This window comes from Eleutherodactylus coqui, chromosome 6, assembly GCF_035609145.1.
Source record: "Eleutherodactylus coqui strain aEleCoq1 chromosome 6, aEleCoq1.hap1, whole genome shotgun sequence".
Lineage (NCBI taxonomy): Eukaryota > Metazoa > Chordata > Amphibia > Anura > Eleutherodactylidae > Eleutherodactylus > Eleutherodactylus coqui.
In genome coordinates, this window is record NC_089842.1 from 117,359,290 (window position 1) to 117,431,378 (window position 72,089).

A 72,089-nucleotide genomic window follows, 5' to 3' on the forward strand; every position below is an offset into this window, starting at 1 on the left:
TTTTTAGCCCACCTGCATTACAGCTGACGTTACATCCGCTGAGTTGGGCAATGCAATGGGATATTTTTATGTACCGCCGGTGGGTTCCAGGGAGCCACCCATGCTGTGGGTCCACAGGGAGTTGTAACTACATGTGTCCACTTCTAAAGAACCCCAGTCTGACTGGGGCATGCAGTGTGGGCCGAAGCCCACCTGCATTAAACATGACATTATTACCTCAGCTGTGATGGGCAATGCAATGGGATATATTTATGTACCGCCAGTGGCTTCCTGGCACCCACCCATGCTGTGGGTCCACAGGGAGTTGTAACTACATGTGTCCACTTCTAAAGAACCCCAGTCTGACTGGGGCATGCAGTGTGGGCCGAAGCCCACCTGCATTAAACATGACATTATTACCTCAGCTGTGATGGGCAATGCAATGGGATATTTTTATGTACCGCCGGTGGGTTCCAGGGAGCCACCCATGCTGTGGGTCCACAGGGAGTTGTAACTACATGTGTCCACTTCTAAAGAACCCCAGTCTGACTGGGGCATGCAGTGTGGGCCGAAGCCCACCTGCATTTCATCTGACGTTAGCTCTGCTGTCCAGGGCACTGCAATGGGATACATTTATGTACAGCGGGTGGGTTCCAGGGAGCCACCCATGCTGTGGGTGCACACGGAATTCCCATTGCGGAGTTGTACATGCCTGTGACTATTTATAAAAAAACGCGGTCTGACTGGGGCATGGAGACACCTTGACAGAATGAATAGTGTGTGGCACATAGGTTCCCCATTGCTATGCCCACGTGTGCAGCTCCAGATGGAGGTGGCACAGGATTGGATTTTTCATTGCTTCTGTACAGCATTGTGGACTACCGGCCCGTCCCTTTTAAAGAGGGTCGCTGCCTTGCCGTGCCAACCCTCTGCAGTGTGTGCCTGCGGTTCCTCTGGCAGACGCACTTATAAATAGACATGAGTGTGGCGTGGCATGAGGGCAGCTGAAGGCTGCGCAGGGACAGTTTGGTGTGCGCTGTGGACACTGGGTCGTGGGGGGGGGGTTGGGCAGCATGTAACCCTGGAGAAGTGGCAGCGGAGTGTCATGCAGGCAGTGATTGTGCTTTGTTGGAGGTAGTGTGGTGCTTAGCTAAGGTATGCATTGCTAATGAGGGCTTTTCAGAAGTAAAAGTTGTTGGGGGGGGGGGGGGCCCACTCTTGCCGCTATTGTGGCTTAATAGTGGGACCTGTGAACTTGAGATGCAGCCCAACATGTAGACCCTCGCCTGCCCTATCCGTTGCTGTGTCGTTCCCATCACTTTCTTGAATTGCCCCGATTTTCACAAATGAAAAAATGCTTGGGTCGCCCATTGACTTCAATGGGGTTCGTTATTCGAAACGAACCCTCGAGCATCGCAAAAAGTTCGTCTCGAGTAACGAGCACCCGAGCATTTTGGTGCTCGCTCACCTCTAGCCAGGGCCTATGACGTGTGAACGGGCACACAAATGTTAGATTTGTGTGCCCGTTCACGTGCCTCTACACCCCATATGATAGCGTATATCAGCCGTTCGTGAAATAAAACCTCAGGCATAGAGTTCCACAGTCTCACTGCTTTTACAATATAGACCCCCACCCCCCCTTCTATGTCGATGTAGAAATCTTCTTTCCTTTAAACAGAGGATATCACCTTGTTACTGTCACAGTCCAGGGTATAAATGGATGATGGGAGAGATCTTTGTATTCTCCCCTGATATATTTATACTTAATTATTAGGTCGCCCCTCAGCCATCTTTTCTCTCAAGTGTATAACTCCAATTTTGATAACCTCTCTGCGTATTGTAGCCTGCCCATTCCATTTATTTCAGCAACATCTAAAGGTCGCCAGCAATACGCTATTTCAATGTAGACGACATTCATTCACGATACGCAGTCAAAGTAAATAGCAAATTTAAGCACTCAGCACCATCGGAAAAGACACTGCCGAATAATGAGAGCAAATCAAATCGATCACATAGACTATGGCTGAACAAATCATCGCCAACAAGCACTGAGCAGCTGAAGCCACGGACGCCATTTGCAGTATCCAAGGAGCGGGTTCTCTGCCTAGGAGACAGCGGGTTAGAGTCTGGGCCTCGTCACGGGGCTCTACCATCTCCCAGCTTGAGGGTAGCTCATGACCCGTCCAAGCAGCTGAGGGACGGCCTACACACAGGGAACCCGCCGTGCAATTTACCTGGGCTTTAGGTTGTCACCGTTCCTTCCCCTGCAGTGAATCTGGGCTATGAAAGAAGCGGTCCACACTCACAGGGTAGTTTAAATTGGCAAAGCCGGAAACGGTCGGCAGTGCCACTTTACTTAAATAAACAAGAAAACAATCCACGCCAGCAGGATATTTAGTACAACTTCACATAACGGTGTGACAGGGAGGAAAAAACTAAAAGAAGCGAACCAGCAAGGACACACCTAAGCTCTTTTCGCCCATGGGAAGGAGACCCAGGCAAAGTTCACATCACGCAAGGCAGCAACTATCAAAGACTGGGATGGCAAATTATTACAAGAAGAAGATCAAATCAAGTGTAGGTGGTGAGAATATATACAGCACAGCTGCAGGCAGGCAATCAGACAGACAATCCATTGGATAAGGTACATCAAGTAGAACAAGAACCGGGCATTCTGGAGGAAAAAGTCACATGGGCCCTGAAAAAATACCAAACAGGAAAGCTCTGGGCACTGATCACATACCAGCCGAACTGCTCAAACCAGTGTCAATCAAGATCTGGAGCTCCAAATCGTGGCCCAAAGACTGGACAAGGTCTGTCTTTGTAACACTTCCAAAAAAAAGTGTTGCTCAAGAATGTTCCAATTACTGCACCATCACCCTCATACCTCACGCAAGCAAAGCTCTTCTAAAGATCATACAAAAATTAACTGCAACAATTGTTGAATGTGAACTTGTAGAAGTTCAAGCAGGTTTCCACAAAGGATGTAGCACCAGAGATTAAATTGCGAACCTGCACTAAATCTTGATGAAGACCCAGAAACAATCATGAGGCGATGCAATTTGGACGAATTAGAAGTTGGAGTCAAAATCGGTGGCAGAATCGTTAACAACCAGACTAGTCAATGCATTTGTCTTTCCCAGAACGATGTATGGTTGTGAAAGTTGGACGCTCAGGAAAACAGACAAAAGGAAAATTGACGAGTTTAAACTCTGGTGCTGGAGGAGAATGTTACGGATACCTTGGACTACCATGACAACGAGCAAGGTAGTGTTAGATCGCATCAAAGCAAAATTATCAAACAGCGGTTCCCTTTTTTGTATTGATACTTGGCAAAGTCAGTGGAAATAGAAGATCAGGATGACAAAGAACAAGATAGCTTGATACAATAAAGGCCACCAAGAACCGAGATCGTTGATCTATAAAGTGACCGAAGGTCGAATGCGACTGAATAGACAATTATCATTCCAATTATTACTTTAGTTACCCGCCTTTGAACTTGCTCAAACTCTGATAATATCCTTCTTGCATACTGCTGCCCAAAACTGTACACAATATTCCATGTGTGGTCTGACTAGTGATTTGTAAAGAGGAAGAACAATGTTCTCATCATGTGCCCCTAGACCTCTTGTTGTTGCAGGTAAGTTTACAGTTAACTAAAATCCCCAAGTCCTTTTCCATGTCATTGTTACCCAATGGTTTCCCATTTAGCATGTAAAGGAGACATGTATTTCCTCTGCCCATGTGCATAACCTTACATTTATCAGTGATAAACCTCATTTGCCACTTTTCTGCCCAAGTCTCCAATTAAAGGCCCTTACAAATGGCTGAAAATGAACAATAATCATTACTTGTAAACGTGGGCAGTCGTGCACTACTCGTTAGCTGGTCGTTCAGCGCTGGTTTTTACCCACCATAAAATCCATTGTTAAGCCGCTCAGAATTCGTTCCATTTGAATAAAGTTGATTCAGGCTTTTCAGGGACTTAAATATGGTTTTGTTTGCTCTTCATACACAATGAGTGTAATGTTTCCTCATGCCTGGAGATAATAATGTACTCATTGTGCATGAAAGGGAGAAAGACAATGAAATCTGCTCTCCAGATAATCTCTTGCACAAACACACCCAGCTGCTACTGAGTTTACTTTAGCTAATGAGGAAGAATACAGATTATTAGGTGCAAGTAATCTATTAAAAAATGTCGGCAGTTCGTTCAGTCATGCAGTTGTTTAAGCGATAATCATTGCATATAAAAGGGCCTTTATGTAGATCTATTTTCAACTGCATTCTGTCTTCTTGTGTTAATTAGTTTACATAGTTTTGTCTCATCTGCAAATATTGATATTTTACTATACAATCCTTCTACCAGGTGAATAATAAATATATTTAAAAGAATAGAGCCCATTACTGATCCCTGTGGTACCCTACTAGTAACAGTGACCCGATTAGAGAATGTACCATTAATAACCACCCTCTGCTTTCTATCACTGAGCCAGTTACTCACCCACTTATACACATTCTCAGCCAGACCAAGCATTCTCATTTTTTATACTAATCTTTTATGCGGCACAGTATCAAACTCTTTGAAAAAGTCCAGATACACAAAATCCAATGACTCTCCCCAGTCCAATCTAGAACTTACCTCCTCGTAGAAGCTGGTCAGATTGGTTTGACAGGAGCAATCTCTCCATGCTGGTACGGAGTTATACAGCTATTTTTCTTGAAATACTTCAGGATAGGATCTTTTAGAAAAAACCTTCAAACATTTTTCTCACAACACATGTAAGAATTAACCGGCCTACCTGAGATTCAAGGGCGATGGACCTGGAATTTAATAATAAGCATAACACCTACTCAGGGGGGATACTCGGCTCGCTGGGGTCTCTCACTGACTTGGACCAGAGAACTTTTGCCTTTTAAAATCTGGGTGCAAGGTTTAGCCTCCCACCCGGGTTACAGTAACTCTGGACACAACAGTAGCAACCACACTATGTACATAGTTGTTGATAAACTATTGTTGATAATTTTTGATAAAGATACGCTGTTTTATAATTTCCATTCTTCCGAACGGATTGTAAGTTTGATAATTTTCTCAGCTGGAAGAAGATACTAACTATTATGTTATAATTGTAAGTTCTATAGTAAATGTACTTAAGCTGGCAAAAGCTCTTATTTCTTACTGTTTTATTAATTGACACTTTTTCATGCCATAATTGTTACAGAGGAAATAATGTAACCATTTTCTACCACTTTCCCTTTCCCCAGTTACAAATAAAGATTTGTTAAAAAAAAGAAGAAGAATTAACCGGACTGTTTTTTCTGCGTTCACTTTTCGACCCCTTTTTGAATATTGGCACCACATTGACTACGTTTCAATCGAGGGGACAGACCCTGTCACTACATAGTCCTTAATATAATTACCAATGGTCTGTCTACCACATTACTTAATTCCCTTAGAACCCAGGGGTGTATACCATGAGGACCCAGTGATTTTAATCTTTTTAAGGCGACCCTGCACTACTTTCTGGGTTAAACTAGTGACATTTAGTGGAGAGTTTACTTTATTACTCTGCATCTCATCTGACATTTACGTTTCCTCTGTAAATACATTGGAGAAAAAAAAAACTAATACATTTGCTTTCTTCTCTTCAACCTCTACAATGTTTCCTACATTACCTATTAAAGGTCCAACAATTTCAATATTAACTGCTTAGTGACCAAGCCTGTTTGCGCCTTAATGACCAGGCCAAATTTTGGAAATCTGACATGTGTCATTTCAACATGGAATAACACTGTAAAGGTTCTGCATATCCAAGTGATTGTGACATTGTTTTTCTGCCAAATATTGTACTTCATTTAGGCAGAAAAAAAATAGACCAATAGAATTTCTGTTTATTTATTAAAAACGGCCAAATTGGGAAAATTTTGAAAAAAATCGTCATTTTTTTCACATTTCCAACTGCAATATCTTAAATATGTGCAAACATAATATAGAAATTTTTTGATAAGATATATATTTCCATCTGTTTACTTTATTCTGGGTGCACATTGGAAAAATGTTCGTGTTTTTTTAACCATTTAGGAGACATACAAATTTAACATTAATTATTAATATTTTGAGGAACACTTTGTTTTCCTGAACCAAGACAAGATTGCAAAGGCTCCTAGCTGTCAGAATGATAGATACCCCCACAAATGACCCCATTTTAAATACTACACCCCTTAATGTATTCACTATTTTTGCAAATATGTAATTTTAAACACAGGATTTTTTTCTATAATGCACATGAAAATGAAGATTTGCACCCCAAAATGGATACCCCCGTTTGTCCTGTGTTCATAAATATACCCATTGTGGCCCTAATCTTCTGTCCGTATGCACAACGGGGCCCAAACCAAAAGGAGCAGCCGGTGGCTTTCAGGTCAGACATTTTGCTTGAAAGCGTTTTAGGCCCCGTTGCGCACTTGTAGAGCCCTTAAACGGCTAAACCAACAGGGACCCCCCACAAATGACCCCATTTTCAAAACTAGACCCTTTAACAAATTCATCTAGGGGTGTACTGTGTATTTTGACTGCACAGTTTTTAAATGAATCTAAGCAAAGCAGAAGTAAAAAATTACGATTTTTATTTTTTAAGCAATTATGTCATTTTAAAAACATTTTTTTTTGTACAGCAGATACATGAGTGAAGATTTGCACCCCAAAATGGATACCTCCGTCCTGTGTTCAGAAACATACCCATTGTGGCCCTAATCTTCTGTCCATATGCACAACAGGGCCCTACCCGAAAGGAGCAGCCAGTGGTTTTCAGAACAGACATTTTGCTTGAAGGTGTTTTAGACCCTATAACCCACTTGTAGAGCCCTTGTGCAGCCAAAACGATAAAGAACCCCCACAAATGACCCCATTTTGAAAACTAGACCCCTTAACAAATTCATCTAGGGGTGTACTGTGTATTTTTGATCCTACTGTTTTTGAATGAATCTAAGCAAAGCAGAAGGAAAAAAATTTGTATTTTGTTTTTTTTTGGCAATTGTGTCATTTAAAAATTTTTTTTTTTGTACAGCACACATAGGAATGCAGACTTTAACCCCCAAAATAGATACTTGTTTGTCCTGTGTTCAGAAATATACCCATGGTTGCCCTAATCTTCTGTCTGGATGCACAAGAGGGTCCAAACTGAACGGCGCATCAAACGTTAACTGTCTTTTAACTTTTATGTGATCGCCATTACGTGACCGAGGACCGCTCATCGCGGCCCCCCGTGACATCTCCAAACACTCGACTTTTACATGATCACTGTTTTTTATTGGATAGCAGCGATCATGTGACCAGGAACCGCATACAGCGGCTCCCGGTAGCTGGGAACAGGGAGTTTTTACATTTCCCGGCCCTCTGCACATGCGCGTGATGTAATGTGTCTAGCGCGCATGTGCAGACGCCACCGGGGAGGACAAGGAAGACGCCGGGCATCACGGTGGATGGGGGTTGAGTATCCTCTGCTCCCCTTATGGATCCGATCCTTAAGAGGAGCTGAAACTTTAACTTTTTAAAATATTTCATTGACTTTGACTGGGAGCGGGGTTCCGCAGCCCGGGATGACAGCTCCATGCTATTAGCTACCTCCTGTAAGCGGCATCATGGAGATGTCACGTCCAGAGCCTGCAAGGCTGTCATTCCCAGAGGAAGCATGTTTTTACATCCTCTGAGAATTAAGCCCAGCAGGCCTGAACGTAAAAAGGCAATGGGCTGGTCACTAAGGGGTTAATCTTTTTTACTATTTATATTATTATTGAAGAACAGTTTAGGGTTAGTTTTACTCTCATTGGCAATAAGTTTCTCTGTCTCCACCTTTGCTGCTTTTATCTGCTTTTTACACAATTTATTTTTTTCCTTATAGTCTTTAATGCTTCTTCGCTGCCTTCTTGTTTTAGTAGTTTAAATGCTTTCTTTTTGTGGTTTATTGCCACCATTACTTCTTTATTGAGCCACATTGGTTTTCTCCCATTACTAATTCCTTTATTCCTGTAAGGTATGAACCGCTCACAGTAAGTATTTAAGATGTTTTTAAACATTTCCCATTTATTGTCTGTACTCTTATTTTTGAGGACATTGTCCCAGTCAATAAGGCTAAGGCCATCTCTGAGCTGATCGAACTTTGCCTTACTAAAGTTTAGTATTTTTGTAGCTCTCCAATAAAACACCCTAATGGTCATCTGCTTTATTGTGCTGTTCACCCAGTGTGTGACCGCTGCACCCGTTGGAGAAATAGGCTAGTTAATTTTATTTTATTGGACTTTTTAACTCCCTAGCAGTAGCTAACATACATGTATGTTGGAGGTGTGTGGGATTTGTTTGGAACAGGCTCAGGAGCATAAGCAGCAGGTGTTGTCCGTGGTTTCCAGCTGACACTCTGTCATAGTGGCTGACATTGGAGATAACTCTGATCCCAACCATTAATCATTTAGATGCCCTGGCTAGTCCTGACAATGACAATGAAATTGCCCAACAGAAACAAGGGTCTCCCTCTGACTCTTGAATAACCCACCACAAAAAATCAACAAGGTGCTGTGTGGGTGTCATGGCAATCTGAGTCCTTGCAAAGGACCTGAGGACTTCCAAGGATTTTTGCTTGTTAAAAGGGTTTCATGAAGACTGGTCAAAATTTCCAAAATTCCCCTAAGATTTCCACTTATTGCCATTATTTCAAACATCTATCTAAATAATCAAATTGAATTGCAATACCTTTTTTCTTAGCTTGCTCCATCACTGCTTTCTACACATCTTCAGATTTCCACATTGTTATTTAAAATGCCCGCCGGGGAGTACAAAACTACATCTCCGCCAATGCACCATTGCCAGTAACTGACAAGTGCGCATTTACAACTTTTCCTTGGAGAAGGTCCATGCTTGGTTGTTCTGTTCGGCTGGTGTCCTTTGCAAACTTTAAAATAAGCATCACACCTGTTGTCTTCCTTGGAGTCATTTTTGATAACTCTATTGCTTTTTCTTTGGAGGAGTAAGAGGAATGCAGTGCTTTTTCTTCTGGTATTTGCAACTGGATCTGCGACAGATGTTCCAACACAGATGTGAAACCACCCTTACTTGTGGTTTCCTCCTCCATCCCACTTAGTTCTTCACACAGTTTGTACAGTTGAGATGTAGAGCTACAGCTGTTCTTGTGCTTTAGAAAATTTTTGGTTTAAGAGAAAGGGGAGGAGTGGGATGATATGGGGACAGATAAGGATGAATGTCCCACAACTCTTAGGCCTCATGTCCACAGGGAAAATCAGATCCGCTACAGATTCTACATGGAGAATCTGCAGCGGGTCCCTCCTGCCCCGCGAACATGAGCGCTTAAAATAGGAATTTAAAAGAATTTACTCATCCGGAGCGGGCCGAGAGGGTCTTCTCTTCCTCACGGCCGGATCTTCTTTTTCGGCCGGCGGATGAACTCGTCACGCCGGCGGCACGTCGCCGGCACATCGCCGACGTGCCACGCGCATGCGCCGGGCACATTCGCCGAGCCGAAGCAAGAAAGATCCGGCCGTGAGGAAGAGAAGACCTTCCTGGTCCGCTCCGGATGAGTAAATTCTTTTAAATTCCTATTTTAGGTCTCCCACGGATCCGGACGGCTTCCATAGGCTTCAATAGAAGCCCGCGGGAGCCGTCCCCGCGGGAGACCCGCACGAAAATGGAGCATGGTCCAGATTTTTTCATGCTCCATTTTTTTTAAAATCCCTTTTATTGACCATCCGCGGGTATTTATCTACCCGCGGGTGGTCAATGCATCCCTATGGGGTGCGGATCCGCATGCGGGTGAAGAGTTAAAATCCGCTGCGGATTTTAATTCTTCTTTTGCCCGTGGACATGAGGCCTTAGGGTATCATGAAATGGGCCACCCTGCCACTGACAGCATTCTTCAACATTAAAGACACGTTATCACTTACATTGTGGTGCAGGGCAGGAAGAGATTTTTAGCCAAAGAAATTGCGGCTGGGCACCTGGTACTTAGCACAGAACATTATGTTGCAGGAGGTGTATGTGTCCACTAGCCTGAAATACATAATTTCCATTGCAAGCAGTTGTGCAATGCTTGCGTTTTGGCTTGAGGTGAAGTAGTGGGAGATTAACTGCTGTGTGTCTGCAACTGGGAGGAAGAGGAGCTGGTAGTTCTTGAGGCATGCTGTGTCATCCACTCTCTAACCTTTCTTGCATACTGGGGATGTAATGCATGGGCAGAACCACTTATAAGGAATGGAAATGGTCTTGCCTCGCTTCTGAAGAACGTGGAGCTGTGCTCAACCATCCTCACCACCAACACGTCCATTGAACCTTACTTTCTTAATGTTTCCTTTTGATTAATTCATTTTGCTTTATTTAGGTTTTTTCCTTTGATTTACTTTTTAGTGTAGTTTTATGTAACTTATTAGCTAATAACATCATTGAATGGCTTTGATTGGTTCATCGACTGCCGGCTTTGATTGGCTGAGGTGCTGCTCCTAAACGCATCAGAGCAATCGCTTGCTGGAGGCGGGGTATTAAAGCCCCGTCACCAGCAAGAAATGCTCTGTCAGCATTGAGGACTGCACGGAAGCCTGCCGGAGCGCCGCGGCCCGGTGGGAGGGACCCAAGCGGTGCTCCCGCAGGTGAGTATAAGGCACCAAAAATAAGACCCTGTGTCTATTTTGGGGCAAAAATTTATATAAGATAGGGTCTTATTTTTGGAGAAACGTGGTAGCTGAGTATGGTCTGCAAATAATTTGTAGTGGCCGTACTGTCAACTTTGGACGATGTCTGAGGCCGCTGACACACTGTGTGTATTTGCTATTTTGCTGTTTTTTTGTTTTGTTTTATATTATAAATATGCCATAATCCATGGAAGGCACAATATGTGAGAACAAAAAACCACAGAATATAGTTTGTATCTTTGTGACCATCGTTTTTTTTCCTGCAGCGTAATTGAATTTCCCTCAAACCCCACTGCTAGTTGCGTAAGGTCTGCAAATAATTTGTAGTGGCCGGACCATAGATTTGAATGATGTCTGAAGTCCTCTGACATGCACTGTGTGTATTTTCTGTTTTCCTGTTTCTTTGTTTGTTTTCTATGTTTTATAATAACAAAAAAACACCACCACCTAAATAAGCTGCAAAACCTTGGCGGCTCGATATCTGAGAATAGAAGGCCACGCAGTGCAGCTTGTATATTTGGGCATTGTACTTGTTTGGTCAAGCATAATTTAATTCCCCAAACCCCACTGCTAGCTGCGTAGAGTCTGCAAATGATTCAGTAAATTGTAGTGACTAAACTGGCACAGAACTGCAATATTCCCATGCCAAGGCGTAGTTTGTTGGTCTGCTTTGCTGCTATATGGCAGGGGACCGCGGGGATGAAGGAATCTTCTGCCACAGCTGTCACAGCTGTAGTCCCCGGCATTCTATTCCATTGCTTTCAATGGGATCGGCACTGCTGCCGATCCCATTGAAAGCAATGGTTTCAGCCAAGCCCCGCAGAATGATTATCGGGGAAGTGCTTGAAATATAAGCCTTTCCCTGATAATCATAAATAAGTGTGTAAAAAAATTTAAAAAATTATTACTCACCTCTCCTGCGCTCAGCCGCTTCCTCCTGCTGGCTCCCCGGCACTGCTATTGAGCTCTTTCAGCAGTGCCGGGGATTTAAAAAGCAGCTACTGCCTAGCTATTGGCTGAGCGCTTAGCTAATCACACATAGCCCTTACCTATTCATTCATTAATAGCTATATCTTAGTCACTCCAGAGCCCACAAACAGGACCTCTCTTTTATACCAAGTCTTTCAGCTAATCAGTGTGTATCTCAGGCCCTGTCAGTCTACAGCACTAAAAATCAGAGTGAACACGTTCATGCACTCATGTGGCCTCATAGTAACTGCATGCTTTTTCTCCATTGGGCATATACCACTGCATCTGGTCCATGCAGACATGCTGATTTGTCCTGAATGTTAAAGCTTGAGACTTTATGCACTTTGTATATGTATATAAACCCCTTGTTGTGGATCGAACCTGGGACCTTCTTTACTCCAGCTCACTGGATAAGCTTCCTTGCTTAATTCTTGTTTCTGGTTCCTTGCTCCTGGTCTAGTTCCTGCCTCTCTGTCCTAGGCTTGCCCTGCTGCTAATTAGGCCTACCTATAAAGCCTTGCCCTTCCACCCACTCCTTACGTAATTATTCTGCTCCCTAGCATTGATTGAGCTCCATTTCTGCCTGCTACTCGGCTATTGTGACCAGACCTCCTGATACTGATTTCTGGCTTTCCATCTGACTACGTTACCCGCCTTATCCATTTGTACTGCAAACCGAGACCTCCCGTTGCTGACTCCTGGCTCATCCATGATTACTCTTCAGACCTGAGGCTGCTACACCTGACGCTCCAACCTAGTGCTGTAAATGCTACATTTCTCTGGTCGTGTAGTAAGCATACAGTAACCTATTAAATCAGTTTTGACTGGAATAGCCCTTTAAATCAGTGACCTACGACTTTCACGCTAATGAAAAATCTAATGTTTCGGTATGCTCTGGAATCCCCTTTAAGAAAATGCTCAGTAGTCTGACTACATTCAGACACTGAGCAACAAGTTCAAATTATGCCAATTCTCATACCTCCCAACTTTACAGGGAAGAAAAGAGGGATAGGCAAGGCAGCACGCTTGAAGCGCCTCTACAATTTTTCTAACCCCTTCCTCCAACTAGTTCCCACCTCTGGCAATACTCAGTTCTCACCCCTGACCATGCCAAATCTATCAGAAGAAGGTACTTTTAGTGGTGGAACTCAAAACATTTCCTACCTGGGTGATTACATTATGTGAAATACCCATGACGTAGCATGTCCCTCTCTAGTAATATATAACATATACTGACATGGGTTTTCAATGTAATAAAAAGCTTCCCCAGCAGACACTGATACTCTAGATATTTTCTCTGGATGTTTCCCTAAGTTGGTAACCCGCCTGCCTAACAATTGCTCAGAGAAAAAAAAAACAATAAATGATAAATCAAAGATGAATAAAATGGCCCATAGCCCAGATGGTAGGCTAAAGGCATGCCTACTGGTGATCTAGGCTAGGTAGCTCATGGGGATTGAAACATAGCTGATCTGAGCATATAGATCTACATGGGACTATTCGTATAGGCGATCCCTAACCACCATCTTGGATAATTGAATGTAGTAGATGGTAGAAGCAGCAACGCCTAAGTTAACCATATAAAATATATAGTATGTCTGCAATCCCTCATACAGGGCTATTAGTGGTTATAAATTTTGTGACCATTGACAATCCGTGTACTGGTTTATGACTCTGGTGATATTAGGAATAAGAAATGGTTCCTGAGGAACTACCAGATTGGTAGAGAAACGCACTGAACCATGTAACATCACATCGCATAACATCCATTGAACCATCTAAACATATACTAGAGTAATTATACACACCCGTATTTAGATGGAAAACTGACTCTCTGAGGAATACTCTCCATGGGGAGTCAAAGTGATGCAGAGTTACTATTGAGTTAACTTGCCCGTAGATGCACTATTGAGCACTAATTGGCATCTCTGCATGTGAACCTGAGGTTATCAATCAATTGCTCTCTAGCTACGGGTATTCAAACAGGATAGTCCGTAAAACATGGTTCTTCATGTTTTTGTAGCCTAATATTTAATGGAATTTAATAGGGTCTTCTTCCACTTCCATTCGGTTACTCACACACACGCTCTCTTAGAGGGTACTTTTCCTTCCTCAGTCCCAGTTATCTGAGGTACGATCCCCGGGGGTCCTCTCCTCATGTGGTGGGGCAACACACAACTCTTGCATGCTTTCTTGCATCTATCTACTCCTCATGACTCGTCATAGCAGGGGTTGCTACTCTGTGCTTCAGTTCCCAGAAGGAAGAACCTCTCACGGCAAATGAGATAGGCCCATGGCTCTGCGTAGGCAGAAGCAAAAGCAAGCTTCAGCCTCCCGCTGGCACATCTTCCTGCACTGACTACATGCTAGCACACTCTCCTTCTCTCTCCCTCTGACTCCGCCCACTTCTGCTGCATTTCTGCAACACAACACATAACGAACAAGTTAAGTGATACAGGACTGCCACAACAAAGCTTGTTAGCACTACACAGACCACAAACTAACCCGGATACACACAGGCACATAAAAGACAGCTTACACATAACGAACATACAACTATCCCAAAGACACCCCAACTCTGGACCACTACATCCCCCTGCAGTATTAAACAGCCAAATTGCCCCCTGTGGTAAATAAGGAGCCATACTGTCTCCCTGTAATAATGGATAACCATAATGTTCACTTATAGCAATATACAGCTATAATGTCTGTAGCACTATACAGCTATACTGTCCCATTTAGTAGTACATATCTGTACAGCGCCACTGTAGCAATATATAGCCGAACTGTCCACCTGTATATAACATTAATGTCTCTTAGAAGTAATATATAGCCATACTGCCCCTTTTAATAATATACAAACTGTCCCCTGCAGTAATACATAGCTATACTGTCCCCTTGTAAGAATATATAACTATTATGTCCCCATATAGGAGTATATTGCCACTGTCCCTGTAGTAATAAATAACCATAATGTCCACCATATTAGAATAAACTTACTCACCTTGCCCGTGGTCCCATGGTGCCTTCCGTCGACCACTTGTCCTTTTACGGCCAACATCCTGCAGAATGACGAAGGTGATGCGATAACATGTCAACGCGCTGTCTACGTCAATTAGAAGGGGCCAGGCGGCAGAGCTGGGAGACCAGCATGGCTTCAAGCACCAGTGCTGTGCGCCAACAGCGCCTGGCATGATGAAAGAATCACAGGAAGATGTGCTGGAAAATGTGGGGGTGGGTGGAGTCGGGTGGGACAAGCGGCAGACCGCCTGGGATAGCAGGACGCCATTTAAAAACTGGGACTGTTCCTCCAGACCTGGGGCAGTTGGGTGGTCTGCCCATTATATTCCAGAATCGTCAAAATGATATAAATTTGCATTGTTTTACAGTCTATTTTTACACAGCAAATTACGCTGTGGTGACATGTTTTCGAGTTTGTTTAATTAAGTGCTACTTTCAATATAATGAAATGGAGGCCTTGGGAAGAAGCCCACGTTTGCTATGAAATTTTCTGAAAATTAACCAGGAAGTGTGAAGTGGATGATCAGGGTTGCTATGGTAGCGCAATGGCTATTTACGGATTCACAGAGAAAGAAAGTTCCACTTCCTGTATAAAAAAGATCATGAAACATGCAGGGTCACCGGGGTCACCATATGCTTGCGAGGAAAACAAGAGGATGATTAAATGAGACGTGTTTCTCTATGGTTTGCAGTTATTTTGGACGATTTATGGTCTTTTCATAGATGTCTTTGAGAAGCTTTGATGATTTTATTATTATTACACGAAATAGAGAGAATCAGGGAATTTAGCCACGTTTTTATGCTGGCTGAAAATCGCGACCATCTGAAAGATTAGCTTCCAATGTATTCGTTCAGATGAGCGATTTACAGCCGCATAAAAGCATCGCACCGGAAAAAATAGCACATACGTGACCGAGATCATCGACCAAAATTATACACTGCTGGAAAAGATAGATCTTGCCCTATATTTTGACCGATAAATGCTGGTGGCTCCCATAGACTCCTATGAGAACTGCAAAAAAGGGAGGGGGAGGGAGTTTAGCTGCATCCAACGCAGGGAAAAGCCTACAGATGCCTCTAGGCATTAGAAGTCATTCTGAGGACTTATACCGAGCAAGGGATTTCCGGACTGCGGCGTATTTTTCCGCTTATATGTCGCACCAGGTTGTGTGAATGAACGAGAAAACGCTAAGTAAGCTCAGGATTTGATTGCTTCTTTTCTTCTTGTGATTTTATGACGCATGCAGGCGACAGTAAAAACACATATACTCATGTGAAGGAGCCCTTAGGGCCGGGGAACTTCAAGTTACACCCCCAGCACAGGGGCTTATCAATGAAGACATTAGATTCCAGATGGGTTGTCACTTGAGAATCAACTTTTTAAACTTTCTGCACTAGCATCTTTAAAGGGAATGTATCATCATTTTTATGTGACTCCATATAATAAGCATTCTATAATATTGCAGTTTTCATACTGATCACTAGGGTAAGCAAAAAACGTACAGTTTCTGTATTCAAGTAGCTCCCTGTTCAGGTTTGCTGTGTTGATTGAGACAAAGTCAACAGTGCCATCTCATTATCATTGGAAGGTGTGGTCAGTAGAGTAATCTCATTGTCCTTAGAGATGGCGATTAGGGACAGATAATAGTTCTGTTGTACTGCTTGTAACAACTTGGAGAAAGTTGGCACACTCACCAATTCCCTTCCATTATGTGGGTTATTTTCCAATCTGGCTCCTCCCAGCTTTATTATGCTTCACAGAAAATATTTTACATACCATGGTTCATAAAACAAAAGACCTAGGCCTGTCTGGCCAGTAACTAACACATTTGGCATTTCTTTCTAAACCATGGGCATGGCCTACCGCCTACACTCCAAAAGCATCTTATCAAGGAGTGACTGTTACATTGATGGGCTTCGGACACTGTGACAAGACTACCAGTCACGAACTATTATAGGATGAGCTCAGCCCTTTCTTAACCCCTTAAAGAGCAGACCATTTTTTTTCCCATTTTCGTTTTTTCCTCTACCCTTTTAAAAAAATCAGAACTTTATTTATCCATTGATGCAGCTGTATGAGGGCTTGATTTTTGCAGGACAAGTTGTATTTTTCAATGGTGCTATTTAATGTGCCATCTAATATACGGAAAAGTTTTTAAAAATTCTAAGTGGAGTAAAATGGAAAAAAATGAAATTCCACCATCTTGTGTGTGTCTTGTTTCTACAGCGTCCACACTGCAACAAAGATGACCTGATAACTTTATTCTATGGGTCAGTATGATTTGCTGTACTACTTCTTTTTCCAAAAAATATTTAATTTTTAAAAATTATTTTCTGCTACCATACTCTAACAACCATAACTTTTTTCTTTTTACGTGAATATAGTTGTGCGAGGGCTCATTTTTTGTGAGACATCCAGTAGTTTCCGTTGGTACCATTCTGCAATACATACAACTTTTTGATCGCTTTTTATTGCATTTTTTCTTGGAGACGGGGTGACTAAAAAAAGTGCAATTCTGGGTGTTTTATTTTTTTCTGACGACGTTCACTCTGCAGAGTAAATAACGCATTATTTTGATAGAAATGACTTTTACGGATGCAGCAATACCATATATATGGTTTATTATTATTATTTTGATTCTTTTATTATAAATATGGCAAAAGGGTTTTTCCAAACTTTTATTACCTTTTTTTTTTAAGCATTAGTAAAACTTTTTTAAACTTATTTTTACTTGCGATGCTTTGATCGCTCCTGCAGTATGATGAGTCCTGAGGACTATAGTCAATGGACACTTTTCTGACTATGAATTCGCATTCACTTCTATATGCTCATTAAAGAGACCATTGTTCATCATGTTATTGATTTGTTCTAATTAATTTTTTAACATACAATTAAATTATAAAATTCTGTCTGGCTATAGCTGCCACTAGGGTGGGCTTATTCCACACAAATATATGCAATTCCCATGGAACCCAATAACAAATAGATATGGAGAAAGATCCCCCTAATGGTGGCTGCATAGAGTATGACAACCTCATTAAGGCTGGCCTCACACGACCGGGTCGGATTCCGGGAGCGTATATCTGTAGTGGAAGACCTGCGTATGACCACTCAGGCGATTTTCCATGCGGATGTACAGCGCATGGGCTGCATATCGTCCTCATTGAAGAACAAACGCAAGCAAGGTAGGACATCAGAAAGTAGCCCAACCCCCTGCAAACACCCTTTTACTGCCCCGGCCACATTTTCTTGTGCTTTCGTGGTGAGAGCTGTTAGTTTTGCTCTAAGGAGCATGCCTTCAGAATAGGATACTGCTCTCTAAGTTTGGCTGGTTTATACTACTTTTGAAAGTAGTATAAACCATCTTCACAAAAAAATACCCTTTCTTGTGGAGGAAGAGCCCAGAAGGACAAGTGGACAGACAGCAGTCTGCATGGTGTGTTGCTCCCCAAACTCAATCCTGCATTGTCTGCCCACAAATTTCTGCTTTCTTTATACCATTTTTATCTGGATTCTTGGAAACGTATGTACGAATCCGCGTCCATACGTAATGTTAATTGCATATGCATTGCATTTCAAACACATCTACAGAGATCAACGGGCTCATATGTGTTGAATCTGTGGTAAATAGAGCATGCTGCGATTTTTATTCCGCTCGCGAAATTTGCAAGTCCTACTCGCAAGTGTGAGTGAAACTTCGAAAGTCAATGCATTTGAATGCCCGCGTATTACTGCGTATCATACACGCGGATGGCGGTTGTGGATTCAAATTGTTGGTGTGAGACCGGCCTAAAGCTCTGCTAAGCTGTTAGGGGTTGTTTTCCAGTACAGTCGTGATTTCTAAATGCTTCTTAGGCTGTAAATAGAGTACAAGACTAAACAAGGCAGGGCTGTTTTTTCAGTGTTTTGCTGGTTCAGGGTCCACACACTCAGGTGTGTTGTATTGTGGAAATTGCAATGCCTATATGCATAATACAGTAGGCACACTGAGGAATATAATAGGAGTTGTTAGTGATGGATTTGTCAGCTTAGTGCTGATGGTAATTGCAGCTTTGCATGTGATTGGAGTAGAGGATTTAAAATAACTTATGAGCAGTACAATAAAAGCTAAGAAAATATTTGCAAAATTATATGTTTTTAAAAGTGGAGCTCGTCTTCTTAAATGGGCATGATTGTACTGGATGCCCTTGTCCTAGTTGTTATTTTGTGGCACAGTCTCATTATGGCCAGATTATGTATACTGCTCGGAGTCGCAGTGTGCCCACATTTCACATTCCGCTACCTTTTCAAAATACAAAATAATCATTTTTACAAATGTTCTCTTAATACTTTCTGAGAAAATAGCTTGGCGCCGGGGCAGTCGCTGCTTTTACCTGACGCTACTTTTATTATTACACTTCAAACTTTCCTCTTATGCTCCTCGTTTACAAAGTTTGTTATTTTTTGGTTTTGTCATTTTAATGGATAAAACAGAATGGATTTTGACATTGACAGATCGGTCAGTCAGACAGTCAATCAATCAGAAGTGTTTCCTTGGCGCCGCTGCAGAGCACAATCGACAGTTTATACCATTTTGGATGGAAAACGTGTAGAATATAAAATGTATTGATGCATAAAGCAGACATCACAGAATCATCAATCTATATGGGTCGTAAACTGAGGTGTAATTACAAATGTGTACAGAATGATGATATATGTGGAATAACTTGGGGCCCAAGGCCAATGCAACATCTGTAACGGGGTCCGCCATCTACAATTTACCACTTATAATAGGTGTCTCCATATGTGGCAGAGTATGCGACTGCTACCTTTGTACCACCTAGTATAGTGTACACCCTTGTTAGAGGAGGCATTCTCTGCGTGGCACTATTTCTGGGTGCATTATCTGTGTGGCACTATTATTGCGGGCACTATCTGTAGGGCACTATCTGTGTGGCACTATTTCTGAGAGTCCTATCTGTGTGGCATTATTTCTGGGGGCACTATCTATGTGGCACTATTTCTGGGGGCACTATCTGGGTGGCACTATTTCTGAGAGTCCTATCTGTGTGGCATTATTTCTGGGAGGACTATCATTGTGGCACTATTTCTGAGGGCACTATCTGTGTGGCACTACTTCTGAGGGCACTATCTGTGTGGCACTATTTCTGAGAGCCTTATCTGTGTGGCATTATTTCTGGGAGGACTATCATTGTGGCACTATTTCTGGACGCACTATCTGTGTGGCACTACTTCTGAGGGCACTATCTGCATGGCACTATTTCTGAGAACCTTATCTGCGTGGCATTATTTCTGGGAGGACTATCATTGTGGCACTATTTCTGGGGGCACTATCTGTGTGGCACTTTCTGGGGTACTGTATCATTCTTTAAAACACTTTTTATAGGGGTACCATTAATGTGTCACTATTTTAGTTAGCTCTATCTGTGTGATTCATTTCAGAGGACTCTATCTTGCGGTATTTCCAGGAACAGTAAATGGGAAGCATTTCTGAGGGTTCTGTTTTTGCAGCATTATTTTTGGGTGTACCATCTGTAAGGCCGGGCTCACATGACCATATGCTCATTGCATATTACTTGCACAGTTTTTGCACACATGATACACAGTAATAATCTCCCATACACTTTCATTGTGCTGCTTGCACGAGCTGCGTAAAATACGCATGCAAAAAAAAAATGGTGGCATGTTTTATCTTAGCGTGTATTATGCGTGCATACACACAACCCCTGAATACACCTGTCACTGTTCCCGTGGCTTCACCATACTCCGCACCTCACTCCGGACACACTCTCCGCGGCTTCCTGTGGTCCATATGCAGTACACCGGGGCAAACATACACAATCGGGTTAGTCAGAATTACCAACCCATCCATACAGCAATCCTTGACTACTTCCTGTCCCCCCACTAGGGGGCGCCATACAGGACACACTACCACCCAAATGGGTTGTTCATTCTGGGGAGCCGATGGTGGAGCCGTGGTAGTAGTGACAGTTGAATTGATGGATTGGAGCTGAATAGCAAGTCTCATGCCTCAAAACGATTCACCCTTACTGGATAAAAATAGTCGTTTTCACGGTTCATCATCATCATATCATCTCTCCATTCAGGGGTTTGTGCCTTGGACCTAGTTTTTTTATCTCCCTTTATAAAAGTGTATCTTTTTTTAACATATTGTGTATAGCTTGTACTAGTCCTTTAATAATTGATGTTGCACTTGTCACTCAACAGTTCAGAGCGTACACCGAAAAAGAGGTCTTCACACATCACTGCTTATACTGTGTATAGTTGAATTGTTTCCAGAAGAGCATGCGCTCTAGAACATGCTAGAAAGTCCAAAAAGCAAAGATAAACAATCTCGCAAGCATGCAGAATTTTTGATTTCTATTGAACTATTACCACAGTGCCACGGTGATAGCAGATCAAAGTACTAGAAATGATGTCTACACGTGTCTGAGAGCACGCGCTATTTGTAGCTGGATGCTACTGGAGTCTTCTGGAAACAATTCAACTATATATAAGCAGCGAAACGCGATGACACATCATTTCCAATCTGTGTGCTGCACTGTAGAGCAACAATTACAATATCTAATATTAAACGACCAGTACGAGCTATACACATTTTGTTAAAGATGGATACATTTTTAACTCCCTTCAGCTCTTTGCATGACCCACAAGGGGGTCGCAACACGTACTTTGAGAACCACAGCTCTAAATATTTAACTTGGCTCAGCAATTTGCAAGGCAATTCATTTAAATATAAGGCCTTTTGTTGCCCCTTTATCGCACTAGTTGATAGGTGAACCTTCTTGGTGAGCTGGGTACCTAATTAGCATATCAGGCTAATTCCCTAAACTAGTAGTTTAAAGGGACAATGGGCCCATTGTCCCTTTAAACTACTAGTTAAGGGAATTAGCCTGTTTGGATGTGTCTGTGACATGTGTCCTGTTACCTGTTCTCTGTTTTGTTGCAGCTTGCTGTGTGATCTGTGCCTTGTGGTTCATGTCCGTTTGTACTTTTATTTTGTGTCAGTTTGGTCTGCTGAGTTTGTTTGCTCTGTCTGCACTAGGTTGGCCCATAGGGCCCTTTAGTAGATGTGTCTTGCTAGTGTAGGGACTGCAAGATATGAGGGGCCTTGCTGGGGCTCGCTCATCACTAATGGCAGGGCATGAGTTAAAATAAACAAAATAACGTTCATTCACCTGCCTTTAGTCCACCGGGGCACAGTTATCCAGCTCCTGCTGCTCCATCCATGTCCTTAACCAGAAGTCTGTGGCAATCAGAGGCTGCAGAATCGCCTTCTGAAGTCCTGGCATCAGTGCTCAAATCCTGGGTGCCATGATGCTAGGCGTTCACTGCAGCCTCTGATCGGCAGCAGCGGTCACCTGACTTCTACATCGGAGAACGGGGATGGAGTAGCGGAAGCCAGTTAGTGCTGCCCCTGAGGACGGAAGGCTGGTGTTACGATCTTGTGGGCAAACTAAGCACGGGGCCCACACGATCGCAACCAAAGGGAGGACTGGGTACGCACACAGGTTTCTGGCAAACTGACCCTGTGCTACAGAGGAGGATGGCATGGCCCTACCTAATGCAGGGACATTGCCCCAATAAGGGCAGTCCAGCGGTCTTCGGATTTGGGCCCTAGCTGATTCTAGGAGCCACACACCAGAATAGGACGCATTCACATGCCACATGACAGGGACTGAACAACAGGACACACAGAGCCAGAATACACAGCATACAGCAGCCACAATGCAAACACTAAGGCTAGGTTCACACAGGGCGGATTTAGCCCGTATTTGCTGCGGCCTGCCGTTGCATATCCGCATTGCGGCCAAACCGTTGCGATTGCAGTGCAATGCAGCACAAATGAGTTTGGCCAAAATGCTGTTCTCACAGGGCTTTTTTTTTCCCGCTGAGCCGCAATGCGGATAAGCAACGGCGGCGCGGTTTCTAAAGACGCAGCATGTCCATTCTTTCAGCGTATCCGCCGCGTTCTTTCCTCCATAGGACACCATGATAGCAGCATAAACCGCCATAAAATCAGCAATAGCTTATTGTATTGCGGTTTTTGGCGCGGTTCCGCTGCTTAAATTTCGCAGGAAGTGCTACAGCGGCCATTTTAGCACACTGGCGCCATTTCTGGCGGGACCTCATGGAAAGCAGCAGCAGCAACCGTGAGCTCCTCCATCTTCCACCACCCGCAACGTGGGCCTAGCAGCAGCATCACCCCCATCATCCCTGGGGGCACCAGCACCACAGGCACAGTTCGTGAGCAGCAGCGGCAGCATCACCACTCGGTGCACCAGCACCACCGGCAACGTAAGGTACCAGGGGGGGCAGCACCACAACCGGCGGCCCCGCTGCCACCACCGCTCCAGGCGGCAGCCCTGGCACCACCGCTACAGGCAGCCCCCCTGGCACCACCGCTACAGGCGGCAGCCCTGGCACCACCGCTACAGGCGGCCCCCCTGGCACCACCGCTCCAGGCGGCCCCCCTGGCACCACCGCTACAGGCGGTACCCCTGGCACAACCTACAGTTGCAGGCGGCACCCCTGGCACCACCGCTACAAGCGGCACCCCTGGCACCACCGCTACAGACGGGCCCCCTACACACACCGTTGCAGGCGGCCCCCCTGCCACCACCTACCGCTACAGGTGTCCCACCAGCAACCACCGCTACAGGCGGCACTCATGCAACCACCGATGCCGGCACCACTACCAACAGCAACGGAGCCCCAACACACGCCTTATGATGATACCAACGGCCGAAGGTAAACTTATGCGTGTCGTACACTCATTCCCAGATTCATCACACAGCCAGTGCTGCAGGTTATGGTTCTGCAAACCTCCTTTTTTTTTTTTTTTTCAGGCAGGAAGTTTATAGTAATCCACCCGAAGAGGTGGCGTGGTACCAGCGCATGGGGATTAACGTCTCCAGAATGATTATGCTGGTGAGTTAACCACGTCTTTCATCCTTCGTCACATATCTGAAGGTGGCGGCGGGTGAGTGTAATTTGTGTCCACATCTCTGAGAACCACGTCCACAAATACGGAATGGCGCCAGCAGCCAGACCACATGAGGCAATCCCCAAGCCGCCTTTTGGATTGGCCTTTGGTCGCTTAACACAGTGTCAATTTGGCGTTACAAAACTACGGGGAATGGACACTCATGTGAAGTGACGTTCTGCTCGACTGCATGTGCTTATATCCCTTTTCTTGTAGGTTGAAAGTAAGCCCCAAATCTGGGACACAGCCGACGAGGGCTACAGTGACAGGGATGTGAAGGCGGACGCCAGGTTATCAGTGTGCCTGGGGATGTATCCGGATTGGGACACCGCCACAGCTGCCCGTCAAAATGAGATATGTAAGTTTACATTCATATGTACCTAAATTGCTGATTCGCTTGCTATTGCAGCGATGATGTGTCTGATTTACCTGCATTGTTCCTTGCAGCAAAAAGGAGAGAAAGAAGAAAGGTAAAATTGGATGACCTTGTATGTAACATTTTTCTTTACCTTGCAGTGAAAGATGTCAAAAATCGATGGCGGTCTGTCCGCGATCGCTACAAAAAGCATGAAAAGGACTGTGAAAAGAGTGGCTGTTCTCCCACAAAAAAGAAATGTCCATATGCTGAAGAGCTGGCGTTTATACGAAGTGGCAGAAAACTGCGACCGTAAGTTGTAGCGCCACTGCCTCACTCAAAACTGGTTGTCCCGTCCAAGCAAGTGGGCTTATATACTTGTGTATGGCCATATTAATGCACGATGTATATTACAAAGTGCATTAATATGGACATACAGAAGTATATAACCCCACTTGCTTTTACGGGACAACCCCTTTAATATTGTTGTCCTCCTCTACATAATTGTTGTTTTATGTTTCACAGAACCAGCGGTAACGTGCAGCTGTCGCAACCCGCGATGCAAGAAACATCAGAAGAAACGGGCCAGCCGGCCACGCAATTGTCTGCAGATATTGAAATAAATGCAGGTACCCCAACCTTGGACGACAGCCGACTAAGTGCACCTGATTCAGACACAAATTGCGTCAGCATTGAAGCGTCGGGCCAATCAGCGGCGGCTAGCAGGCCAGGGACACACAGGGAGCCCAGTTGTGAGCCGGCCGTACGTAACGTTACTACCCGGGGACGTAAAAAAAAAAAGGAGCTTGCTGCAGCCGAAGAAGCAATGGCACTGTTGCGCCGCGCTGACACGGAAGACCAATGGGATACGATGGGTGCGGCAGTGGCGGCACGCATCCGTGAGTTGTCGGCTGAGCGTCAATGGGCTATATCGCCAGTTATTTATGCTGCTCTCGAGGTCTTTGCGTCACCACGCCCTCTCGCTGACTCTTGCGATATTATAAAGGCAATGAAAAATGCCGCATTTGCTGCCAACCCCCCGTCCTCACGAACATTATTTCCTTCACAATCCTGCCCTGAACAATCAGACAGGGTTGCAAGGACACCAGGCTTTCCGATACAGTATGTTTCACACAATAGTGGTTTCACGGAGAACATGACGAGCGGTTCGCCATCACAACAGTCGTTCATGTCACTCATGAACAGCCCTTTGCCACAAACATCACAAAACGCTACCTCAGTATTCAATTCACCACCGGCCGGTGCGCAAAGAAGTGAAGTAACATACAGGACTTATACGGCACTTCAGTGACCCCTCAGTCATTGTCGGATCACTGCAATGTCGTGTAATTGATAGGTGCCGTTTGCACGTTCTCAAGAGCCGTTATCGTGTGTTACACTGCATGGGATTGCCTGGTGTCCCCGTAATTACTGGAATGTTGAGGGGGAAGATTGTTAAAAAACAGCGTCCTCTAACCATAGCTCCCTGGCCGGCTGCAACGCGCCAAAATGTAACACATTCCTTTTTTTTCTTTCTTGCGTTACTGACTGCATTATTGTGGGAAATAAAATAAAGGAATGTATCGTGTATCTACATTCTGCCGACTGTGTGCCTTACTTATCACATATTGACTGGCTGCTAGCTGGTTGGCTGTCCTCCAAGGTTGGGGTAATGCTAAAAGTCTCTGTCATTCGTTATTTATTTTTTAATTTGTTCTTAAAAAATGTAAATGTTGGGATTTCAGCCCGCAGATACCCAAAACAGGAGATGTGAGTCGTGCGTCTGGTTGAATTTAGTTTATATTTGTTCCCTTACTTCAGACTCTCTTGCTCACTTCTCATTGTGGTGGCCCAACTCAGCCAAAATAAACACACAAAAAATGACGAAACTGTTCTGCCAAATAACTGTTTTTTTATTTTGTAATAGCTTGAAAATGCAGTGCATTAGCACTAGAAACACGTTTTTTGTGTTGTCAAAGTTTGGCATGTCATGCCGCAAATAAACATTTTGCTTCAACTTGGTCTTCATCGTTCTTCTGGAGCTGGTTGCCGGGGGATCAAACTGCGATTAGGGCTGCACACCACCCACACAAGAGTACTGCCATGGCACGGCGCCTTCGGGACTATGGAAGTAGTCAGTGAAGTGTTCTCGTACCTGCACAGCGGTTGCAGCAGGACGTCCAGCACACCAGTTGATGACCGTGTCAAAGGCAGGGTGGAGTTCTTCCACATCTACCTCGGGACGATATTCCCGGAGGTAGTTGTGAAGAACACAACATGCCTTGACAAGGTCATCAACTGTGGTAGGGTCTACCATTAAGGTAGTCCCTAGAACCCTCCACTGACTAACCATAATCCCGAAGGCACATTCAACCACTTGACGTGCCCGGCTCAGCCTATAATTAAAAATCCTTTTCCGGGCATTCAGTCCTCTTCACGGGTATGGGCGCAACAGGTTCGGCATCAACGGGAAAGCCTCATCCGATACCATCACGAAGGGGACTGGATGTGTGGTTCCCGGCAAAGGTTGTGGGGCTGGGAGCGTGACGCCATCTCAGAGAATTTGCATCCCAATCTGTGATGTTCGCAGCACCCGAGAATCCCCAGTACTACCATAGGCGCCGACATCGATGCAAACAAATTTAGAATGTGCATCAGCCACCGCCATCAGGACTACAGAGAAAAATTTCTTGTAGTTATAAAACTTAGAGCCGGAGTGCGGTGGCTGAAGCACACGGACATGTTTGCCATCAACCGCGCCTATGCAGTTAGGAAATTTGGCAACAGTTTGAAAGCCTGCTGCAACACGTTGCCAAGTCTCCTCAGATGGTGAAGGCATCACGATGGGCTGCAACTTCTGCCAGATGACGCTGCATGTGCACCTCACAATTTCAGTGATGGTCGATTTACCAACACGAAATTGGAGATGCAGGGATGCATAGCTCTCTCCTGTGGCCAAGAAGCTGAAAAGGAAGCAGAGAAAAAGGGGAAAAGGATTAGTGAAGTCAAAAGAAGTAAAGTAGCATGTCACATACAGATCAACAGATTACATTTTCAGCATTTTCATAATGGAAATATGTGGCCAAAGTGCCTGGAACTTCCTTGCTATCTGCATTCCATTACAACAATGTTGAATGAAACATAGAGTATTTGTCCATTTTTTCTTCATTTATCTGCATCGTACCGTTGCACTACATGGGCACAGTAAAATTGAGAAAAATTAATTTGGCGTCGCCATACAAATACTCAATGTTGCTTAGTGGGACAGATGCAAAGCGGCGTTTTTTTTGGGGGGGGGGGTGGCACCTACGGTAACTCGGCTCTGAGATCGTGTTGCCACAGGGGTTTGTTATTGTGTTGTCAGATTATTGGGTACAGGTGCACTAGCTACCAAGCAAGGGATTTATATGAAATATTACAGTTTGCTATGACAACCACCAACTCCATAAGCTGACTGATGCACCGGTAAAGTACGCCGAGGACTCACACATACGCACATCAACAAGACATGGCAATGAGTTATGGAGGACTGTGCAAGGGATCTAAGTTTCAACACGCTCACAGACGGATACGTGCGTGCCAATACTATGTCAGCGTACAATGCCATTTTAACCGGTCTCCAGTCAGACTCTATCAGTAAGTAATTCTTACAAAAGACATATTTTGGTTACTTACCGAAGGGTGATGAGCAGCCTTTCCTCTGCAGTGATCGCCTTTCGCATTTGGGTGTCCTGAAATGTGAGATCCCGGCGCACCAGCTCCAGAAGACGCTCGAAAGCCTCCTGCGGCAGGCGGCAGAACAGGATGAACTTCTCCTGATGGCTAGAGAGAGACATACATAAGAGACAGTGTGAGACTGTGTGTGCGGTGGGCACAGAAAGAGAGAGTGAGAGAGAGAAACACACAGATAGAGAGGGAAACATAGGGAGAGAGAGATTTACAGAAAGGTGTAGAGAGGGAAAGAGAGAAAAAGAAGGTAGAGAAATATACAAAACAGTGAGAAAGAGGGAGAGAAAGAGGACACACCAAGGGAAAGAGAGAGAGAGAGAGGAGAGAGAGAGAGAGAGAGAGGGAGGGAAAGAGAGAGAGAGTGAGTGGGAAAAAGAAGGGAGAGAGAGATACAGAGACACAAAGAGAGGTAGAGAGAGAGAGAGAGAGAGAGCGAAACAGTAATTAAATAACATTACTGCTTCAGTAGCGGCGAAGCAAATTTCGGGCAATAATATACGTACTTTTTCAGATCTTGGTAAAGGCTTACAAAGTGCCCCTTCGTCCCCCGCTCCAGCAACAGGGGATGCACCCAATAGCGCCTGGATCCCCATCCGGTCTGCAACATATTTTCAGCAATACATTAGCCCACTATTCGCAAGTAAAACACACATTTTCATTTCACGTATATAGCTGACCTTGTTGGTTTTTCCGGGGTGCATCAGCAGGACACATATTAGATATTTTCTCCTGTAATATTTGCGCAGACGAATAGTTTGTCCACTTTCCATCTTGGTATTTCCTTAGCTCTGCTTTCCCTGAACAAGGGGTCAGTGAACAGGGTGTTCCCACTTCCTTCCCAGTTGTGGGGAGGGATCATGACATCACAGGAAGCAGTCGAAATCTGCAGCAAAATCTGCAAGAAAATACGCGACTACATAGCAAATTCCGCAGCGGTATTTTCCGCAGCTTCTTCAAGGCGGATTTTGAGGCGGTTAAACCGCAATGAAATACGCGTATAAAACCGCAACAAATTTAAGTCAGTATATGCGGTTTTGCCGCTGATGCGTCTGGGTTGCGGCAAATACGCAACGGAAAATACGCAGGACTTCCGCAGCAAATCCGCCGTGTGTGAACCTAGGCTAATAGCAGATAAGCTGAATATAAATGCGAGGTGTTAGTTCATACATTGGCCAATGAAGTTAAGCTGCAAGCCCCCGCAAGGCCCCTCGTATCTTGCAGTCCATACACTAGCAAGACACATCTACTAGAGGTCCCTATGGGCCAACCTAGTGCAGACAGAGCAAACAAACTCAGCAGACCAAACTGACACAAAATAAACTTACAAACGGACATGAACCACAAGACACAGATTACACAGCAAGCTGCAACAAAACAGAGAACAGGTAACAGGACACATGTCACAGATACATCCAAACATTACAAGACCATTACAATTGCTCGAGCGAGCATTGCCCTTAGCGAGTACCTGCCTGCTCGAGAGAAAAGGTTTGGCTGCCAGTTGCGGAGGAGAGCGGGGAGGAATGGAGGGGAGATCTCTCTCTCCCTCTCTCCCCCCCACTCCCTCCTGCTCACTGCCGCAACTCACCTGTCACCCGCGCCAGCACCCGAACCTTCTCTGCCGAGAGGGGAGATACTCGCTAAGGACAATGCTCGATCGAGCAATTGTCCTTAGCGAGTATGCTCGCTCATCTCTACCTGCCATCACATATCTTTAAGTTGAAATCACACAACCCCTTTAAGTAGCTTAACTCTTATAAAGAGTAGAAGAGTTTGTTCTGGTTACTTGGCGACACCCACAAACTCTTGACTTCCCCTGGGGCCTCCTCAGCCGAACAATGTATGCAAGACAATGATAAGTTCATTAAAAAATGATTATGTTATAAATGTATCACCGCGATGTTTTCGCCTCGAGGTTTTCTCATTTGCTTTTATCCATTGCAGATAAATTAATCTATTACCAATTTATAATACTTATGAGGAAATGCTTCCATTTTTTTTTAGTTTTGAAGCATCATATATCTTTATAATGCCAGCAGTTGTGGGAGCGCTGATACGACCTGGAGGAATCTGAGATTCATAGAAGACAAGAGGTATAATACAGTTATCATAACAGGTTCTGAATTAATGCAAATTCCCTACTAAAAGAGGAAAAAAAACAGCTAATGCGGACGAACAAGTGCAAATAGCATGGTATGTGTGCCCAACTAATCAAGTGATGTGTATGGATGATCCAGGGGATGATGTTATTGATGGTTCTTAGGTGCAATAAAGTAACAAGTTGTTATACAGTGAATATAAAATCTCCATTATGGATTTCTGTTTGTGTTGATCTACAAGAAGCAAAAGTTTGGGTGAAATATAGAGAAGAGCAAAAAAAAGTTAGGGTAGTGAAGGATACCACCATGTGTTCTAACAGTACAACTTTATTGGGCATGTGAAATGTAAAGTACATATGTTATCCATTAAACATAATATTGTAATGGTGGTGGCACTGGTAAGCTGGGTGGAGTACAATTAGAGCTCTATAGAGGCGTCACAGTAGTTGTGGTGGAGACCAAGCACAGATTAAATTTCAGGAGGACATAGTCATAGAAACCCCAAGAGAGTGCCGATCTATGGAAAAAGAAAAGAGTAGATTTTGGAAGTCTGGTCCGTGAGAATAAAGGGAAGCTGTCATCAGGTATGAGCACTGTAAAATAAGTTATGGTGCTCATCCGGCAGGTTGCCTGGAGTCTAGGGAGGTATTTCTTATACTTAGCTGGCTCCCTGATCTAGCGCTGTCACCCCCCAAAAGTCAGAGTGGCTGCACACCGCTGTGCACTCCCGTTGATTGCGAGTTCATTAAAGAGGAGTGGTATCCTGTATTTCAGTGAGTCTTACATTAGTGCACTAATCTAAATGGATCCATAGATTTATTTTAACAGGTGCTGTTTAAGAATCGTGGTATCCTGTATAATAATAATGTTTATATAGCGCAAACATATTCTGCAGCACTTTACAAATCAGAGGAACCAGTACAGAACAAAATCAAACATTACATACAGTACTAAACGAATGCACACTTCAAACAATAAGAGTGAGGGCCCTGCTCACAAGAACTTACAATCTATGGGAAATAGGGGATGACAGAAGAGGTTCAAGTACTTGTTCTGTACAATGATCCAGCCATCTTTTAAATAAATAGATAGGGTAGTATAGATACAAGTTTATTAGCCGCCCCCAGCCAGTATTGGTGTATATACAGATATGAAGTGCATTACGGTGTATGGGGTGTGGGAGATACTGTGATCAGGAGCTGAGGGAAAGTGTAGACATAGATAAGGGAGGAGATATAGGGTGTTGCAACACTGTAGAGAGCTTTACTGATGAGAGTGATGACTTGAAATTGTCTTCTATAGTGGATGGCCAACTGGGTGGAGGTATAGGTACAGTTGGACAAAAAGATAAGCCTGGCTTGCCTTTATCTACATGAGTCTATATTACGAAAAGGTCCCTTTTTTGAATTGTGGTATCCTGTATTGAAGGTGTCCTAAAGTAGTGGCCTGATCTACAGGGGTCTCTCTAAGGGACAAGTCCCCTTTAAGAAGAGTGGTATTCTGTATTCGTTTGAACCCTACATTAGTATCCTGTTCTACTGAAGCAAGTGCTAGGGATGAGTCTCTTTTAACTATAGTAATATCCTCTACTGAAGTGAGCCCTTCATTCTAGCAAAGTATATGAGTAGGATCGTGGTGCTTTAATCTATATAAATCTATTTTAGGGACATGCTCCTTTAAGAATAGTGGTACCATCATTAAAGTAAGGTTTAACATTAGTTCCCTGATCCACAGGAGTCTGTCTTAGGTTTATGTCCCCTTTATAGTAGAGCAATATACATGGTAACTGTGATATATAGACTGGTGGTCCGTCCGCCAGTTTGGCTGCATGTGTCATCAATTGTTGTACCACTGTGATATCCCAATCAGGTCTTGAGTTTTTAGAGTTATATGTTTCACAGTCCCCTCTGCCTTTTGAATATTCACATTTAGAAAGGCAATTGTCTGACATTCCCCATGGACAAGAGTGAATAAGCCCCTTCTATTCTTCCAGCCCTCTTGGCTCCACTTGTCTGTTATAGTTTAGAATTAGCATGAGGAACCCAAATTATGTGACCATTTACTTGTTAATGAAGTCTAAGGAAATTATCCTACTAGAAGCTGGATTCTCACAGACGCCCTGGCTCCAAGATTCAAATTAGGGGAAAATCTTTTTAATAAGGATTATTAGTCGTGTGAAGGTCCTAGCCTGATATGAAATATTTTTTTAGAATTTGGTGGGTCAGCTGAATAAAACACATCTAAAATCATTGATGTATGAGCCCCAGAACACCCCCAAATGGCATATTCGCATACCTGGTAATAATTTACGTGTCACGTTTGATATCGCCGAGTAGATAAAATCATGACCGGAAATATGCTAGACATATATTCCTGATCGGAGAATATATGCCTGGCTCTCTTGCGAAGGCATGGCCGAAAGGGGGAATTATGGTTTTTCACAGGTATGCACGCATTTACCCTACCCTTCTCTGCTTGGTCTTACTGTGACTGTAACAAGAGGGCACCCTCTATGTCTAAACAGATGATGGGAGAGATCTCTGTGTTGTCCCCTGAGGTATTTATACATAGTTATTAGCTCGCCCCACAGCAATCTTTTTTCTGAACTACAAACCCTAATTTTGATAACCTCTCTGGGTTTTGTACTTTGCCCATTTGATTTATTAACTTAGTTGCCCTTCTTTGAACACGCTCAAGCTCTGAGCATGCTGTGTACACAATATTCTATATGTGCTCTGACCAGTAATTTGTAAAGATTAAGAACAATCTTCTCACCATTTGCCTCTAGACCTCTTTTGATGCACTCCATGATCCTATTTGTCTTGGCAGCACCGCCATGACACTGATTGCTCCAGTTGAGTTCACAGTTAATTAAAATCCCCAAGTCGTTTTCCAAGTCAGTTTTGCCCACTGGTTTCCCATTTAATACTTTGTACTGGTGACATGTATTTCCTTGCCTATGTGCATAACTTTTTTTTTAACAGTGTTAAACCTTATTTGCCACTTTTCTGCCAAAGCCCCCAAATTTAGCCAGATTCATTTGCAACCGTATACAGTCCTCTCTTGTGTTAATTACTTCACGGAGTTTTCTATCATCTGCAAATATTGTTGCTTTTTTTTTTTTACTGTGCAATCCTTTTACTAGGTCCTTAATAAACATATTAAAAAGAATAGGGCCCAGAACTGCCCCCTGTGGGACCTCATTATTAAGAATGACCCAATCAGAGCATGTACAATTTATAACCACCCTCTGCTTTCTATTACTGAGCCAGTTACTTACCCACTTATACACATTCTCACCCAGACCAAGCATTATCATTTTATACGCTAATCTTTTATGCGGCACAGTATCAAACACTTTCAAAGGTCCAGATATGCAACATTTAATCACTCTCCCTGGCCCAGCCTAGAACTCACCTCCTCGTAGAAGCTGATCAGGTTAGTTTGACAGGAGCAATCTCTCATAAGCCCCTGCTAATATGGAATCATATAGCTATTTTCCTTGAGGTACTCCAGGATAGCATCTCTTACAAACCCTTAAAACATTTTACCAACAATAGAAGTAAGACTTACTGGCCTGTAGTTTCAAGGTTCCCTTTTTGTCCCCCTTTTGGAACATCAGCACCACATTTGCTATGTGCCAATCCAGTGGAACAAACCCTGTCACTATAGACAAGAAGGATAAATGAAAAGGACAGTGCCTCAATTAAATATCAAAAAACAAAGATAATAAAAGCCAAATGAAGGGACTAGCTGTCACACTTGTAGTCCCTGTAAGCCAATAATGCACCACTTCTTATGCCTTATGGGGCATCTAGGGATGTCAGGAGAGCGACAGGAAAATTCAAAAATCCACAGTTGAGATCTGGTGTGGAAAAGAGCAATGAGAGTTGTAGTAAAAAAAAGATCCTGTGCTCATAAGAGTAGGCAAAATGATAATATGCAGTGTGCTACTTACTGAAAAAAGGAGGTTTGGTACTATAACACCCCCCCCCCCACACTTCCCTGGAAGATGCATCCAGGAAACAGGAGTCTATTGATGAATAAGAGGATTTAATTTCAGCAAAGTACCAAGGATACAGCACACGCAGGTAAATGCAATGTGTTTCAGTGTTTACAAACACCTTTGTCCATCAATTTTTCCCTAATTACTTTTTAAAGGGCCAACACTGTCCATTTTAATCTTTATTCTATTTATGTAGTTGAAGAACAGTTTAGGGTTAGTTTTACTTTCTTTAGCAGTAAGTCTCTCTGTCTCTACCTTTGCTGTTTTTATTTGCTTTTTTCCTTATGGCTTTTTAGTGTTTCTTCATTGCCTTCTTGTTTTAGTAGTGTAGTTTACAGGAGTTGTACACTCCATAAAAGCACTGTGGTACTTCTTTAATGTATGTATTACTTTAATAGATTCAAGTTTGATTGTTTTGTCACTCATTTGATGTTCGAAACCCCATCCTAGCTTTATTGGTGGTTTAGATAGCTAGGAGAGAGCTGTCCTAGGATTGGGGGATAAGACTCATGCATCAGTTGGCTGAGAGTAGTTGGTATAAGAAGAGGGGTGTGGTAGTCTAGAACAGTCTAGAAGAGGAGAGTCTAATGTCTACATCAGAGAGAGAAGAAGCAAGAGAGACAGTGCTGTGAGAAATAGGAAAGTGTGAGTACCAACAAAGTATTGGATTATAGAAAAGAATAAGTTTAAGCAGTCACAGAAAGAAGAAAGGACAGCTTGAGCAAATAGTAACTAACAGAGAAGACAAGAGAATACTCATATTTAAAAAGGAATAGAAGAAACAGTGAGAGAAGCAGGAGGGCAAAGCATATAGGATAGAAAAGAAATCCTGTACTTTTCACTTGATAAAGTGCCCTAGCGTACAGAAGAGCTTTTTGTACTTAATGCCTGCGTATTGAATGGAAATGTATATCTACCTCAAATAACACAGTAACATAAAATGTATGAAGTTGTTGAAGGTAATCATCTGTGAATAAACTGCCCTACTGACTCAAAGTTTAACCCTGCCTCCTAGATACCTTCTCACCAACATTACATCTACACTGAGGTACGACACTACTCTTCAGGGTTAAGGACAAATTGCTTTTATTTTATTTTTCCCATTTTTATTATTATTTTGTCTGGCACAGGTTTCGGCCTGTATGCGGACTGGCTTTATGAACTTGACAAATTACCATGATCTCACCCTATCCGACTTCACGGGTAGCCCAAAGAGCTAAAAACTAAATTATTATATTTTTTTCAACTACACACTGCCTTCCGTTAGTGAGGGAACGCAGCCAGGCCGCCGTGACTACCACCCCACTACGGTCTGGTGTGTCGCAGTAGTTTGAACACTTTCTTTTTGTTGTTTATTGCCCCCTTTATATCTTTATTTAGCCACATTGGTTTTCTATTCCTATTCCTAACCCTTTTATCCCTGTAAGGTATGAACCGCTCACAGTAAGGATTTAAGATGCTTTTTAAAATTCCCTATTTATTGTCTGTACTCTTATTTCTAAGAACATTGTCCTAGTCAATAAGGTTAAGGGCATCTCTGAGCTGATTGAACTTTCTCTTCCTAAAGTTTATTTTTTTGTAGATCCCCGATAACACTCTCTATTGAAAGACAAGTTGAAATGTCTTATATGACTAGCCCCGGTACCCGATACAGAACGCGTGCAATACAAAACGTGACATTTTACACATGACCCTGGGTCTGAAGAAGGTCGGGCATGCTTTGCTTCGTCAGTTTCTACAATTCGAACAGCCACTTGTCGTTTGCATTGATTCTTGAGTCGGCTGTTAGTTTGCTCTGGTGTCTCAGCTAGTCAAGTGGTGACTTGTCAAGTGCATTGATTCTTAAGTCGGGCGTTAGTTTGCTCCAGCTCTGCAGCTACTCGAGCAGCAGCTTATTAAGTGTATTGATTCTCAAGTCGGGCGTTAGTTTGCTCCAGCGCTGCAGCTACTCAAGCAGCAGCTTATCAAGTGCATTGATTCTTGAGTCGGGCATTAGTTTGCTTCGGCGCTGCAGCTACTCGAGCGGCAGCTTGTCAAGTGCATTGATTCTCGAATTGGGTGTTAGTTTGCTCCGGCGCTGCAGCTACTTGAACGGCTACTACTTTAAGTGCGGCTGTTGTCCTTTGGCCCAAACAGGTCCTTCGTTGCTTGGCATCATATCTAAAACACAAAATCTGTTTGTTTGTGTTGTATACAAATCCCTAGTACTGGTCCATTTAAGTAAAATTTGGTATATTTTGTTGCCAATAGCAACCAATGATAGCTCAGCTTTCATTTGTTATTCTACTGAGGTAAAATGAAAGCTGCGCTGTCATTGGTTAATATATATTATACTGCTGAGGTAACATAAAAGCTGCGCTGTGATTGGTTACTATATATTATACTACTGAGGTAACATAAAACCTGTGCTGTGATTAGTTGCTGTAGGCAACAGCTTTCAATCTTCAGTGCTGAGATAAAATGAAAGCTGCTCTGTGCACCAAAAACTGTTTTTTACTGTTTGTTGATTTACTGTTAGATTGTTTTGAAAAATGAGGGCCGGTTTTCATAACTTTGCTCCATGTATTCCTGTCTGGGGACATATCATTTTTGCAAACTGTTATCCACACGGACATCCAAGGCGGAATTAGGAAGGACAAAATGGGCAAATGATTGGTGTCTCCAGCAGGGTTAGACTGGGGCTAAAAATCAGTCCTGAAATACACATTGTCAGCGCTCAGTCTGACTCTTCTAATGTCTAGAAACAACCAGGAATACTAAATCGTGTACGCAGAATGCATTGGTGAAAGCGGATTTAAGCAAAAGGCAAAAAAATGCAAATAAGGTTGCCGGGACAACAACATTTCAATTTTTTTTTAGCCTATAACCTTCTCCGGGTCGAGATTATACTGTGTGCAAAATTTAATGTCAATGAGTCATACAGTTTGTGCGTGATGCTCCAACAAACAAACAGTCATTGACAAATATATAGAAGATGGTCAGTATATCCTGTACTGAAGTGTAGATCCTGTACATAAAAGTAGAATCATGGTGCTCATTTACATGGTTCTATCTTAGGGACAAAATAGTGGTATCCTATATTCTGTATATTAAAGTTAAGCTCTATATTAGTGCCCTGATCTACAGGGGTCTGTCTTGTGGATAGGTCCCCTTTAAGGTTAGTGTCATCTTGTGTTGCAGGGAGGTCTATAGTCCTTCACAGTGACAGTAGAATCATGACAGATCTTATAAACACCAGTTAATAACTGAAATAGACCCAGGGATATAAAAAAAAATAATAGGGAAATTATTATGTATTTTGCCGAGAGTTTCCTATGAAGAAAGTGTTGCAGTTGGCAGAAATCGGTAGCAGAAGAGGTGACAAGAATTGCAGGTTAATAAATAGAGTTGTTCAGACAGTTGCCCGGAGGACGGAGCTCACTATTAATAACTGGAATAACACGCCACCGGGTGGAGGCGACATCTTCTCTAAATAGCATTTGCAGGGGAAAGAAAATGAAAAATGGAGTGTGGTTGGTTGTGGTGTTGGCTGAGCCGTACTTCAGGCTGCGGAGCTTTAATACCAGGATGAAATTCTTAAATTTATACTTCAACCTCGAAATCTCTTTCCTTTAGCTGAGATGATGCACAGCAGCGACCGCTGCCTGTCTCAATGGTTGTGTCTGTTTGCTCAAACATTTAAAGGGCAAGCAGATCATGGACTATGGAGGCGATTTACTGATGGGCTGTATTAAAGTTGTCTCATATGTCAGGGGCAAAAACTTTCCAGGACAAAATTATTAAAGCATGTTATATAGGGTATTCTAGGAGCAATTCTCTGATCTATTGTCAGATTTGTCTGTCAGCAGACAGTGGACAAAGGCTACACAATGATCTGTTGCAGACATGTTGCCCTAACGTTACATTGGTGCTTGGCCAAATTAGCTGTTGTGCTTACACACAAGACCAACACATAGTCACTGCAGGAAAAGTGTTTTTTATTACAAGACAGATACAATGATTCTAAACTACAAACTAGTGAAAAACATTAGAGGAAACTGATACAAATACAGTATACATTAGTCCGAAAATGCTTTAATCTCACTGCAGACATTGAAGGTAAAGGTACTTCCCTGGCAGCTGGGTACTCATTTTACTGACCTAAGAAGGATGGAAGGCTAAGTCAACCGTGAGCCGGCTACCTGAACCATGCAGGGATTGAACCCGCAACCTTCAGGTCATGGGTAAGAGCTTAGGACTGCATTTCTGCTGCCCTAACACTCTGCTCCACATGACATTGAAAGCAATTCCTAACTATCATTTTTTGGAATGCTTAAAAGGTCCACATATATAGATAGTATATAGAGCCAACTATTAACATGCTGCGTCCCCTATCTCCGGTCTCTAATGTGAGCACAGCTCTGGCTTTATGATAGTGATGGAAATTCTGCCTAAGGGCGCCCACCCACTGGCGTTTTTTTTCACTGCGAAATTCGCAGGTTTTTTTTTTCTGCAGGGGGTCTATGGGACTTGTAATGTAAAAATCGCGATCGCGCAAAATCGCGATTTACCGCGATATCGCGATTTTGCGCGATCGCGATTTTAGCTTTGCATGTCCCATAGCCAAAAGACCCCTGCAGAAAAAAAAAAACGCTGCGAATTTCGCAGTAAAAAAACGCTAGTGGGTGGGCACCCTGAGGGCGCCCACCCACTGGCGTTTGCGATTTTCGTGCGTTTTTTGCCGCGTTTTCGCGGCTTTTCCATTAATTTCCATTGACTATCATGGGTGCATTAGGAGAAAAATAAGGACACATATGCAACTGACAGTTCCTATGTTAAAAATCGCAACGCAACGCAAAAAAAACGCCAGTGGACAGGAGTACATTCAATTCCAATTGCTCTTGAGAAAAAACGCAAAACGCAAAGAAAAAAAAATCGCCAGTGGGTGGGCGCCCTAATGCTGAAAGTATTTGCACCCAGCAAGAAACAGGGATAAAGAACATCAGTTTTAAGGTTGCAGTAAAAAAAGAAGTTAAATAATATTCTCTTCTCCGAAACCGCTGATGTCCCTCTAAGGCTTGTTCCCAGCACAGGATGAGTTGTCTGGAAGTGTTTAAAGACAGATCATAAAATAGTATCATGCGCGATGCGACTCTATCATGGCAGGACTCAGCATATAATGAATCTCTGGCCTCTCGGCAATCTACATGGATCTGGGGTCTTTGACTCGTTTGCTGCCCTCCGTCACGTTTATGCCTCTGTATAAGTTCAGGTTTGTGGTTTGATGGATTGCTGTCTCACAGCGGCTGATAAATAGCTCCCGAACAGTGCAGCCATCGTGGAAGTGTGTGCGCTTGACAGACGCCATAAATCACGAGCGCAGTCACGTTGTACAACTGTGACATCCCGCCCAATGCATTAATGGTGAGCAAATCATCTGCAATTAGCGAGCTCAGGACTGTGCTCTCCTGCATCAGACACATTGAGATCCAGGTTTTACTCTCTAATACCTGTAGCAGATATTCTTTTTCTTTTTTAAGTGACCCTCCACCCTTACCGAACATTGCCTCTTAAGTCAGCAGATGTAACATGCTGAATGTGTGTAATCCATCTGCCTTGTTAATCAAAACACTTCAATGTGGGTCAATTAACAAGGCTTTTAGTCACTGATTGCTGGCCGTGTTGGATCAGTACGCCAGGGCTTGCTCAGTGCCATTTCAGTGCTGGGTGCCAAATGTGCACTGTTCTGCGGGTGTGAGCATTGATTGGTCAGCTGGGAGGTGTGTGTACCAGCCAGTCAATCAGCACCTGTCTGCACATATTTATTCCAGCTCCTCCTCATGAAGGATGATAGTCATACTTCTAATGTCTAGTCTGTAGGTATTTCTGGTCAAGTTGATGGCTCTTGTCCTGCTCCATTGTCAGATAAGTCTGTTTGGTGTAAAGGGTATTTTGGGGTGTTGTGACATCTATCTCCTGCATATTTTGCTATAGTATTTAATCTAGCTCATTGCATGCTTGTTTCCCCCTATACCGTTTCCTTTCTTATTTTCTGCAGCAAACATTATCCCTATTTTACAACTAAGGAGAGTCAGGGTCACCCTAGGTTCCTAACGTGGGGTTGCCCTCATCAGGGCGAGTGCTCCACTTTTAGGTAGGGTTTCATCGTATTAGTTTTGTAGGGTCCGATTTTCCGCTCCAACACTTTTGGTTTTGTTATTCAGAGTTTCTGTTTTCTACCTTAATATATTATGTGTATATCTGTTCTCTTAGGATAACTAATTACATTCGATCTGGATGAGGGATTTAATGTCCAGCTCAGACGTAACACTATTCTAGAAATTCAAAAAAAGACACAATAAATTAGAGACAAATTATTAGTATTCCCCTGATGACCAGAGTATTTCTATTCTAAATTAGACATTTTTTTGTGATTTTGTGTATTTGGTTGTTTAACTGCCTTAGCTTTTTTATTTCCTACCTCTTTTTGGGGTGTTTTTTTTAATGACACATAAAGTTATTTTTTAAAGAAATAATTTTTCTTTTTAAATTTTATTAGGGCTCATGTCCACGGGCAAAATGTGATTTAAAATCCGCAGCGGATCTCCCGCGCGCGGATCCGCACCCCATAGGGATGCATTGACCACCCGCGGGTAGATAAATACCCGCGGATCGTCAATAAAAGGCATTTAAAAAAAAATGGAGCATGAAAAAATCTGGACCATGCTCCATTTTCGTGCGGGTCTCCCGCGGGGACGGCTCCCGCGGGCTTCTATTGAAGCCTATGGAAGCCGTCCGGATCCGTGGGAGACCTAAAATAGGAATTAAAAGCATTTACTCACCCGCAGCGGGCCGCGAAGCTCTTCTCTTCCTCACGGCCGCATCTCCCTTGCTTCGGCTCGGCGGATGTGCCCGGCAACGTGCCGCCGGCGTCAGGAATTCATCCGCCGGCCGAAAATGAAGATCCGGCCGTGAGGAACAGCTGACCTTCGCCGCCCGCTACGGATAGGTAAATGCTTTTAAATTTCTATTTTCAGCGCTCATGTCCGCGGGGCAGGAGGGACCCGCTGCAGATTCTCCATGTAGAATCTGCAGCGGATCTGATTTTCCCCGTGGACATGAGGCCTTAGGGATAATTTTCTTAATAGTTATACTTGTAGAAATCGGCACAGAAATAGAGTAATAGATATTCGTTTTGATACAGTAACATGTATAGTCTTGGGCTATGGTGCAGTTGTAGCTCAGTTTGTGCTCATATGGGCAGAGTGTATGTCTTTATTTGTATTTTATAACTTTTTTCTTACTTATTTTTGTATATATCTTTTTCACCAAACAGTACATTCCCGTTGAGGTCATAAATGACCTTTGAGGAACATTCACTATTGGTATAATTTTTTCATTTTGTAGTTTTCCCTTGTCACTGGGGCTTTCATAATCATGAGCACACTGGCAGAGCTGACTTGGGTCTGCTAAGAGCCAGCAGCTCTGCCATGCCAGGGGTAACCCAACAATCTTGTCATCATGGGTCTTAGAGAGGCCTATATTCATTACATAGCACTTGTAACATGGTGCTACTAAAGTGGTTTCTCCATAAATATAATTGCAGATCACATCAGTTCAAATGGTTTGAATTACTTAGTCTGTACTTACATCACCAGTTTGCTTTCTGTTCTTGTTTATAAGAACAGAAAAACAGAAAGCTGGATCTGTCCTATGGCAGAATCAAATAATGTTGGATGGGCCACATTGACTATAATGAGGTACGCTGGGCTTCTGTCATGCCCTCTGGCATTTTCCCAAATGGATCTTTACCTGAGACTCTGAATTATACCTCCAATGAAGTTGTGAACATAGTCTTAAATGAGTTTTCAAGGACTCACTTTTTCTGCAGCAGTCAATGGCCAATTGGGTAATCCATCACTTTGCTCTACTCTTCTTTGTTTTTGATCCCAATTTGCCTGTTCTGATTAAGGTCTTGTGACCTGAATTCTCCTTTCCTGGCAGTGTTAAAAATCACGTGCCCCCTCCTAACTCTGCCGTCAGCAGCTCCTATTAGCACTGCACATAGACCATCTGCACTCTCCCAGATTGGCACCAAGTCTCTACCTTTTATCACCTCTCAGTTGCTCCTTCAGCAGCGTAGTGGCACATATCTTCCCCGTAGATGACATCCAAGAAGACTGCTATTCCTGCAGCCAACCACACCAGCACCGCAGAGTATTGCGATTTGCCATCTAGTAGGTCTGTAATATATAGGCATTACATAAACATGATACAAAATTAACAACATACATGTTCCAGCAGCAGCAAACAAATATGTAAATGAGTCGTCTCTCAGATCATTCTGTCCATTTAAAGGAACATGCAAATAAGTTTAAAGGAAACATCCTCAGTCCATGTATTGCAAGAATACGATATTCACCCTCCTTACACTCTCAATGAGCGCTATGTAGCCTGGAAGAGAGGAGACAAGCAGTTATAAACTGTTCCTGTCATCTCCTCAAGGTCCTCAGCTGTCTCTGAACAGTTTCTGCAAGATTACAGGAGCTTTAAAACTGTGCCATACATTTACAGCACAGAATTAAAGCCTATGTCCAAGCGACTTACATTTACAGTGCTTGGTTGTAATTGGGTTAATAATAATACCATAATTATCAACAGCTCTTCTGCTAAATCACAATTTCCAGGAAACACATTACTCTATTTTCAATGTGCTTGCTGATGGTTTCCAGCTGGCAGATTATCTGTATAGCATCAACATATTCCATTAAAACAATTATATATATACCAGCTTAACTAAAATGCCCACAATGCACTATAATAAACTGTTTGAGACATGTTTTTGTAAAACATAATGAATAGTTATTGCTGTTCTCCAGGGGCATACATGGAAATCAGAGGGCCACAAAATAAATGGGCCGCACCTTATTGTAATCTTCTATAAATGTACTATATCTTAATTATAATTAATGCGCTCAATCCCACTCTGTTTTACCCACTTGGTAAATGCTATACCTTAATTATCACTGCCTGTCAGAACCACTAGGGGGAGCTAAAGACATATGTATGTATACAGTTAGTATTAGCCTCAATCTTAATGCAGTGAGCTCCACCTACTGGTGATTCCAGAGAGCTGCTTTAACAGTTTCAAAGCAAATCAGTGAAGCAGTTCTTTTAGTCCCCATCCCACCATTTGCCCCATAGCAGTCACATTCCATGCTTTTATGCTTGGTACAACACTGTTGTTAATACTACATCTCTCATAATGCCATCCACAATCTATTGACACATAACCAGTTGGAGGGGGTCGTGAAATATTTTGAAAAGCTCTGCAAGACAGAAGAAATATGGATTCTTAAAATGGGCAGAATTCCAGGCTCCATGAAACTGTTCACAGTGACCAAGATCTCAATGTGACCTCTACTTGTCTGCAGTTTTTGAGAGTCTGAACATTTCCCTGTTTCTGTGGATGTGAAGAATCGTTGCTGCTAAATATAAAAACTTCACTTCCTAACAAATAACATTTCCTCTGTAACTATCTGCCGAGAACTTGTCCAGCTCCTCTATATCTTTTAATGTGTTTTTGTTACATTACTTCTAAATCTTCTCTTCTTCGTTGCCCCCATTAATCTAACCACTATCTTCTCATAGATTACTCTCTTGTATCTGATCTGCTGTGTCAGTGTTGGAGATCCAATGTGATCTGCAGAATCTATTCTGTTCCCCATACTAGTTTCCGCTAACACTGAGTATATGACACTGGCAGAGTTTAGTACATTGGCCTCCAATGGCCTTCCTCCTGGAGCATTTTTTATTGGGGTACTATGACTACACCATGGACATAATTCCGATGGGAATCCTGTGACTGGCGATTTATGGGGGCTCTGTGGCTGTCACATCTAAGTGCCACTTTAGTGTTACTGTTATGGGAACACTGTGTATGTAACTCTTTCACAGCCAGCTACAGTATAAGGGTATTGTGACTCTCACATTTACTCGGGACCTGTAGTTGCCACTCTCAAGAGAGCACTGTAACTGAGTGCCTTATAGGACACTATGGTTGTGATTCCTATGGGGACACTGTGGATGGTACTCTAATGTAGGAACTGTAACTTTCAGTGTGATGGGAGCACTGTGAGTGCTAGGCCCAATGCACATGGCTTGATTTGCATTGCAGAATGCGGAGCAGGAGTCCACCTCCAGATTCCGCAGCAAATACCGGCAATAGACATGCTATGTAAACACGGGTTTCCATGCCCACAAGTGGAAATTAATTTTCCGCTAGTGGGGGGAAAATCCCAGCATTTTCTATTCTGGGACAGATTCTGCACGGACAGATTCCATTGAAGGCAATGGAAGCTGTCCGATCCGTGGCCCGTCCACAGCTGTCACTGCAGACGGGCCGAGGAATCCACTACATCGCCCAATGACGGCATGGCGTCATCTGTACTGCACATGTACCAGCCGGCTTGGCCGACACATCTGTATATACAGATGAAGACACTGTGGACAGGTACGCAGGGGGTCCGCAGTGGTCACCAGCTGGGCACCGGTTTAGATTCCGCTGCAGAATCCTGCATGTGGAATCCGACCCATGCATGTGCATTCAGCCTTATAGTGTTACTTTGGCAATCATAGCTATAGGGACATTATTGCTGTCACTTGTAAGGAGGAGCTGTGGTTGTGTAAAGGGCTGCCCTCCATAACAGGAGGAGGGAAGTATTATGCATGTGCTGGAGTTGTTTGTTTCCACTCTGACTAAGGGCAACATCTGGGTGAGTTTTTTATGTTCTCTTTATGTTTATTCTTGTTGTTGTTCTTCTTATCTAGAGCAGAGCAGACCAGACCAGAAAAGTATGGTGGCCCAGTTGTTAGCATTGCTGCTTTGCAGTGCTGGAGTTGTAGCTTCAAATCTGACCAAGGGCAAAATCCAGATTTTTTTATGTTCTCTTTCTGTTTATTCTTCTTGTTCTTCTGATCCAGAGCGGAACATGCATGTCTGGTGGCTCAGTTGTTAGCACTACTGCTTTAATTGTAGGTTCAATCGAAAATTGGCTCAATTTTATTGCCCAGCCAATCATGATGCACAACACAAGTTCTAAGAGCTGCATAGTCCACCGAAGTGGTGGCTTTCTCAGACACTGAGTTATATATAAATTGCTTGTCCCTGGGCACGAGAGTGCCATTTTAAGTAGGAAAATTAGTGACAGTCCCATCCTCCTGCCATAAGATTTCTTTATACTGGGGTCGGCCTAAATAGGATGTAGCTAACAGTGAAACTTGACTAGTTGAGAGGATTCTAGGATGTTGAATCTTGTCATGGCAACTGGTGGTGGGTGGCAGGGGCGTAGCTAAAGGCTCAAGGGCCCGAGTGCAAAAGTGTATATTGGGGCCCCCCAACTTCTCTTAACCCCTTAACGCAGAGGCATAACTTGAACCTTGTGGGCCCCAATGCAAAACCTGTAACAGGCCCCCCAACTATAATGCTTTATTCATAGTACTAGGCTCCCTATATGCCTTATGGGCCCCCTAAGGTTCTTGGGCCAGGGTGCAACTGCATCCCCTGCATCCCCCATAGTTACGCCAGTGGCGGGTGGGGATCTTTGGATTTGGTCCTAAATTGGTTGGAGGAGAGTCAGGTTAAGGGTGGCCCCACAACGCTTTTCTTTGAGTAAACATGGTTGGGTCTGGTGCTTTGTTGCTCTGATAGAGTGGAGTTCCTCACAGCTGGTCGCCTTTTATAAAATTAGCCATCTATAGCGCCTACTGGTACCTTCAAGTTTGTGGAATCCACTGGGGTAAAAAATAATATCACTTGACCAAGTAGTTTAGGCACCAGATTTTGGGTCTCCAAAGACCTCACCTCATATTTGTGCAATAGTCATGTAATGTTTTTTACAATACGCATTTCTCATGCCCAATTTTATGCAAATAAAATGGCTGCTGTGGCCAAATTATCTAAAATTTTAATTGTCAGTGTTTTTTTATTGTTTAAAAGAAAAAGGGTAGTTTTTAATGGAATAGTTGTGGGAGATATAATAGTATTGGATATGCAAGACATGACTGTACAATACCAGGCTCACGCAGATTACAAACTGTTAAGAAATAAAAGTTTTCTGTGAGTTTTGCAAAGCATCATGTATCCATTCGAGTATTTATCTTCTGCAGAACAAGAACTGGAATGGGCCCAAGCCCAGGGGGTCCAAATTCTCTGAAAAGAATGAGGCCGAGGGTGCATGGCCAAGGCCTTGCCTGGCCCACCACCAGCCTGCCCAGGCAACCCGCCTCCGAGGGATGCTTCGCCCATCCTGAACGTACTGGAGTCACCATTTCAGTTGTTACTCTCATAGGGGTGCTGTGGCTGCCAACTGTATGTGGCCAATATGGATGTCGCTCATATAGGGGTGCTATAGCTATCACTTATGAGGACACTATAACTACATCATTATGGGCCACTGTGGCTGTCATTGCTGTGGGGTCACTATGGCTGTCACTCTTATGGGGTTGCTGTGGATGTCACTGTTGTGGGAATACTGTAGCTCTTATAGGTGCAGGGCAGACTGTTTAAGATTCTCCAGATATTATTTACTGAGAGCGTCTTGTATATCCCCTAATTTAAAAATGACAGGTTCCCTTTAATTGAGGCAGAGCTCAGTACAGTCAGGAAGAAAAATAAAATGAAATGAAGTGTGATGGTGATTACATACATCAGGATAGAATGCCTCTCCCTGCAGAAATTGCTTGTTCAGTCATCTCCATAAAATATTTGCTATGTATAGAAATCCCTTTTAAATGCAGAAATGTCGATGTTTGGAGGTGAGATTGTCCCTTTCCCAGCCTATAAAGCAGATGCTTGTGTGAAATCAGGCACGGTATTAGCTTGTCACCAGTCACTTTTAGGCTGATGGTAATTGCGGTGAGAAGCTGCCATCGCGGCCGAGATTTCTGCTATTTGTTTATTAAAAGAAAAAGGCCATTAGCAAGCAGGAAATATTGGGATGCAGGAGCAGAACACATTGCTGCTTGCTTGTATATGAATGGATAGGTTCTTTCTACAGCACTGCACAATGTTCTGATTTACGTTATGTATTATACTCCAGTCACCTACAAAGCTGCATTCGGAATCTTGCTGGCTGCCAATTTAAATCGATCAATGCAGCATTGACAGACACACACTAGACTGAGCTCTTACCTTGCACTATACATAAGTGCCCTGAATTATAGGACAGGAATTGTTTTTCTTGCATCAGAACAGTGTACAATACCTGGTGTAACGTACAGTAGTAGATCTCCCATAGCTAAGCATGGTATGGTAATCGTTCATTGTGCCATCATACAAACTAAGAAGGATTTTAAGAACTACAGGTTGGATGATAGGGGTAGTGATCTCCTAAGCCTGGGTTGGTCCAGGAGCTAAACTGATCTATTACAGGGTTGGGGGTGGTCTTTGCAGCCAAATAAGATTCTTACCCCGGGTACGCTCCTCTTCTTTTTACCTAAGGTGACCAGATGTCCCGATTTATGCAGAATAGTCCTGCTTTGAGACCCTTTGTCTTGATGTTCCCAGAGTTCATAAGCGTGACAGCCTTTTGTCCCGCTTTCGGGACGTCTGGTCACCATGAAAGTGATTACCAGCTGGGGCACCATGGCTTTCCGGCTGGTAATCACTCAGCAGCGTTTCTTCAGGTGCACATACTGATGGCAGTGTGAGCACCCAGGTTCCTCCTCCCTTGGCCTCTCCTCCTTGGTTCTGCAAAAGGATAGGAGAAAGAAGGAGGAGTCCGGGTGCACAAACTCCTGCCCACAGCAGCGCCAAGTAGAGGAGCAGCAGCGCTATGAAGACATGGAGGAGGTAAATTTTTCTGTTTCAGGAGAGGTGCTTTTACTACTGAGGTTACTGTGGGGGTCACTATTAGTACTGCGGCTAATATAGGGGACATTATTAGCAATAGTGCCCTGTATATCTGCCCCAGTACTAGTAGTATTACTACTGGGGCCGATATAGGGGACGCTATTACTTCTAAGGCCACTGTAGAGGGTAACAATAAGTACTGGGGCCAATATAGGGGACACGATTACTACTGAGGCCACTGCGGGGGTGACTATTACTACTGAGGCCAATATAAGGGACACTATTACTACTGAGGCCAATATAGTGGTCACTATTACTGCTGAGCCCACTGTAGGGGTCACTATTAGTACTAAGGCCGTCATAGGGAACACTATTACTACTAAGGCCACTGTAGGGGTCCCTATTACTACTGGGGCCACTGTGGGGGTGTCGCTATTACTACTGAGACCACTGTAAGGGTCCCTATTACTACTGGAGCCACTGTGGGGGACACTATTACTAATGTGGCCACTGTGGGGGTCACTATTACTACTGGAACTAATATAGGGGATACAATTACTACTGAAGCCACTGCAAGGGACACTATTACTACTGGGGCTGATATAGGGGATGCTATTATTACTACGTGGCAGTGTGCCTCAAGCTGACTTAGGATATATTAACATGTAGTTGAAATGCTGCAGATTGTCCGGAGGGGAAATTTCCGCATCCAAAAAAAGTCAAAATCTTCTCCATTGGTGTGGATTTTTACTGTAAATCAGCTGTTTATCCGCAGCTGATTTTCTATTATGCAGCGCTCCCCCTCACCTCCTCCGTAGGCTTCTGGCTGTCAGCACTCCTCAACTTCCAGTTCCCAGTGACCTGATCAGGTGCGGCGGCACTGGTCAGGTGAGGCTACTACAGGCCACTGAGAACCAGAAACTGGGGAGCTCTGAGAGCCATCGGAGGAGGTGAGGAAAGCACTGCATAGTATGAAATCAGCTGCGGGTACGAAGCTAATTTCTATTCAAAATCTGCACCAATGGTTCAGATTTTTGGAAGCGAAAATGCTGCAGAATTTGCGGGGAATTTTCTGCTGTGAATATTCCACAGCATTTCTACCACGTGTGGATATACCCTTAAACAGACTTTTATTTGCCATTGCAGATTAAGTGAGTGCTTTATTCAAGAGACTATACAGTACCATGGTGTGAACATGCCATGGGAAACCAAATTTAGCGCACAGTCGCAAGCCGAATTTCCGTTCATTAAAAGAGCCAATACAAACAATGACAGTGATGTCCATTGTGTAACATGCAGGTCACAATTTTCATTCGAACATAGCGGCAAAGGAGACATTGCCACACATCTTTCTACAGCTTGTCACAAAGATGCAGTAGGTGAGAAAGCGTCTTCAAAAAGAATAATCACGTTTTTCTCAAGGTCTCAATTCAGAGAGGCGAAGCAAATTGAGTAGCAGCGGAAGGTACGTTAGCATACCACACAGTTTGTCACAATCATAGCTTTCAGTAAATGGACTGCACGTCCAGAATGATAGAAAAACTCCTTGATTCTCAATTCACATGTGCAAGGGCAAAATGTGAAGCGGTTGTGACTAATGTATTGTGCCCTTTTTTGGTGGATCAGCTGAAGGAAAACTTAGACAATGCTAATTATTTCACAGTGTGTACTGATGCATCTAACCTCAAATATATCAAATTTTTCCCACTGTTGGTCAGATATTTTGCTTTGCTTTCAGGTTGTGAGTGGCTGCACATTAGTCTGCACTGAACATTTAGCTCCCTCATATTACACTCTGGCTCTCTGCATGCTATTGGGGGATGTGGTGATTGAACCTGCCCTGCAGTATCAAGTGATGCATATTTGGCTTCTTTTTCTGTTAGTTATGTCTTTGTACATTTTTCTCTCCTCTGTGATTTTATTTAGCTATTAGTGAGATAGCGCAGGTTCTGACGTACGAGTGATGGCCTTGCCGCGGCCTGTCAGCTTACGTGTTTTGGCCCAAATGCAAACTAACACACGTATTTATCAGTGTTTTTTTGCATGCAGTGTGCTATAGATGCTGCGGAAACCCAGGATGTCCTGCCAGTGTGGCGCACTGTGGTGATACAGGGCAATCCACTGCTTTGCCAGTAGGGGTTGCATTCCCATATGTTGGGGTGCACTTATCTATGGTTGGCATCCATGGTATCAATTCATATGTGCAGTCTATGTTTGTTAGCAGTCACCCCTCCCCCAATCTGGGCTGGGTTGAGTGGCTGCACATGAGTCTGCACACGAACATTTAGCTCCTCCGTATTGTAAGCTGGCTATCTGCATGCTACTATGGGATATGGTGAATGAGCCTGACATGCAGTATCAGATTATGCATATTTGGCTTCTTTTTCTGTGAGTTATGGCTTTCAGGCATTGAAACCAAAATCTTAGAAGTTCGAGCTCTTCCTGGTGAAACAGCAGATGCAATTTGTGAGTTCATTGTTGATGTGTTGCAGAAACTTGAATGATAAGAATGTAGTATTTTGTGGTGACAATGCTACTGCCCATTTTGGGGACCTCAAAAGGAGAGCGCAAAATAGTGTATTTGCAAAATTGCAAGTTGGGAAAAAATTGGTTGGAATTGGCTGCACTGCTCATATCATTCATAATTCCATACAAACGGCCAGCGATTACCTACCAATTAATGTGGAAGTGATCGTTATGAAAATCTATTATTATTCCCATGTCAATACTGTTTGCATGGAGTCACTCAAGGACTTCTGTGAATTTGCCAGTGTAGAGTATCAGCAGATTTTGGAATATGGGAAGACTAGATGGCTTTCTTTTAAGTCTGCAGTTGAAAGAATTTTAAAACTATTGCTGGATTGAAATTGGACTTTTTATCACAAAAAAATGCCCTACAATAATTTGCACATTTTTTGAATATCAGCCGAATTGTGGCTATTCTTCCTTTACAACATCGCAACAATATTTCATAGCACAATTCTGAGGATAGAGCAACAAAATGTGACAGCACTTGAGGTATCGTTGGCTCTTGCCAATTCAGTCCAAAAATGTAAGACTAGAAGTGAAAACTGGTTCATTGCAAACGAGGAACATGTGCGAATAAATCAGCTTGAACAGGCTGGTCTGGTTCACAAATACGATGTTGTGAAGATAATATGTAATTTTTTTGACAATTGTGTGGAATACTCTGAACAGAGATCAAATCCGTTGGAAGACATATATTTCTTTGGAAGGGCTGCGCTGAAAGTGGTGCCTTCATGGGACGGCGTTGAGAGAAGCCTCCAATAACTGGAATCAAAATTTCAAAACATTGCAATTAACGAAAGTGAATTATTTGACGAGATTGCCAATGTCAGACAGTTTGTAACACAAAGAAAGCTAATATAGATATGCGATGGGTGGAATCTGTCCACCATTTTAAGGAACATGAAGTGCCATTCAACCAAGTTCAAAAACTCATGGAGCTTGTTTTATGCCTTCCATGAACTAATGCAGATTGTGAAAGAGTATTGTCCATCAATGCTTTGTGGACAAGCGAGAAGACGCAACTTCTAGGAAACATCCATTCTTCAATGAAGAATGAGGCCTTGGCAACAGCGGCTGAGAGTACAACTACTATGGGTCCATTGTCTTCTGACGCTTAAAGCACCACATCTACTTTTTATGAAAGGTAGTGTAGTGGCTCGAAACACGTAATTCTGGCCCCTCCATAAATGTCATGCATGTCATGTCTTCAATGTGGATGCACTGTGCAAAGTGTCTTGTCTGCTGTTATGTGTATTGCACAGCTGCAGCATGTAAGAGGTTAATGTCTGAAAGTGGCTGGGATATGTCTGGAAAAGTATCGATATCTGTCTAGTCACATGATGTCTTCATCCTATAAATGTGAGTGATTGGGGTGTAGTAGAGGGTCTTTCATCATCTTCTACGGTTGGAGTGGAGTGGAGTACCGGCCACATGGGGGTAGCTTCAACCCTCATGTAGTTAAGTGATGGAAGAAGAGGAGAGATATCCTGAAGTTTCCATGCCAGGAAACGCCTCTGAAGAACGAGTGAAGTGAGGAGTCGGCCATGCAGAGCTGTCTTCAGGTACTGAGTGAGTGTCTGTGGAGTGTTCCTACCGCCATCCTCCTCTGGAGTGTTCCCCTTTCTAGGAGCAGTACTTCACAGATAACTTGGCCTGTCGGACTGGCATCATCCTGTGTCTGCCCCCCTAGCTCACATTCTCTGTCTTTCCTGCACTGGTGTGTAAAGCTGTACTCTGCAAAGCTTCAACTAAAGTCCACCGGTCATTGCCCGTTCACAGTGACCAAGTTATCAAGTTTCAACTGTGTGTGTGGACTATCTTCACCTAACCGCCAGGTACAAGCTACAGTGAGAAGGAACGCTGGTGTCACGCATGACAACTGCACGTCCACAACACTTATATAGGTAACCGCTGTCCCAGCGTTGCCTGTAAGAGGCCTAGAGGTACTTGGGCCACGGTTCAGTGCATCCCTCCGGGAAGGAGTGTGTTAGAGCCACCGTGACAAGTGCCAACTCTAACCGGCCAGGTCCTCAGTGTGGACCTCGTGTCTAGGTGGCCGCTGGGACGCTGCAGTAGCAGTAGAATTTATATTTTTTATGATATATATTTGCCATGTAAATATACCTCAGTGTTGTGCAAGACAACATACAGTCATAACCAGAATTAGAGAGTAGGCCTATACGTTGCTACAAGCGTATCAATAGCCCATCTAGTGCTCCAGCTAGAAAAAAACCACAGGGCATTCCCCTCTGTCTTTTTTGAAATGGCCCTGTCATTTTTATAATGATGGAGGTAAAATCATATGTTGTGATAAGCCCCGCCCCTGACCAGAAACCTCTCTGTTCCACTTTTACCCTGGGGAAATCTGATCACCTTATCTTACCTCAAGCCAAGAAGCAATGCATGGGAAAAAATAATAGCTCCTGTGTGGAAGACAACAGGTGACCTACTCCATCAAAAGGCCCAGCGGGTGGCAGCAGAGGGGGCGGCATGGATACAGGACTTCCTCAAACAGTTCTTCTACTGTCATTTTGGAATGCTATGTAAGGTTCTTTGAATTAGTATGTGCAGTCTTGTGATAGCATACTAACTAAGGAGGATGCCAGGGACTACAAGTTGGATTTTGGGGATACTGATCTCCTATGCCTGGGGAGGTCAAGGAGCCGGATTGGCCTATTACAGGGTTGCAGGTGGGCTTTGCAGCCTAATAAGAGCCTTACGCCAGGCACATTCCTCCACAGGCCAAGGAGCAATGCCCATCTAACCTGCACTTTATAGCTAATTGTTTGTATATCACTAACATTCTCTGTGTTGCTATAATCCCGCAGTGTTTTCTTGTTTTTCATCTTATAGGTACTCTGGGACGTGGATACATGCTTTACTCTTATTGTCACAGCTGGCGGTTGGTTTTTGTGCCCTGAAGGTGGTCGTTATCCCTACATGCATGCTGTTTTACAGCTAGTTTTTTACATCTCAGGAAGGAAAGCGTCAATGTCTTGGTATTTCCTTCCCTCCAGGGTGGCTTAACATGAGCATATTGCAAAATAAGCTCTCTTCTGCGCAACTTTTTTTGCGCAGTGAACGCTACTATGTGCACGTGCTTGCGCACAACACTGTGCGTATTTGTGCAAGCACTGCAGGTTCACATGGGTTTGTGAATCACCCTGTCTGATTTAAATGGCTATTAAGCCAAACGAGGTGCCGATGTGCATGGGTTTTCACAGCGTTTTGCGGGTACTCGCTCATACATATTTTTGCACCTCTCATAGACTGCAATGGGACTCTTTGTGTGCACAATATAGAGCAGATCCTATTTTTTTGCATGTGTTCCAATCACATGGGGACTGTTAGGACCACCATTCTTGGGGTTGTGGGGCCCCAATGGTTGGACCCCCACCAATCATAAAGCTGTTCCCTGTCCCATGAATAGGAGATAAGATTAGATTTTGGTACAAGCCCTTTAACTTGATTCTGGGTTACATCCTGTAATATACTCCAGAGCTACACTCACTGTTCTGCATTTTGTTAGTGGTGTACTCGCTGACTGCTTCCACTAACAGCTTAGCTTCACTGGGTCAGTTTTCCCTACAAATGATTATGGTATAGTGCTTGGTGTAAATATGACACTTCTCAAAATGAATGGCTTCCTTACGATTTCTCTATGGTAACAGAAATCCCCTCCTCCAGCGTACGGGGAAACATATATCCATGAGTGTATGGTTTTTTTCTGGGAAATACAAGATTACAGACCTCCTTATCTTGTGTTTTTGCTTTACTTCACATTACAATGATTCGGTCTGCGAGTTCCAGAAGCGAAATAACTCTAATAACAAGGAGTCACTAAAGCTGCAGTGTGCACTGGGGGGGAAAGCTCTGTGTTCTCTTCCAGGAGCCCCTGCTTGCTCGACTGCTGCTTATTTGCTTCTTCCATATGCTTTGATGTGTAAAATGGTTTCTGAAATCGCTCTTTTCCTTCTTGCTCGTCCTGTGCTTCGGGGATTAGACAGTACGCAGCACCTGAATTTGTTTTAACAGCAAGAAGCCAGATATAAAGCTGGAGAGACAGCTGAGCCTCCTCGTCTGCAGGCCGAACATCTTATTTGGTAGGCTCATCTCTGACAGGTAATGTTCACGTTGCAATCATAGCCCCCACTAAGTTAAGCTAGTAGAGATGAGGTGCTGTGGATGCATTAATTTCAGAGCTGATGCCTGATTACACTGGGTCCCTGATCAAAGAGTTATATGCCCAAGATTCCTTAAAGGGGAATTACAGACAGCACCCCTGCTCTCACAGTAGGTGAGGGTCCCGGACCCAGCATGCATTTCTAGTATATTCTGTGGCTATGACATTAATATGGATGATGGGAATACCCTTTTAGGACCAAGTCATCCTGAAAATTAAACACAAATGTTTAATTTTTCCACCTTGGTAGTCATGATTTTTTTGTAATTTTTATTTTTTTGTGAGACGAATAATATTTGCCCGTGTTATAAGGGCACATGGTCCTGTTACAGATTTTGGATTGGGGCTCAGGATCTTCACGTTACACTTCTCTCTGAGATGAGCTTTAGTTGCAACCTGTCAATAGAAATATAGGTAGGGCAAGGGAAATAAGAAGGAGCGGAGTGTGGTATACAGTATATACATTGCTGTATGAAAATATGCATTCCTCACAACCAATGGCAATTTATAAAAGGGCGAAAGGGGTGGCAGTCCAGAACCCGAAGCTCCAAGGGGGCCCATGGCTGCCCAAATGACCCCTATTAATATTCCGCTGCTCCTGAAATGTAAAAAGAAAAAGTTATACTCACTTGTACTGCTCCTCCCACTCCCAGGCTCTGCATTTCGTGCTACTTACCTGCTGAGTTCCTAGTAGAGCGATCGCGTGACACACATGATCGTTGCCTCAGCGATCACATGATCACTCTACCTGAAAGTGAGTTGGTGAGCTGTTCGGGCAGCAGAAACCAGGAGCGAAAGGAGCGGCTTTATTTTTGACTATACACCACCACTGAGTGAAGGGACTGGACCTATGAGAGGTACTGCTACCGAGAGGGGTCTGTTGCCTATATGGCGCATTGGTGACCTGTAAGGGCTCTTATTACTGAGTGGAGGCTTATATGGAGATTTACTACTGAGTAGAATCTTGTGTGGTGCAGAGTGTTAAGGCAGCAGAAATGCAGTCCTAAGCTCTCGCGTACAACTTGAAGATTGCAGGTTCAATCCCCGTTTGGTTTACGTAGCCGGCTGAAGGTTGACATCCTTCCAAGGTCAGCAATATGAGTACCCAGCTTGCTGGGGGGTAAAAGATGACTGGAAGGCAATGGCAAACCACCCTGCAAAAACAGTCTGCCAAGAAAACATCACGATGTGATGTCACCCTGTCAGTCATGACTCTAGGGTGACATCACACTAGGGGACTTCACCTTACCTATTATTGAGTAGGGGTAATTTTACTGTGATTGAGTGGGGGTACTTTTAATGTGTGTGGGATGTGAAAAGTGGAGCCTACAGGGAGCACAAAAGAGGGGATACTATTACTGTAATGTGTCACAACAGGTGGCATTACTACTATCTGGGGTACTATAGATGGGGAGATTATGTGGAAGTTTGTAAAATGAAGCTAGGTCCGTGGAAAATGTAGTAGTTATAGATGTTTATGTTTCAAATTCTGCAGAGACAAGTTATGACAGTGAGAAGAAGTCATCATGACAGTCTGGGCCGGATGAAGAAAAAGGAAAAGTAATGACTCTAGTCAAAGACATCACCCGTGTTCACTGGATATAATGGTATTGTAATCATTTATATGGTCTGATTTCACCTTTTGAATTGGAAGAATGAATTCTGCTGTAGATCCACGTCTAAATCAGCACCAAATCTGCTACATTTGCTAAATCATATTGAGAGTATTAAGGTATTTTCACACACACAGCGGATATGCTACAGACTTGAGGGACACAAGTTGTATGAGCAACCGTAGGCCTCTGGTCCCCTTAATTCACCACTGCTCCCAGCTGTCCCGGATTCTGCATAACAGCCCCAGATTTGGGACGCTATCCAGCACTCCCGGGCGGAATGTCCTGCCCCTCCCCCCCCAATCACTAGGCCCGGACTGCTGGTGAGTCAGTGAATCAGTGGGCCTGCAGTATAAACTGCACTACTGGCCTGTGTTATCAGTGCAGTTATGAGGCTACAGTGCTGTGGATAAAGGTCCGGTGATGACATCACAGTCACATGACCACCACAGGTCCTTTATCATGTAATTCATCATCAGGCCGGGCTCACTTGAGCATATGGTCACAGTGTATTATGCGCTCGGGTGTTGCTCAAGTAATTCACTATACCAATCTCAAAATGGAGACCAAAGTACAGCAGTGTGCCACCGGTGTTAGGTTAAGACGGTACTATCCAGCTGACCACATGCGGCCAAGCCATACCCACTGCAGCAGCCAATGGCCACATGATTACTGACCGCCGTGGATGGCTGTGGCATAAGCTGTAGTTTCCATTGGTACTATTTGAGGCTTTTTGATCACTTTTTATTGTATTTCTTGACATGCAGATAACTGAAAAGTACCAACTCTGCCATTGTTTTTCTTCTTTTTCTTTTCTACAGCGCGCACTGTGCAGTGTAAATAATATGTTAACTTTATTCATTGGGTCAATACAATTATGGCAATACCAAATGTATATATTTTTTACTACTTTTGCACAATAAAAGTCTTCCTTTAAAAAAAAAAAATATATATATATATATATTTGCCTCATTTCATTCAACGACCCATAACATTTATATTTTTCCGCCAACTGAACTATGTTTAGTCTTGTTTGTTGGAGGATGACTTGTAGTTTCCATTGGTACTATTTTAGTTTACATGCAACTTGATCACTTTTTATTGCGTTTTTTGGGAGGCGGATGCAATTCTGGCATTTTTTTTATTACCCCATTCCCTGTGCAATATAACAGACATATTTTTACAGTGAACATCTTTATGAACGTGGTAACACCTGATATGTGTGTTTTTTCATGAAAAAGGGAGTTTTGCAGAGAATAAATTTTGTTTTTAATTTAAACGTTACCTCTTTTTCTTGTCCCACGAGTGGACCTGTCAATGTAATCATTCGATTGCTAGTTTACTAAACTGCACTACTTATGCATGTGTCCAAACTATCCCAGATTTGGCGGGAAAGAGGGGCGTAACTATAGGGGATGTGGTTACACCTGGGCCTGTGAGCCTTAGAGGGGCCATAAGGCCTTTCTTCTCCATATGAGGGCCCAGTACTATGAATAAAACATTATATTTGGGGTCCTGTTACAGGTTTTGCATTGGGGCCCAGAAGCCTCAAGTTACTCCTCTGGCAGGACAGTCCCAGATTCGGTGATTATTAAGGTGAGGGGGTGACTGAAGGGCAGTGTTACTGGCTGCAGAGGGTGTGGCATAGCATAAAAGGGGCATAGCCTGCTTTACAAATTTTCCACAGCAGGTAGTATTTGTCCCTCTTTTCGTTAATCAAAAGTTGGGCGGTAAGAATATATCATGTAAGTAACAGCCACAACCTGCTTCTGTGTAGAAACTACTGTAGCTGTGTATACAAGGAGTATGGGAAGCTTTCACTTAATAATACCAGTGGCACCGCAGCACTGCAGTGGACACAGCAAGCAGAGCTGTATGGCCAGGAAAGCCCAATTCGAGCTTCCATGTGTGGGATAAACCCAGCAGCATATATCAAGATTAGAGATGAGCGAGCGTACTCGGAAAAGCACTACTCGCTCGAGTAATGTGCTTTATCCGAGTATCGCTGTGCTCGGGTCTGAAGATTCGGGTGCCGCTGCGGCTGACAGGTGAGTCGCAGCGGGGAGCAGGGGAGAGCGGGCAGGAGAGAGGGAGAGAAAGATCTTACCTCCGTTCCTCCCCCCGCTCTCCCCTGCAGCTCCCCGCTCCGTGCCGGCACCCGAATCTTCAGACCCGAGCACAGCGATACTCGGATAAAGCAAATTACTCGAGCGAGTAGTGCTTTTCCGAGTACGCTCGCTCATCTCTAATCAAGATATGTCTAGACAGATAGATGGCGCTGATGGACAAGGCCGATATTATGGATTTTGAACTGATCTTGTGATGCAGCCAGATGGTGAGGTCACTTCTACCCTCACCAATCATCATCTATATAGGGATATTGCTGGTCTGCCATTAAGGACGATGAGTGGATAATTTGGAGCTAATTTATCTACAACAGCTTAATTGGCTGTCAGAAATAAAGGGTCTGTGGCCCCATAAAGAAGAGATATGACAGCTAATTATATCTGATCAATAATTCTAGAATTGTACATTAATTTCTTCATTACAAACCAGAAGGCTGGAACATTCTAGATATATAAATACTAAGGAGAGTATATTGTTTTATATCTGTAAACTGAGTAGCAGTGAGAGGATATACCCAAGGATGATACGGTATAACCTCTGGACCACCAAATATAAGCATAGGATCAACAGAGATTCTAGTACAGAGTTATTGGACAGTATTAGAGGGGTTATACTATATTCTTGCACATAGGGGATAGTTTTAGGCTCTACTCACACAGGTACATACAGCACGGAGTTCCATCGAAAACAATGGGAGGTGAAATTTGGCACGGAATCCGCATGGGAATTGGCATTAATATTCTGTCATGTGAATGGGGCTGTACTGAACCACCCTCATGTACAAGACACAGCTTCATAAGGAAACTGAATTGTTAGCTGCAAACAGAATAGTACCATTAAAAGGAACCTGGAACAGAGATTCTATTAAGTTGTGTTTCATACTCACTGCCAACCCTATCCTCACACACACAGCTGTCTGAAGAATGTCAAAGTGTGTGCGCATGCCAATTTCACAGGTAAACAGTGTATGAACGGGGCGCCCAATTAGTATGAAACACTATTTCCTGGACTCCTGTTTTTTCACTTTTGGACCGCATAACATAGTTTATGTGGCTCAAATGCGATGACAGGTTCCCTATAAATGTGGCTAAGTCAGATGTGAATCTATGGAAGTGCAAACTGCAAATCTGGGATAGCAATCCAAGCTAACTAGGATTTCAGCCTTGGATTCAAACTGAAAATACACAGTGGAATTTTTTGTGAAAAAACTCGCCATGTGAACACAGTACCTTTTCTTGTACATAGGTGAAGTATTATAGCAGTTATATTCCTGTACATATGGGGCAGTATTATAGTAGTTCTATTCTTATACATAGGAGGCAGTATTATAGTAGTTATATTCTTGTACATAGGGGCAGTATTATAGTAGTTATATTCTTGTACATAGGGGCAGTATTATAGTAGTTATATTCTTGTACATGGGGGCAGTATTATAGTAGTTATTCTCTTATACATAAAAACAGTATTATAGTAGTTATATTCTTGTACATAGTGGCAGTATTATAGTAGTTATATTCTTGTACATATGGGGCAGTATTATAGTAGTTATAGTCTTGTACATAGGAGGCACTATTATAGCAGTTATATTCTTATACATAGAGGCCAGTATTATGGTAGTTATATTCTTGTACTAAGAGGGCACTATTACAGTAGTTATATTCTTGTACATAGGAGCAGTATTATAGTAGTTATATTCTTATACATAGAAAGTCAGTATTATAGTAGTTATATTTTTGTACATAGGAGGCAGTATTATAGTAGTTATATTCTTAAACATAGGAGCAGTATTATAGTACTTATAATCTTGTACATAGAAGCAGTATTATATTTCAGTTATATTCTTGTACATAGAAAGTCAGTATTATAGTAGTTATATGTTTGTACATAGGAGGCAGTATTATAGTAGTTATATTCTTGTACATAGGGAGCCAGTATTATAGCAGTTATATTTTTGTACATTGGAAGCAATATTATAGTATTTATATTCTTGTACATAGGAGGTAGTATTATAGCAGTTATATTCTTGTACATAGGGGACAGTATTATAGTAGTTATATTCTTGTACATAGGAGGCAGTATTATAGTAGTTATATTCTTGTACATAGGAGGCAGTATTATAGTAGTTATATTCTTGTACATAGCGGGCAGTATTATAGTAGTTATATTCTTGTACATAGGAGGCAGTATTATAGTAGTTATATGATTGTACATAGGAGCCAGTATTATAGTAGTTATATTCTTGTACATAGGAGGCAGTATTATAGTGGTTATATTCTTGTACATAGAGAGCAGTATTATAGTAGTTATATTCTTGTACATAGGGGGTAGTATTATAGTAGTTATATTCTTGTACACAGGGGGCAGTATTATAGTAGTTATATTCTTGTACATAGAAGCAGTATTATGGTAGTTATATTCTTGCACATAGGGAGCAGTAGTATAGTAGTTATATTCTTGTACAGAGGTGGCAGTATTATAGTAGTTATATTCTTGTACATAAGGAACAGTATTATAGTAGTTATATTCTTGTACATAGAAGCAGTATTATAGTAGTTATATTCTTGCACATAGGGGGCAGTAGTATAGTAGTTATATTCTTGTACATAGGGAGCAGTATTATTGTAGTTATATTCTTGTACATAGGGGCAGTATTATAGTAGTTATATTCTTGTACATAGGGGGCTGTATTATAGTAGTTATAGTCTTGCACACAAGGAGCAGTAGTATAGTAGGTATATTCTTGTACATTGGTTGGCAGTATTATAGTAGTTATATTCTTGTACATAGGAGCAAAATTATAGTAGTTATATTCTTGTACATGGGGGCAGTATTATAGCAGTTATATTCTTGTACATGGGGGCTGTATTATAGTAGTTATATTCTTGCACATAGGGGGCAGTATTATAGTGGTTATATTCTTGCACATAGGGGGGGGCGTATTATAGTAGTTATATTCTTGTACATAGGAGCAGAATTATAGTAGTTATATTCTTGTACATGGGGGCAGTATTATAGTTGATATAATCTTGTACATAGTGGCAGTATTATAGTAGTTATATTCTTGCACATAGGGGGCAGTATTATAGTGGTTATATTCTTGTACATAGGGGCAGTATTATAGTAGTTATATTCTTATACATAGGAGGCAGTATTATAGTAGTTATATTCTTGTACATAGGAGCAGTATTATAGTAGTTATATTCTTGTACATAGCGGGCAGTATTATAGTAGTTATATTCTTGTACATAGGAGGACAGTATTATAGTAGTTATATTCTTGTACATAGGGGGCAGTATTATAGTAGTTATATTCTTGTACATAGGGGGCAGTATTATAGTAGTTATATTCTCGTACATAGGGGTAGTATTATAGTAGATATATTCTTGTACATAGGAGGACAGTATTATAGCAGTTATATTCTTGTACATAGGGGGCATTATCATAGTAGTTATATTCTTGTACATAGGGGGCAGTATTATAGTAGATATATTCTTGTACATAGGAGGACAGTATTATAGTAGTTATATTCTTGTACATAGGGGGCAGTATTATAGTAGTTATATTCTTGTACATAGGAGGCAGTATTATAGTAGTTATATTCTTGTACATAGGGGGCAGTATTATAGTAGTTATATACTCGTACATAGGGGCAGTATTATAGTAGTTATATTCTCGTACATAGGGGCAGTATTATAGTAGTTATATTCTTGTACATAGAGGGCAGTATTATAGTAGTTATATTCTTGTACATAGAGGGCAGTATTATAGTAGTTTTATTCTTGTACATAGGAGGACAGTATTATAGTAGTTATATTCTTGTACATAGGGGCATTATTATAGTAGTTATATTCTTGTACATAGGGGGCAGTATTATAGTAGATATATTCTTGTACATAGGAGGACAGTATTATAGTAGTTATATTCTCGTACATAGGGGTAGTATTATAGTAGATATATTCTTGTACATAGGAGGACAGTATTATAGCAGTTATATTCTTGTACATAGGGGGCATTATTATAGTAGTTATATTCTTGTACATAGGGGGCAGTATTATAGTAGATATATTCTTGTACATAGGAGGACAGTATTATAGTAGTTATATTCTTGTACATAGGGGGCAGTATTATAGTAGTTGTATTCTTGTACATAGGAGGCAGTATTATAGTAGTTATATTCTTGTACATAGGGGGCAGTATTATAGTAGTTATATTCTCGTACATAGGGGCAGTATTATAGTAGTTATATTCTTGTACATAGAGGGCAGTATTATAGTAGTTATATTCTTGTACATAGAGGGCAGTATTATAGTAGTTTTATTCTTGTACATAGGAGGACAGTATTATAGTAGTTATATTCTTGTACATAGGGGCATTATTATAGTAGTTATATTCTTGTACATAGGGGGCAGTATTATAGTAGATATATTCTTGTACATAGGAGGACAGTATTATAGTAGTTATATTCTTGTACATAGGGGGCAGTATTATAGTAGTTATATTCTTGTACATAGGAGGCAGTATTATAGTAGTTATATTCTTGTACATAGGGGGCAGTATTATAGTAGTTATATACTCGTACATAGGGGCAGTATTATAGTAGTTATATTCTTGTACATAGAGGGCAGTATTATAGTAGTTATATTCTTGTACATAGAGGGCAGTATTATAGTATATATAATCTTGTTCATAGTGGCAGTATTATAGTAGTTATATTCTTGCACATAGGGGGCAGTATTATAGTAGTTATATTCTTGTACATAAGAGCAGTATTATATCAGTTATATTTTTGCATATAGAAGACACAGTATTATAGGAGGAATATTCTTATACATATGGAGGCAATGTTACAGTGTTTTTTTTCTCCTATATAGGAATAGTCGTATATAATTATATTGCATACTGTATATATATATATATATATATATATATATATATATATATATATATATATATATATTGTGCAAATCTTATTACCATTCATAGTACCTCAATACTGTCACTGAACAAAACATATTATACCAAGACCAATATTGTCAATAATAATACTATATAAGGACCAAATAATGATGCCACACCACGATCATATAATAGCACCACATAGTGATGGACTAATACTACTATACTGTTGAAAAAAGACCAATATTAACCGCATATAATGATCATATAAGATTAGATACCAGCTCTGCACATACACTCTGCAGATTGTATAAGTGATTATAATACCTTTATATGCAGCAATTACAGGTAACTTCCTAGAGTTGTTCACTTTGCCTTTTCTTCTTTATTTTCCCCAGACCAACATAACTTTTCCTAGCCAAAACATGTCTCTGCAGAATTAGATATAGAGATATCTTTGACTCCTTACTTTTCTAGCACCCTTATTACGTTTCCACACCTTTCCCCAATCTGTAGTGTCCAATAAAATAATTAGGCCCCATGCATTATGTTCCTATCAGTATTCATGCCCCTTTATACTCCATCAGTAGTAATGCTCCCTTTTCTGCCCCAAGGACTAGCAATGCCCGTTTTATGCTCTCATTAGTAATAATACTCCCCTTATACTCCATCAGCAATAATGCCCCCTTATGCTACAATAATGCTCCCTTTTCTGCCCCCACAGAGTATTAATGTTTCATGGTGACCACATTATAATTTCTTTTCATTCCCCTTCAGTGAAAATTCCCCTTTTCTTGCCCCCACACTAATAAAATCCCTCCTTTTATGCCACATCAGTAAAAATGCCACCTAATGCCCCATCAGTAAAAATGCCACCTAATGCCCCATCAGTCATAATGCTCCATTACCTGCTCCTACAAAGTAATAATGGCCCTTTATACCCCCTATAGTAATAATGCCCCTTTATGCCCCCTTTAGTAATAATGCCCCTTTATAGATTGCAACACAAAAAAACCCAACATTATCTCCTTTGCGCACAACCCCTCCTCACCCTGCTTCCCTCTACTCTGGTCTTTCCTAGTTTCCAGGGAGTGCAAACACAAGCTAAATGGAACGTGACTGCTGGGGCCAAACAGCCAATCCCTGGCCCTCAAACACTTAGGCCAGGAATTGACTGCAGGGTCACAAGCCGTCTAGCATGCAAGCATGCGCCTCAGAAGTGAGCCACCTAATAACTGTATTGAGTGCATTCTCAGGGGGAAGGGGGAGGCTGGCACTTCTGACTACTACAGTGGTAATAACGCTCCTATATAGCAGTTATTATATTTATTGTTAATTTAGAAAGGAAATTAAGAAGAATTGAAAAATGTCGTGTTTTAAAAATATGTCCTCCAATTTTATAATGCACTCAAGATAGTAATATGAAAAGTGACTGACATTACTCTTTACAAATGAATCAAGGAATAAAGTGAGTTCTTGTCATAATTCAGTCGAACACTCCTCAGATAATGGTGACTACGAAACGTGTTGGGATTTGAAAACATCCCATTTAACAAATAGACAAGAGTCTAATGGCTATAAAGCCCTTGACATTGCAGGGAGCTGTCTATTTACAGCAAAAGCTTTGGTGACAGATTGTTGGTTTTCAGAAGTAAAGTGCATTAATAACAATTCAAAGCACCAATGACACATCATGCAATAAAATATTAATAATACGAATAAGTGCACCATTTTAGAATTTTTGTGTCCTTTTCTAACTCTGTGGCATTGATCCTGTGTTTATGTGCAGCCACCGTGACTATAGAAACCTGGTGAAGAAATGTGTCGAGTATGTCAACCGTGTCAGGCAACTATGGCATAAGGTACCACGTGGCTTTATCTAACTTCTCCACTGACATGACAGCTACCATGGAAAAGTTCAAACTTTCAAAACAACAAAATAAAAAAAAAGGCTAAGTAAAGAAATATCCCAAACTCTGGCAACACCTCCTAAATTTAACATTTGTATGTCCTATACATTGATGAGAAAGTTCGGACTCCCAAAGGGAGGAGGCTAGCCTGAACTTGCCAAAATACTAGACAGCTCTAAAATATGAATTGAAATTTCACATTTAAATATACAGTCAAAATATTTCAAGGTTTGTTTCTGATACTGTGATTCTCAGACTATGAAAACTCCAGCTTTGGGGACTTATTTGAGGTCCTGGTTCATAGACCTTCATCAACACCTTCTGCTGACATGTCCATGTAATGTGTCTAAAATTGAATTAAGGAAAAAAATGTTTTCAATTTTTTATTTAAAGAATTCTCAATTAGAGATGAGCGAACGTACTCGTTTCGAGTAATTACTTGATCGAGCACCGTGATTTTCGAGTACTTCAGTACTCGGATGAAAAGACTCGGGGGGCGCCGGGGGGCAGGGGGAGGCGTGGCGGCGCGGGGGGTAGCAGCGGGGAACAGGGGGGAGCCCTCTCTCTCCCTCTCCCCCCTGCAACTCACCCACGGCGCCCCCCGAATTTTTCGCCCGAGTACGGAAGTACTCGAAAATCGCGGTATTCGGGCGAAATAGGGGCGTGGCCGAGTACGTTCGCTCATCTCTAGTCTCAATGATTAGACATGTATGAATAAAACAACTGAGGGTCTTTAACAACATTTTAATATGCGCAATGCCTTCATGTTTAAAAGAAGTAAGAAAAGACCAACCCAAAATAAAAATGCCCACACAACTTATAATATTATTGAGTGCAGAAGAAAAATTAAAGTTGATTAGTTGCTATGGCCAACTGGTCCATTTGGGACATTCTTGGCGTACTTGAGGATTTAATGAAGTTCGAAGTTTCTGATGTCTGAAGTATCTGTGGCTTGTACTCTGGGGACATCTACAGTATTAATTTTGGGGGTGTTTGTTAGAGTAACTTATAGGGACAACCTATTGCAGGTGCTGTGTATGACATACACTGTAGGTACTTTTGAGAATTTACCGCATGTGGCAGGCACTAATGGGAGTATCTGGTATATGCAATTAAGGTGGCATCAATTGTAGAGACACTGGGAGACATCTGTAATGGTACATGTAAACACAAAGATGATCACTCAAAATTTGTCAGAAACGGACAGTTTTGAGCGACCATTTTGCATTAGGTACTAATGGGCTAATCAGCCCATTAGTAGCTAACTAGCTTCATTTACATGTATTTAGAAAACAGCTGGTGGTCTGTTCTCTAAATACACCACTTAGTTCTGCCGCGGGCAGGAGGATGCATACAATGCTATCAGCGCTGCCCGCGGAGAATACAGCATGCCCTCCCGCTTATCAGGGATGAAGGTTTTATTGCTGAGCTGGACTGAGCGGTGGACAAAGAGTCCACGATAAGTGCACTATGGGCACACATTTACATGCCATGGCTATCGTTCAAAAGCTGTCGTTTGGATGAATTTTGAGCGATAATCGTTGTGTGTAAATCAGCCTTAAGAGGTAGTCTGTGGCATCAGTGGAAGGCAGTTTGAAGAACATACATTGAAAGCAATCTGCGGGGAATATTTGTAGAAACACATGGTGGCCCCATATGTACTCTGGTGAATATCTGTTGAGGGTAATTATAGGATCATATGTAACGCAGGGGGCACTGTAGCCAACTGTAGCATGCACTGATGGGACCGTCTGAGGCAGGCACTATGGGGGACATCTGAGCCAAGCATTCTAAGTTAATTCTTTTGTAGGCATTGCAAGAGACTTTTGTGGTTGGTACTTCTAAGAGCATCAATGGCAGGTGCTCTGGGGTTCATCTATGACAAGCATTCTTGGGGACAACCTATGTATGCCTATTGAAAGACTTCTGTGGCAGGCACTGATGGCAGTATCTGTGGGAGGCATTCTGGGGGCATTTATGGCAAGCATTGTAAGGGGTATACATCTTGGAGGGCATCTATGGTTGATTCTTTGGAGGATGACCGTAGTGGGAACTCTGGGTGATACAAGTACTTGTGGGAGTATCTAAGGCCGAGGTTCCGGTCTTCCAAGTTGGAGACCCCAGGGTAAATAAGTCATCTGGGTCAGAGCTCAGTTGGACATATCAGACATTTATAAGAATTGAACACTACTGCAGAAGTAAACCAAGATTAATGCAAAAACACAGTAGGGAATTAGCACCCTTTGGGCAGAGTTACCTTCTAATCCAGAATACCGCTGCCTCAGTTTTGGTAGAAGGAACCATTAACTTGTTTACTTGAAGTGACTCGAAACACAACAGGCGTCACGCTGGGTTATATATCAGTGCAGAGCATTCTGCCAGATTTATGAGGCTGTTCCTGCCAGCTGGGGAGCGGTAAAGGTAAATAATGGACTTTTGGAAGCAATAAAACAGAAAACAGGGCACGATTCCTTTATAGATGGAAATCTTTATTTGGTGACATTGTTCATTGTATCTGCTCAATGCAAACATAATTCTCCTCCCTCTAAGACATTTCTACAAGCTACTTGTTTTTAATGGGGACATATAGCTGCTTACTACACTGGAATAATGGTGCATAATTAGGGTAAGCGTTTAAAAATAATCGTATTAACACTCTACCAAGTCTCTGGTGGCTTGTTAAAACAATATACAAGTAAAACTCATTGAGAACATTTACCATAACTCTTGTGACTCATTTGTTATATAATGGTACAGGCAGGGGCGTAGCTAAAGGCTCATGGGCCCAGGTGCAAAAGTTTATCTTGGGGCCCCCAACTTCTCTTAACCCCTTAACGCAGAGGAGTAACTTAAAGCTTCTGGGCCCCAATGCAAAACCTGTAACAGGGCCCCCAACTATAATGCTTTATTCATAGTACTAGGCTCCCTATATGGAGAAGAGATGCCTTATGCTCCTCCTAATGCTCCTGGGCCTGGGTACAACTGCATCCCCTATAGTTACGTCAGTGGGTACAGGATATAGAAGAGTGCAGCCCAAAGTGGTGGGAATGTCTTACAAGTAGTAGCCAATAAGGTACCAATTGCTACTAGTCAGGGTAACTACAGTAACAAGAGGAAGTATTTAATTGGCTGTCACAGATTAGTAAATTTCCAGAACAGAAAGAAAAATAGTCCACCAATAAGATACATGTAAGTGACTATTCATTGTTTTTTCCCCCCATCATTCTGTACTCAATACTTGATAGTGACAAAGTGAAAACAGAATGTTAAAAATCTGTGCAAGTTTTTTTAAAAACAAAAAAAATTACATTTTGCATTAACATAAGTATTCCAACCCTTTGGTATGACACTAGAAATTTTGTTATGGAGCCTCCCATTTCTTCAGATCATATTTGAGATGTTTCTACACCTTGACTGGAGTCCACCTGTGGTAAATTCAGTTGTTTGGACATGAAGCGGAAAGAACTGCCTGTAGAGCTTGGAGACAGGATTGTATGGAGACACAGACCTAGAGAGCCCAGTGGTCACTTTGGCTGAGCTCCAAAGATCTTGTGTGTAGATGGGAGAAACTGCCTGAAGGCCAATCGTTGGTCTTAATGGCAGAGTGGCAAGAAAAAAGCCTCTCCTCAGTAAAAGACACATGAAAGCCCATCTGCAGTTTGCCAGAAATCCCTTAAAGGACCCTCAGACTGTGAAAAACAAGATTCTCTGCTCTGATGAAATCAACAGTGAACTTTTTGGCCTCAATTCTAAGTGTTATATCTGGAAGCACTGCTCATCAACTGCCCAATACCATCCCTACGGGGAAGCATGGTTGTGGTCAGTGGCATATCTATAGGGATGCAGAGGATGCAGTTGCACCCGAGCCAAGGAGCCTTAGGGGGCCAATAAGATATTTCCTTCATATAGGGAGCTCTGGTACTATGAATAAAGTTGGGGGTCCTTTTACAGATTTTGCATTGGGGCCCACACACTTCAAGTTACACCTCTAGTGGTGGTAGTTTCATGCTGTGGGGGAGTTTTTCACTGGTCAGGGTTGATGGAAAGCTGAATGGAGCAAAGTACAGAGATATTCTTAATGAAAACCTGAACCAGAGCACAAGGGGCTTCAGACTGGGCAGAAGGTTCACCTTCTAACAAGACATTGACCCTAAGCACACAGTCAAGATCTCATTATGACACCCCTAGTGGGTCTTTCTAAAAAGGGAAGAAGGTGCATACAGGAAACTATAGGCCTGTGAGCCTGACTTCTGTACCAGGAAAGATCTTTGAACAAATTATTAAACAGCGTGTATGCAAGTACTTGGATGGGAATGGAGTAATTAGCCAGATCCAGCATGGGTTTGTAACAAATAAGTTATGCCAGACAAATCCAATTTCCTTCTATGACAGAATCACTGACTGGGCTGATCAGGAAAATGCAGTACATATAGTATATCTTGGCTTTGGTAAAGCATTTGACAAACTATCTCCTACCATCCTTATTGAAAAAAATGACCAAATATGGAATTGACAAGGTAACTGTTAGGTGAATTCACAACTGGCTGAGTGATCGTACTTAAAGAGTGGTCATAAATGGCTGCACATCTGACTGGAAGAACCTGTCAAGTGGGCTACCACAAGGCTATGTCCTGGGCCCAGTGTTGTTCAACATTTTTATAAATGATCTGGACGAGGGAATTGAGGGGAAACTGATCAAATTTGCAGACGACACAAAGTTAGGAGGGATAGCTAACACTAGAGAAGAGAAAGAGAGTATTCAAAAAGATCTAGAAAAGCTTGAACAGTGGGCGGACCAACATTACCAATTATAACACTATATAAGGGCCAATTAATACTGCCTGACCGTGATCACTTATTACCACCATATAGTGATTCGCACCAGCTTTATTACCAGCAATATTACCTATCTTAACACTATATGAGGGCCAAATAATACCCCAAGACCATGACCATATAATATCACCATAGTCTTACTGAAAAAACACTATACAAAGACCAATATTACCTCCCACCATAAAGTGAACATGCAGCAGTATATACTAGATCTACACAGGCACTATGCAGAGGGTATAAATTACTACAATATCGTTTTATCCAGTGATCACAGGTGATCTCCCCTCTGAATGGAGTTGTTAACATTGTCTTTTACTTCATCTGTCCCAGACCATCATGATGACTTGTGCAGGTCACAACTTGTTTCTACAGTATTTGACACGGAAATCTTTGACTCCTCAATTTTCCAGGAACCTGGCTTTGTTTTCGAAACTTGTACATAATCTTGCCATCCATAGTGCTCCAGATAATAGTAATGCCACCTGCTGGTGTGACCAACGCAGTAATAGTATCCCCCTTTTTGCGCTCCCTGGGTTCCACTTTTCATGTCCTACACACAGCAAAAGTGCCCCTACTCAATAATAATGCTTCTCTTATGCTACCACTCAGGAATAATGCCACAAATAGGCCCCCACTCAGGCCCCCACAGTAATAATTGCCCTCACAGGCCCCCACTCAGTAATAATGCTCCTCACAAGCTCCACTCAGTAATAATGCCCTGTATAGGCTCCAACCCTATATAATCTCCCCCTCGGTAATAATCCCCCTCACAGGCACCCATTCAGTAATAATGCTCCATATAGGCCTGACTCAGTTATAATCCCCCTCATAGACCCCTGTCCAAGCCCACTTGGTCAATAGTGATGCCCCTCATAGTCCCCATCCCCTCCACTCACAGAAGTTCTCTTTTATATATAGTCTAAAACCAAATTATACTCACCTGTGCTACTCCTGGTTTCTGCAGTTCGTGTCCACACAGCTCACCCGCTGACTTCTGGCTAGAGCGATCATGTGATCACAGCTGTAACAATAACTTGTGTGTGTCACATGATTGCTCTACCAGGAACTCAGCAGGTGAACAGTTTGGGTGCGGAGTGTAGAGACTAGAATTGGGGGAGTGACACTCATGAGTATAACTTTTTTTTTGGACATCTCACCAAGAACTTAAAAAAAGTTTTCGTCTCCACCAGCCCCAGAACCCCAATGGCCCACAGGAAATTTTCCCGGTGGGTTGAGAGTTGAATGGCCAGTCTGCCCCTAACTCAGCATGCCCTGTAACTATGCATGGGTTGCCAAAGGGAGATCAATGGTTTATAGCAGTTGTCTTGAAGCTGTGGGTCTCAGGCTGTTACAAAATTACAACTCCTAGCATGCCTGGGGTCAAAGTCTATAGAAGTGGTCTCCAACCTATGACTCTCCAAGTAGTGCAAAACTACAACATTCAGGACCACCAGTTGGGCGCCAATGGTTTACAGCAGTCATCTCCAACCTACGACTCTCTAGCAGTTACAAAACTATGACTCACTGCATGCCCTTATAGCCTGTAGCCTCCATAGTTTTGGAGATCATTGTTCTATACTGTGAGAGTATGTAAATAAATACACACAATGGCCTTACTCCAGAACAACCTATGTTTTAATCAATAGAGCCAGAGTGCAAAAATGTAACATACCATAACAAGATTGTGAATGTGAAGAGTATGAATATCCGGAGAACAGCTGGAGTGACTTTCCAACCAGTAGGATATTATTCAACATTGCACAATATAATCACTTATACACTAGCATGGAATAGTGTATCAATAGGAGTCGGCACAACCAGTGGCTTTCAAAGCCTCTGACAAGTGGTATGTACAGTACAGATTGCATTCAGGAAGGGCAATATTTAATGGAGTACTTCTCACGTGAAAGCACTGGCTGCTCTGAAGCTCTTAACGTTCCCCATACTGAGATTCTGAGTACAGTGGAGAATGTTAAGGGAAAATAGGAATTGATGATATTGTGACTCTGTCATGACTAGAATATGTGTCTTTGCTATAGTCCAAGTTGCTTGATCAAAAGTCATTATGTATTCTGTGTTCACCTCAGTAAATGTTGCGAGGACTATCCCCATGTATAAAAACAGTAAAATATCCTATACTCACCCCTCCCAGCTCCCTGCAGCTCTAGGACCACAGCTCCATCCTGTGCTCCGAGTTAGGGGAAACTGGAACTGTGACGCGGGACACAGCGGGAGTCTGGAGAGGTGAGTATAGGATCTTTTATTGTTTTTGTACAGGAGTGACATGAATTACAAAACTTAACTTG

The 72,089-nt window shown here is 42.7% G+C and overlaps 1 pseudogene; it reads right to left on the reverse strand.

The window, feature by feature from the left end:
* Nucleotides 1–25,995: 25,995 nt before the first annotated feature.
* On the reverse strand, nt 25,996–47,484 carry LOC136571756 (uncharacterized; annotated as a pseudogene).
* Between the last annotated feature and the right edge of the window lie 24,605 nt (nt 47,485–72,089).